This window comes from Tenrec ecaudatus, chromosome 16 (genome assembly GCF_050624435.1).
Source record: "Tenrec ecaudatus isolate mTenEca1 chromosome 16, mTenEca1.hap1, whole genome shotgun sequence".
NCBI lineage: Eukaryota > Metazoa > Chordata > Mammalia > Afrosoricida > Tenrecidae > Tenrec > Tenrec ecaudatus.
This window is the reverse complement of record NC_134545.1, coordinates 6,593,918-6,659,772: the sequence shown is the minus strand read 5'-3', so window position 1 is coordinate 6,659,772 and position 65,855 is coordinate 6,593,918. Positions and strand designations below refer to the sequence as shown.

General features: G+C 49.5%; 2 protein-coding genes, 1 non-coding gene and 1 pseudogene across 3 annotated transcripts; 3 read left to right on the top strand and 1 right to left on the bottom strand.

Annotated features, from left to right (window-relative positions):
* Positions 1–13,364: 13,364 nt before the first annotated feature.
* Positions 13,365–13,746, top strand: LOC142429332 (small nuclear ribonucleoprotein Sm D2 pseudogene; annotated as a pseudogene).
* Positions 13,747–22,083: 8,337 nt separating this feature from the next.
* LOC142430154 (U1 spliceosomal RNA) lies at positions 22,084–22,252 on the top strand. Its single transcript, XR_012780618.1, has one exon. It is a non-coding gene; the product is annotated as a U1 spliceosomal RNA (small nuclear RNA).
* Positions 22,253–37,636: 15,384 nt separating this feature from the next.
* On the top strand, positions 37,637–55,362 carry LOC142429160 (calcium release-activated calcium channel protein 1). Its single transcript, XM_075534152.1, has 2 exons — positions 37,637–38,183; positions 51,864–55,362. Exons 1-2 carry the CDS (start codon positions 37,869–37,871, stop codon positions 52,452–52,454), a joined length of 906 nt encoding a protein of 301 aa, XP_075390267.1. The 5' UTR covers positions 37,637–37,868; the 3' UTR covers positions 52,455–55,362.
* A 944-nt stretch (positions 55,363–56,306) lies between these two features.
* Positions 56,307–65,584, bottom strand: MORN3 (MORN repeat containing 3). Its single transcript, XM_075534639.1, has 6 exons — positions 65,394–65,584; positions 62,422–62,579; positions 59,990–60,149; positions 56,902–57,086; positions 56,600–56,761; positions 56,307–56,327 (listed from the first exon to the last, which is right to left on the bottom strand). The coding sequence occupies exons 1-6, from the start codon at positions 65,536–65,538 to the stop codon at positions 56,307–56,309; spliced, it is 831 nt and encodes a 276-aa protein (XP_075390754.1). The 5' UTR covers positions 65,539–65,584.
* Between the last annotated feature and the right edge of the window lie 271 nt (positions 65,585–65,855).

Below are 65,855 nucleotides of genomic sequence, written 5' to 3'. Positions count from 1 at the left end.
ACAACTGGCCCACACATTCCTGCAGGTCTCTTCAGGCCCTGATTCAGGCCCCATCTCCTCCTCGCATGATCTGACACCAGGGCGACAAGAAAGGGAATATTCTAGATGCTGAGGGCAAGCTTTAGCCAAGAATGTGCCCTGCCTTTCATTTTATTTGTCTCCATGATCCCAGCGGGCTGGTTGGAGCTGACCATTTTACAGACGAAGAAACTAAGGCTCTGAGAGGCAATGAATCGGGATGTTTTCCCTGCCCTCCACATCAAAGGGGCCATCGGATCCGATGGACATCTGGGAAGGAAGGGGCTTCCCTGGCTGAGATCAGATGTGAACCATCAGGCCCAGATGGGTCACCTAAGAGACAGCTTCCCCCACACCCACCTTCAAGTTTCCTGCTCTTGCTCTCTGTAATTTGCCCCCACCCACCCTCAAAGACAGCTCTTTGAAGTGCATTTTAATCTGAGTCCACTCGTGGTAAAAATCTTTTGAGGTGGGGATGAGCTGGCAGACAGCAGAATTTGTTTCCACACTCGAAGGCACTGCTTGGCACACCCAACCCACGCCCCTGAGGGGGCGTGAAAGGAAGGGCGCTGCCTCAGTCTCTGTGAAGAGCCAGGGACTTAATTTATTGGCTTCGCACTTGCTCACACAGCCACCCTGTGTGAAAGGGAAGTCCTAGTAGTACTCCCCATTTTGCAAAGGAGGAAGCCAGCTGGGGCACCAAAGGGCAGAAAGCTCACCCTAGATGCCACCGCGTGGGCATGGGGTTGCTGGTGGAGCACAGGCTGAAAAGAGAAGCTGCCCAGAACCCCCACAACATGAAGTGAACACGTGTCAAGAAAGGCGTGTGGGCTGGAGAGGGGAGAAGAGAGGAAAACGGTGTCTCTAACACTGGATCTCCAGAATCCTCCTGGCTTTCCTTCCAGAACTCCTCCTCTCTCTCCCAAGTGGCCCCTCGGGGTCCCCCCAAAGCTGCTGTCAGGGACAGACAGATTTGAGGGCAGCCACGTTGGTGGAGGGGAAAAGTGAAGTCCATCTATCACACACTGGGGAGTTCCTGGCCTGTCAGAAGGGGAAGGGGGGTTGAATCATCAACCAATTTGAAGCCCCTCCCTTTACAAAGCTCGAGGAAGCCCGGGACCCCAGAGAAGAATGGGCCTGCTGGGGGCTTGTTCCCCTGTCCCTCCCCCAGAATGCCTGCCTGGCTGCCCAGTCCTAAGTGGTCACTCAATAAATGTTGGGCCTGTGATGGATTACCTTCCCCACCGATATTTGCATTTTCCCTTTATCAGTAATTGGCAGATGAAAGGCTTTGTCCACTGGCTGAAAGAATTCCAGGCATTTGCTTGAAGGTGGGGGAGGTTATTTTGGGCCAAAGGGGGAAGGGCCAAGACCCTGGAGCAGGCTGTGGAGGCTAATTGTCCCCAGGGAGTGGGAACGCCAAGATGCTGATTCCAGAGAGGAACTTTTTGCCTTCAGGAAGGCACCAAGGATATTCCACACGGTCTCATAATGATGCCGCCTGGATCCTACACCTCGGTTGCACAAATGGCCCAGTCAGATTCAGCCTCCCCCCTGGTCATGCATGTCTTCATTCATTGAGAAAGCAGAGGAAAGACAGAACAAATAGGTCCTGTCTCAGACTTCCAGGAAGGGCAGGGAGGTAGAGGACTAGCCACTTCCCAAGAGAACACACACACACACACCACACACAGGATTTAACCCCTTCAAAACTACACCATTTGGGGCTTTGAAATTCTGGTCGATATACCATATGTTTTCAATAATGAAAGTCCTAAACCAGCAGAGAAAAAATGTTTTTGAGGTTAATCTGGATTTTCAGACAATTATGTGAGACATTTATGTCCCATGCAGACTCTGGTGCAGTCAGGTACTCACCAGGCAGCAAGCAGCATGTTCTACAAGTGGGATAGGAGCTTCCCAAGAAACTTGAGAGCCTGAAAGTGTTGGTGGGCGACATATGTCCCATGGGTCACAAAAGGGTTAACACAGCCTTGAGTTTATGTTTTCGAAATTGTTAGAAACTGAACACTGATTCCCACAGAGTTGTTCTCACACTCTCAGAGCTGATTACGAGATAATAAGTTCTAATTTGGAGGGAGGGGGCAGATATGGACCATCTATTAGCAAAACCCCTCACATTGATTAGCTCAGAGTCTTCATAAAACTCCACTACGGAGGGGCTGTCATTCCCCATTTTTACAGTCTAAGGTTCAGAGCAAGGTCAGGTACTTGCACCAAGTTTTCAGCTGTGAAGGAACTGGCGGGAGTTGAACCTAGGGCTTGTCTAGATCCCACAGGCTTGATCACCCTCTGCAGGGCGGTGCCATAGAATGAGAAGATGGGCATGTGCTCTGTCTGCACTGCCCAGTACAGTGCCACTAAACACATGTGACTATTGAACATTTGGAACATGGCTAGTGGGATTCAATAACTGAATTTTAAATTGTACTTCCTTTTTATCAAATATGAATAAGCATTTGTAATTATTTTCTCCCTTATTGAAACAGTGCAGCCTTAGAGTATTTTCATAATTCTCCTGATAACCAATTGTCAGGAAATTGATGTTAATTCATGATGGCTCCATGTGGGTCAGAGTAGAAATTTCTGGAAGTAACCTGCTAGGTCTTCGTTCCTCCACCATCCAATCTTCTGTTAAGCAGCCCAATGCACACCACCCTTAACTCACTGTGGAGATGGGGTTTGGGGGAAGCAGGGGGGAAGAATCTAACACTAACTCAAGGCTAATTCCCATGAGGCAGAGTTCAGACATGAACATTCCCTACTCTCTTATGACACCAATTGTCCTTCCCAAGGCCCTCTACTTCTCTGCTGGGTTCAATAATCCCTGGCAATGACCACACAGAACCCACACACAATACTCACAATTACAGGGCTTTATTAGAGAAATTATCAATATACAAGTGAGAATGAGAAACATTAAAGCATCCGTTCTTTGTCTGCAGCACTTCTCAGCCATGCTTGCCAAAAATCTCTCTCTTGTCCTTAGCACCTCCGCCACATGGTCCCTTGGCCTCTGCCCTGCTCAGACAAGTGTTACAAAGCTCCTTTAGCTCTGATCTACACCCAAAGGGCACTTCACATTGCAAGCCAGCCTCCTGCCCAAGGACACTCAACTTTACTCATTCCATGGCCCAGGATGCCCACACTGCTCTGTCTCATGGTCTTGGTGCTGCCCCCCCCCCTTGCTGCCACTCTAAGCAGGGATTTCAGGCACACTTCACTCCTAGCCTTTCTTTCTTTCGTGATGGCCCTAAGATTCTCAAATCTGAGGTGGCTCACTCACCTTATACCCAATAGACTGGCGAAACTGATAAATCCTGTCCATCAGAGTTTCACACAGCCTATTTGCATGGTCCCACCTACTCATTGGGTGGGAGTTACAAAACCTATTGCTAGAACAGTACTTTTACTTCACTCCCTTAGGTTGCTCAAGTCTGATACAGCAGCGGGTGCCCATAATAGGCCCTCCAGGAACAGATGTGAATGAACGAAGGGCCTTGGAACAAATGAAGTATCGAAGAAGGGGCTACCAGCAAATGTTTCCTGGAAGAAGCCATCTGGTAGAATACTTGGGATATGAATTCTTGGAATAGAAGTCCTTAAACAGGGAGGGTGGAGGGAAGGTGAGGGAGAAAGGGGGAACAATTTACAAGGATCTACATATAACCTCCTCCCTTGGGAAAGGACAGTGGAGAAGCGGGTGAAGGGAGACGTCAGATGGTGTAAGATATGACAAAATAGTAATAATTTATAAATTATCAAGGGTTCATGGGGGAAGGGGAGTGGGGAGGGAGGGAGGGGGGGAAAAGAGGAGCTGATACCAAGGGCTCAAGTACAAAGTAAAGAAATGTCTTGAGAATGATGATGGCAACAAATGTACAATGAGCTTGACACAATGGATGGATGTATGGTATGGATTATGATAAGAGTTGTACAAGCCCCCAATAGAATGATTTAAAAAAAAAGTCCTTAAACAGCATTCCCTGCCATGGGGTTGACAAGATCATGACCCCATGTGACAATCAAATTGCCAGTGGGATGCGAGCAGCCCCCCCCCCCCAGATTTTTTTCTTCTCTTCTTATAATTTATTTCATTTGGCTGTCATGGTTGAAAATACATACACCAATTCAACAGTTTCCACATGTACACTTCAGTGACGGGGATGCTTTTCTTTGAATCCTACAACCCCGCTCACCCTCCTTTTGTGAGCTGCTCCTTTCCGTGAACGTGAAGCCACTGGGCCCTAAGGGTTCTGTCTAATCTTTGGAGCTGCTGGTGTCCACTTCATTCCATATCAACAGATTTTCCAGACTCACAGCGTTCGTTCAGGGCAGGTCTTCCTTACCAGTGAAGCTACACTTGTGCTAAGTTCAAAGAAGACTTCAGAGAATTTTATATGTTTGCTTAAGGTTTAAAGACTACTTCAAAGCAATCGTTTCAGGGGTGCATCTAGCCTTTTTTGCTCCACAAATTCCAGCTTCCAGGAGAATTTGAAATTCTGCCCCACATCTTTCCCCTTATGATCAAGGTTCTTCTGCAGAAACATTGATCGAAATGTTCAATTCTTCTGACTTCATGGGGATGGAGGCGGTGCTTCATTGATCTTACAAAGACATTTCTCAAGGCTCAGTTAGCCAGTGGTGGGTCGGGGAAGCTTAGAAAGGGATAGCCACATCCAGAAATACCACCTAGAGATAGACTCGTGCACTGAGACAAAAGATCTATCTGCAAGAGAAAAGCTTGAAACAAGCTAATGAGCAGTTGGAAAACTGCTTCAGTAAAATCTTGGACCATCTGACCACCAAATTAATGTTATTGAGTGATTAAAAAGAAGAATGTAGCTCTCTATAACTTGGTATGGAACGCTCTCATCCTTTCTTGAAATTCATAACATTAATAATTTACTGAGAAGGCTTTCCAGAGTTTGTGGGGAAAATACCATTAGCTTTTAATTCCATCCCCCCCGAACTTTGTGAAGGCCCCCCAGATGAAGCCGCACTGACCACTTGAGGGGAGAAAACGCTATCGATGGATATGCTGTTATATGCACAGAAATGTTATGGGAAAGAAATAGGAGAAAATGGCCTGGAGAGAGGGAATAAAACTTGTATTGGTACAGTTGTACTTTTCACTCCACGCATGAACCACTACCTAATTTTGAATCTTAATGACTTAATTCCTTTTATTTGATATAAAAGGGCTTACATTTTTTGGGGGGAGGTAATGGAAGGAAAAGATCAATGGAACTTTTAAAAGCTCCCACCTGTACTGAGGTTCCTTTTATTTTCTGTTCCCAGTATATGTATTACTTACTCAAAAAACGAATTTTGAGTATCGACCCCCAAAAATTAAAGCCAGGGACTCAAACCAACAACTCGTATCCCCATGTGCATTGCAGCATTATTCACACTAGCCAAGTCATGCAAGCAATTCAAGTGTCCATCACCAGATAAATGGATAAAACAAAACGTGGGATGGCCCTACAATGGAATATTTTTCAGCCCTAAAAATAAATAGCTCTTATAGATGCTGTGGCATAGGTGAACCTCGAAAACAGCATGCTAAGTGAAATTATCCAGGAACAAAAGGACAAAGACTGTGTGATTTCAATGATATGAAATGGTCAGAATAGGTAAGTGCAAAGGTGGGAGGAATAGAGGTGTGATGATGAGTACAGTGTCTGTCTGGTGATGGTTACACAATGCCCTGGATAGAACTGATGACACCGAATTCATTGTACAAATGTACATAAAAGAAGGCAAAGTAGCAAATTCTAATATTTGCATGTGTTTACCACAAAAGACGTATAAATTCCATCTGATTCATTTATTCTTGAGTCTATAAGATTCAAATTAGGCAAATCTAAACCAAATACATCGTTGTGGTATAGTGGTTACATGTTGGGTTGTGATCCGGAAGGTCAGCAGTTTGAAACCACCAGAGGCGGCTCCTAGAGAAAGACAAAGCTTTCTACTCCTATAGATTTAGTCTCAGAAACCCGCAGGGGCAGTTCTTCTACTTAGTCCCATAGGATCACTGTGAGTTGCATCAACTCAATGGCAGTGAGTAGTAAAACATAAAGAAAAGCAAGGAAGTGGTTCACATGGATTTCAGGAAGTGAACTCTGGGAAGGGACCGTGATCAGCAAGATCCCGCTTGGAGACTACGATAGGTTCTACTGTGTGCCTCCCAAAATACATATGAAATGGTAACCCCTGTATCTGTGGGAGTGTTCCTGTATGCATTTGGAGGTTTGGTTTTATTATGTTCTGTTAATGAGGTCAGCGAAAACTTGTGTGGGTCTTAAACCTAATCACTTCTTGGTTAGAAAAAGACCAAAGCAAACAGAGGCACTCACAGGGGGACCCATAGATACTGGGGATGGCTGGCAGACACCAGAAACCAGGAGAGAGGCTCACAAGACAGTGGTTCTCAACCTTCCTAATGCTGCGACCCTTAATACAGCTCCTCATATTGTGGGGACCCCCAACCATAAAATGATTTTCATTGCTACTACATAACTGTAATTTTGCTATTGTTATGAAATATGTCAACATCTGATATTTTCTTTTTTTTTAATCATTTTATTGGGGGCTCATACAACTCTTATCACAATCCATACATACATCCATTGTGTCAAGTACATTTGTACATTTGTTGCCATCATCATTCTCAAAACATTTGCTTTCTACTTGAGCCCTTGATATTAGCTCTTCATTTTTCCCCTCCCAGCAGGATGTATTTTCATTGCTACGAATTGAACATAATTAAAGCATAGTGATTAATCCCCAAAACAATATGTAATTATATATTGTGAAATATTTATTTCTAATGACAAATAAATGAAATTTTGTCTTGAAGCATGGTGTAGCATGGGTAACAGTCTTCACGCCAGGTACTCATATGTAGGTGTATTTACATGTGGGCGGACCCGTCTGGAGACAGATAGAGGAGAGGTGTGTCGGTTCCTAAGACCATGGGAAATACGTGTTTTCCGAAGGTCTTAGGCGACCCCTATGAAAGGGTCATTCGACTCCCCCAAAAGGGTTGCGACCCACAGGTTGAGAGCCACTGCTCACAGGAGAACCTGACAAGGTTAACAGACTGAATGGACTTTTAGCTTCTGGATAGGTGAGAAAATGAATTTCTTCTTTAAAACTACCCACTTGGGGGGAGTCTATTTGGGTAGCACTAGTAACTACAAAGGAAGATTGACAGCACGGTGATAAACTGCTCAGCCAGGGGCTCCCTGAAAAGTTGCACCCTGGGGGAAAGATGTGGCATCGGATTCTATAAAGATAATAGTCTTGGAGACACTAGGGGGCAATTCTACTCTGTCCAACAGCATCCTTGGGAGTCAGAATGAAGTTGATGGAAAAGATGAGCTAAATGTAACAAAGACTGATATTTTTTCTTGTTTTTGTTGTCACTGTTGAGAATGTACACAAGAAAACATATACAAATTCAACAATTCATACATGTGCAATTCAGGGGCACAGATTGCATTCTTTAAGTTACACAACCATTGCCACCCTCCTTTTCTGAGTCGTTTCTTCCTCATCAACAGAAACTCGCTGCCCCCTGAGGTTCCTATCTCATCTTCCAGTCTGCCCTGGTCAGTTTGATCCAATAGAGTTCTTCATGAATGCAAACTGTTTTTAAAAGCATTAAGTTAGATAGGGTTTGTTTTTAATAAGACTTTAGGGGACATTTTTGGTTTAAAGGTGATATGAGGGCAATCTTGAAACCATAGTTTCAAGTGTTCATTTCACCTGCATGGCTCCAGAAAATCTCGAGTCCCTGAATATTTGAAATTCTATTCTGCATTTCCCCTTTTTGATCAGAATTCTTCTATGAAATCTTGGGTCGAAATGCTACATCATAATAGCTAAGCACCATGCAGTTCTTCTGGTCTCAGGACAAAGGAAACAGTTGCCCAGAGAGGCATCAGCCACATATCCCATATCCTTTCCAGTTCCTGCTCTCCTCCTTCCTCTGCTGCTTCACGTGGATTGTCTGTTCCTTAGTCTAAGAATATGAAAAAACCAACTTAAAAAAAAAAAAACTTAATTCTGTTGGGTCAAGTCTGACTGAGTGTCAGAATCACACTCCATGGGACAGAGTAACTTTTAGGGCTAAGGAGCTGCTGATGAGTTCAAACTTTTGGTTAGCAGCCGAGTGCTTGACCAGTGCACCACTAGGCCTCCTTAAACTAAAGTGGATTATCATGCTTTTTTTTAAATTTAAGAAACAAAACACAATACCTTTCGTTGTGAATAAGGTGCAGATTTACAGAGCGGATCACAGGCTTGCATTCAATGATTTGTATTCTTTCTGATTCCACTCCTCCCCTGCCAACCACTCCTTGTTCCATGCCCTACCTCGCTTCCTCCCTGTGTCTCCCTTCTCCATTCTTCCATCTTTCCCCACCCTCTGAACTTTGTCCATGGCTACATGCACTTTTGATTTCAAATAGTGAGTTCAGTTCCAGACTTTGAGTATCATTCTGTAAACGCCCTTTAGGCATTCTATAGTATTAACGTAAGAGTCCACAATTAAAAAAATAAAACAAATAAGAAACTGTTGGGAAAAAATTAGTCACAACATCATTTCTATATGAAACAACCCCCAAACAATTTGCATATTTGCAGCTTTGTATTCATACATATAGCACACAGAACCCTGTGTCTTCATATATATATAGCACACAGACACATAGTCTGAGGTCTTCAAACTCCAAACGCACTACCATCAAGTGGATTCTGACTCATATGAACCCTATAGGACAGGGTAGAACTGCTCCTGTGGGTTTCTGAGACTGTAACTCTTGACCGGAGCCTGAGTAGACAGCTTCTTTCTCCCACAGAGCAGCTGGTTTTTCAAACAACTGACCTTGAAGTTAGCAATCCAAACTAACCCACTACACCGCCAGGGCTCCTTACTCACACTGATTGAGATCTTTAACCACCCATTGTATTTAATCACTTCTGGAGAAGGGAGCCATTGAGTCAGGACAGATTCAACAATAGTGGGTTTTTGGAGAAGGGAGAAAGTTTTGAGTTTATATAAAGACTGAAAAAAAATACCACTCCCCTCTTAAACAAACCCACTGCTTGTGGGTCAGTTCTGATTCATAGCAACTTTTTAAGGCACAACTACTCCACAGGGTTTTCAAGGCGGTCATTTCTACAAAACCAGCCTGCCCCAGGTTTCTCCCATGCAGAGGGTTTACAGCACCAGCTTTGAAGTTGGCGGCTGAACACCTCACCCAGGGCATCACCAGTGCTCTTCGGGGGACTCTACTTGCACAGTACTTTTATCTTTAACTGTCACTGTGACATTTTTAATCTAGCCAATATCTGAAACAGAGAGACAGAAAGATCAAGATATAAAAATCAATAAAGCGGATAACTGGATATCCAACACCCTGTTTGTCAAATGGCATCATTTTGCCTTCATTTGTATTCGTTTTGCAATTTAAAATATTAGTGGTTTGGTCACATAATTTCTGTTAACTTGGTTGAAGTTCTCAAAGAATTTGAACACTCCTGGCTGGAATGATGAGTTGTACAGAGCCCCCAGTAAAGTGATTTAAAAACAAACAAACTCCTGGCTACACTTAGTGAAAGGAGCCCTGAGGAGCCCTGGTTACAGGCGGGTTAAGCATTGAGCTGCTAACTGCAAGGTGGGTTTAAAAGTCCCTGGTCCCTCCAACACTGTCTGGCCTCCTAAAGATTTAGTCTCAGAAACCCTCTTTAGTCAGCAGGAATAGGAATTGACTCCTTGGTAGTGGGTTTGGGTTTGATTAGGCTTTGGTACAAGAGGGTAGAATGATATGCAGTCTGAGGGTCACTCCTTGGGAAACAAAAATCCTCGCAAGTGGACCAATCAGCAACATCGTGATAATCAGAGAAAAATTAAAAGTTGTCAAGGATTTCATTTTATTTGGATCCACAATCAATGCCCATAGAGGCAGCTGTCAAACAAATTAATTTCATTGGGAAAGTCTGCTACCAAAAAAAATCACAACCCCACCTATTTAAAGTGTGTTAAAAAAAAGCAAAGATTTCACTTTGACGACTACGTGTGTCTGACCCAAACCATGGTCTTTTCGGTTGTCTCATATGCATGGGAGAGCTGGACAACGAATACGGAAGATGGAAGAGAAATAATCGATGCATGTGTATTATGGTGCGGGTGAAGATTAAATATACCATGGACTCCCAGAAAAAGAAAAATCGGACCTGGAAGAAGTACAACCAGAATGTTCCTTCGAACATTGAGAGACTGTTTTCATGTAGTTTGGACATGCAATCAGAAGGAACCGGTCCCTGGAAAAATAAGACATTTATTTAAGAAGGGAAACAAGGAAGACTCAAGGAGATGAATTGACACCCTGGCTGCATTAATAAGTTCAAATACAGCAGGCTGGCACAGACCTACGCTGTTTCCTCCTGGTTATACATGGAGGAAACGAACTGGCCGACGCCTAACAACCACTACGACAAATCTCTGCCCAGAATTCTGCATTTTAAAAGATCTCTTTCCCTGCGTGAGCGTTGGCAAGAACTCTAGGGATAGCAGGTGAGTTCATGAAGGGGTTAATGCCCGGAGAGACCGAGAAAAGTTCAGCGAGTCATTCAAAACTGGTGACTTCGGATGGACGGACAAGGGCGTGAGCCAATGAGACTCAAACGCCCAAGCATGACTTCATCGTCCGGAGCTTTCATTGGTTAAAATCCCCCCCGGGGTCCGGAGCGCGGGGCGGGAAGGCTCGAGAGCTCGGCGTGCGTTTCACTTGCAAAGACGAAATCCCCGGTGGGGAGTTCCGGCCCTCCAGCGCCCCCTGTCGGTCTGACGCCAGAAAGCCGATCAAGCCTCCTGGGCGCACATTTCCGGGAGCCAAGTTTTGGACTGCCCCGCGCCCCAATTCCCGGGAAATCTCAGCAGATTCCACTGCAAGGTGGAGAGGGGCAGAGCAAGGTGGCTGCCGGACCAGAACCCAGTGCAGCCTGATTGTCGCTTCCATCCATCTTCCGGGCAATCTGTCACCGTACGGGCGGAATCACATTTCCTGACCCTAGAGGAGCAGACCAATGATGACCTTTGCCGCCTTCACAGCAGGAGAGAGGATGTCTCAGCATCGACTTTCCGATCTGCCCTTGCCCTTTGTTCCAGATTGGAACTCCTTGTCTTCGGGCTGCTGGCGGGGGTTTCATATTTTGATGATGATGCTGATTTCTTCTCAAACCTCCCACGTCTCGCACACTTCTGAGAAACCACCCCTCTGATCGGGAAGCACCCCAGAGAGGGGGCCAGAGTAGACTTGGGGAGTTTTAGAAGAGGCCATTGGACCTTTAGGTTCCCGAGGCTGCCCCTTCCAGGGTTCCTTTGGGGCTGCCAGGTCAACTGGGTGGAGCCAGGGGTCCAGCAAAATGAATAACCAAGCTCCCTGACCACAAAAAAAAAAAAGCGTTCACATGCGTGCCTCCTTTCTAAAGCGGGGCTGTGGGGGTGGTTGTTTGGTGCCATCCAGGCAGTTCTGACTCATCCTGACCCCATGGGCAACAGAAGGAAATACTGCTCCCCTAGCTCCCTCCACACCCACCCCACTGCCTGCTCCAGGATCACAATCTCCTAAGGCTGAGCTCTTCGTTGCAGCCCAGCAGTGAACCGATCTCCTTGAAAATCTTCCTCTTTTATTTTAATTTTCGCTGCATCTCTGCTTTAAGCGTGATTTCCTTCTCCACAGCATGGGCCCTCCTGGTAACTGTATTAGAGCTCAAATTCTAAGCACCCTTAGGAGGAGGCTATGGATGACAACAAAAACCCAAGATCCATTTGTAGGGCCCCCATGTGCTTTAAGCCTCCACTGAATTCTTCAACCCAGGATGTAGATAGACAGTCATACCCTCAGGTAGAATGCATTGGAACTCAGATAGCTTCCACTGGCCAGGGGAGGAGCAGTCTCAGGGGCTTACCTGAGTGTATCCTTGATGGACCAGGAATGGAGGTCTCATACTTGGCTGTCCCCTGACTGCCTTGGTCTCAAGGCCCTGGGCCAATCTGGTAAGTTCTTCTAACATTACGAAGGCATCCCAATGATGGTCCTGTCCCTGATTCTGTAGTCCCTTCTGTAACTGTGATGTATTGATCTGCCACCAATTATGAATTTGTGAGTTTCCTTTGCTCCACGCCTTTCCTATTAAACTAGCATCCTGACTGCTAATGGCCTCATCCAGACAATGTATCTGTGTTTTGTCCCTTTTCAGATATCATGTTCTCTTTAAATTATATTTTGTCCCCTAAAACAACATTTCCAGAGTATGTGAGACAAAGTCTCTCCACCTTCACTTCCAAAGACCATTCTAGCTCTTCCTTCTAAGAAGGTGTTTTGGTTCTTCTGGAAGTCCATGATATATTTAATATTCTTTGCCAACACCATCATTCAAAAGGGTCAAGTCAATGTTGACTCACGGTGACCCTGTAGGACAGGGTAAAACTGCCCTTGTGAGGTTCTGAGACTGTAACTCTTTCCAGGAGCAGAAAGCCACATCTGTCTTTGGCCCACGGCTGGTATTTTCGAACTGCTGACCTTGTGGACTGCAGCCCAATGTGCAACCACTACACCAGGGCTCCAATCTTCTTGACTCCTTGTCCAGTTTTTTTGCATGTCATCAAATGATCAAATAGAGAAAGTTCTATCACCTTAGCTAACTTGATCCTCTGTTTCCTGGTCCATAAAATGGGATGGTGATATCAATGGCATTAGTTACTTGAGGACTGAAGGAAGCCATGTGACTTGGATCAGTACATGGTGGTTTGCACTCACATTAGCTCCCAGGGCTTCACAAACCTCACAACTAGCAGCTGATTGGGGGAAGGTAGCTTTTCCCCTGCAGGGAGGAAAAGGCTTGAAAAGCCTGGAGTGGCCGGCTCCCTCTAACTCTTCCCAACTGGTCTCCTTCATAGTTAGGATGTGTTCCTTCCTGCTGTTCTGGCCCTGCAGTGAGGCCCTGTAGTGGCACACATGACTCACACTGGACTACTACTCAAAGGGTGGATGGCCAAACCCGTCCCTTGGTGCTGCCGAAAAAGGTTCTGACAAACTGCTTCCATGAATTTCACAGCCAAGAAAACCCTTCGGAGCAAAAAGTGTTAGGTAGCTAGATTTACAGGGGTTGTCCCTCCCATGCCTGCAAAGGACCCCATAATGGAGGTTGGAGAGAAATCAGGCAACCACCTAATGAAAACCCCAAAGTGAAACGGAAGTCCCGCCTCTCCTTTCAAAGGCAGCAGCAACCTGGAGAAGACTGGTTTGATCGGAGAACGCAGCTAAGCTAAGCACCATGAGCCTCCTCAACAAGCCCAAGAGCGAGATGACCCCGGAGGAACTGCAGAAGCGGGAGGAGGAGAAGTTCAACACGGGGCCCCTCTCCGTGCTCACGCAGTCGGTCAAGAACAACACCCAGGTGCTCATCAACTGCCGCAACAAGAAGCTTCTGGGTCGGGTGAAGGCCTTTGACAGGCACTGCAACATGGTGCTGGAGAACGTGAAGGAGATGTGGACCGAGGTCCCCAAGAGCGGCAAGGGCAAGAAGAAGTCCAAGCCCGTCAATAAAGACAGCTACATTTCCAAGATGTTCCTGCGAGGCGACTCCGTCATCGTGGTGCTGCGGAACCCACTTATCGCTGGCAAATAGGGCCTCACCGCCACGCTGGGAAGCCCTGCCCTGCATCTCCAGAAGAATAAATGCCCAGTGTTTGTTGTAAAAAAGAAAACCCCAAAGTGAGCATGCTCATACTCAAGCCCCTGAGCCACCTGGGAGATACTCCTGGGTGGTCCAGACTAGGCCCAGGCTCATGACATCACCCAGGTGGGTTCAACCCAGCCAATGGGGCCAACTCATATCTTCAATCACACCTTCCCCCAGCCAGGGGGTGGGTCAGAATAAAGGCAGGGAACACGCTCTGGGACTCTCTCTAACTCTTTTACCCTGCTCTGGTCTGTGCAGGTCAGAGGGTGGGCCTACTTGGGTGGGGCCCACAGCTCTCTTGGCTCACATGCTCTAAGCCTCTAGGGCTCTTGTACTTCTGGCCACACAAGCTCCTCCCCCCAAGTTCCTTACGTGTGTGTGTGTGTGTGTGTGTGTGTGTGTGTGCTCTTTTCCCCGTGGTTGCTTGTGCTCAGTTGTGAACCCCTTTGAGACGGTAAAACCTGAAACTTTTACAATCCTTCATAAAAAAAAACCCCTTGGATTACAAGACAGGCTTCCGTGTGAATTCTGTCATCGTACGAAGCCAAAAACCGAGGCATGACCCACTTGAGAAACCCAACACAATCTCATGCACTTTGAACATGGAAGAGCCAGTCACTGGAGAAGGCGATCGTGTTTGGTAAAGTAGAAGGAAAGGACGCGATGGCTGCAGCAATGGGCTTGAACATAACCATGAGGTGAGGGTGGCATTTCCTTCTGTGAGGGCGCCATTTCCACAGCACTACTGGAGGGCAACTGACAACAGCAACCATAGGGAGTCTGCGGCTTTTCAATCCTTGAAATGATAGCCATGAATCATGGGTCATTTATAGAATGCCTCTCTCCCTTGATTCAGACAGTTACACTTCTTCACTCCCAGCACCTTTTAATAGCACCTTCTGCCAGTGGGAAACCTGGAATATTCTGAAGCCAGGGACCTGACAAGAGGGTCTCTTGCAATGAGAGGAGAGTTTGCCCAATTTACCCCAACACAAAAGCCTTTTCTCATTGGAATCCCTCCTCACAATGACAATGAAATCCTCTTTTGGGTAACAGTGTGACATTTGTGTCTTTCAGTGGAAGGAAAGGTCCCTAAGGAGACTGACCTTGTCTGACTTTCCTCCCTGCTCCTTGGGTCCTGCTCACATAATGTCCTCCAGAAGGGCTTGTTGACCCCGCGACGAAGTTCAGGGGTTGGGAAAGAAGGCAGGAGGAATGGGAGCAGGAAACAAGGACAACGTAGGATAACAGTGATGGCTCCCGGAGGACTTCCAAAGGATGAGTCAAACCAGCATGTAGATGAGTTGTGGAATGTAAAACCATGATCAGCCCCGGATACTTTCACCTAATTCACAATAAACTCAACCCAAACCCACTGCCAGTGCATCTATGCTGACCGCCTCAGAGTAACCCAGTAGAACAGGGTAGAACTGCTCCTGTGAGTGTCCAGGGCTGTCACTGTTTACAGGAGTAGAAAGCCCCTTCTTTCTCCTGGGGAGGGGCTGGTGACTTCAAACTGCCAACCTTGCAGATCAGAACTAAACACATGTAACCACAACACCAGCAGGGTTCCTTAATTCACAATAAATAAGTTTTTTTAAATAGAGAAAGAAATGTTTTTGCATGTTGAATGAAGAAATGTGAAATGAATCCCTCAAACATCAGACCTAAGGGCTGGTGGGGAGAGATTTAAAAAGGTCATGGGGGAAATTCCGTTCTCTTTTAAGTCCTTTTCTCTGTGACCTTTTGAGCCCTCTTCGTGTTTTTGGTTTGGTGAACTACACCTTAAAGCATACCTCAGTGAAGAAGACACAGAGTTTCTTAGAGGACCCGGTGTGGTGGAGGGCCTTCCAGCCTTCCAGTCCCAAAGCCCACCCTCTCCCATACCAGTTCAGACCACCTCCTGTTTCATGACAGCTCCTGGGCAGAAACTGGGTCCTGGCAATCAGTTCACATTTGAGAACTACAGACACGCACCCCACATCCTTCCTCTGTCCCAACACGAGTATGCTTTCCCCAGGTCTCAACATGGCATGACAGTCTGGGCTCAACTGAGTACCTAAAAGTTGGTGGTTTGACCCACCTACCAGCACAGCAGGAGAAAGAGCTGGCGATCAGCTTCTGTAAGGTGACAGGTAAGAAAAGCCAATGGAGCACTCGGGATGCCGTGAGGTAGAATCAGCTCATCATGAAAGGGTTGGATTTGGTGGACTCCCTAAGGGGAATCACTTGGAGGCATCTCTAGGTGATAGATACAGTGGCTAACTCACTCACCTGCTCCCTGATGTTTGGGTCCACCCAGAGGCACCATGTCAGAAAGGCCTGACAATCCATTTCTGAAAAGGCAGTTATTAGAGCACAGTTTTACTCAGGGGGGTCCACATGAGTCTGACACCACTCAACAGTATCTGTGTTTTTGGCCAAACCTACCCTGGGCTAGCCCCCTGCTGGTGCTATCAGGTAAGCATGGGCTGCTAACAGCATGTCAGACCGTGATGTGAACCCACCAGCTGCTCTTTGGGAGAATGAGGGGGCTGTGTGATACCATATTGATTTACAGTCTTGGAAGCTCCCTTAGGAGGTTGCTGTGAGTTGGAATAGATATGATGGCTATGGGCTATTTGGGGGAACACGGGGTCGAGGGCAGCTGGGGAGGAACTGGAGAAAGCTGCCGAAGGACAGATATGGTGCACAGATTGAGCTCTGAGCTCAGAGGTACACATAGTGGGCCTGGCTGTAGGGAAAGGTTCTGGGAGAGAAGACAGTAAAGGCCCAGGCCAAGACAGGGGAATAGAAAGAAGTAGGCTGTTTGAACTTTGGACAGACTGGACAATATCTGGTAAAGGTGTTTGTACCCTGTGATCCAGCAGTCCGAAGGCTAGGAAAATTCTAGAACAAGAGACATAGACACATAGACACGCAAGTGTATCTGGAGCCCCCAAGACTCTAAATGCCCAAATACCACCCAGCAGGAGGATAAACACATGGGGGAAGGGGTATGAGGTGGAGCCCGGTGAGTCTCACACCACTAAAGCCTGGAGCTCTAGTCAGCTGGGTGAGCTGGGAGTAAAGGGATGGGGTCGTAAGAGAGGCACAGGGTGGTGCAGAGGCAGAGAGAGAGCCACCGTAGGCATTGTCCAGAGAACCACGGTCTCAGAACCTGGAGAAGGGAAGTATCAATGGATGGACTCCAGGTCACAGGTTCTCACTGCCACCTGCAGGTGACACACTCTTGCCAGATGAAAAGCCAGGAGGATATGAAGCAGTTCTTGATGAAGATCAAAGAGGACCGCCTTCCATAGAGAATCCATCTCAGTGAAAGAAAACAAAAATCATCACCTCTTGGCCAGGCACATCATGACAGCGGCAGCCAAGATTTACGTTGCCAAGGATTTCATGTTATTTGGACCCACAGTTAACACTACACAGGGAAGCGACAATGAGGGGATTTGTACTGCAAACACCAAAACAACAAACCCCCTGCCGTCGAGTTGACACCGACTCAGAGTGACCCTAGAGGATGAGGACGGGGTAGAACTACTCTTGTGAGCTTCTGGGACTGTAACTTTTTACGGGAGACGAAAGCCCGTCTCCTCACAGGTAGCAGCCCACTGTGTAGCCACTACGCCATCAGGGATTCAAAAAGATCTCTGTAAAGTTTCAAAGAGCAAAGATCAAGATGTCACTTAGAGGCTTACGGTATGCCTGGCCCAAGTCAAGGCATTTTCAATGACCTCATACGCCTGCGAAAGCTGGACAAAGAATAAAGGAGATTGAAGAACTGATGTCTTTGAATCGTGGGGTTGGATGAGAACATTGACTATACCATGAACCTCAAGCAGATAGAATACATCCGTCCCAGGAGGATCCCTGATGGTCTAATGGTTGCGCGTTGGGCTGCTAACCTCAAGGTCAGCAGTTTGGAAACCACCAGGCACTCTAAAGGATTAAGATGAGGCTTTCCACTCCTGTAAAGAGTTACAGCCTCTGAAACCTGCAAGGGCAGGTCTACCCTGCCTTATAAGGTTGCTATGAGTCAGAATGAACTCAATGGCAGTGAGCTTGATCGAGGAAGTACAGGTCTTTCCTTAGAATCGAGGATGAAGAGCCTGTCCCAGGTACTTTGATCTAACATGTTATCAGGATGGACCGGTGCCTGGAAAAGCACTCTGTCATGCTTGGTAGAGGTTCAGTGGAAAAGAGGGAGACCCTCAAGGAGATGGATTCACACAGTGGCTGCAACAATGGGCTCAAACATAACAGCAATTGTGAGGATGGCATAGGGCCCAAATGGGTAGCATTTCCTTCTCTGTTACATGGGGTCTCTAGGACTAGCAGCCGACTTGAAGGCACCTAACAATAACAAGAACAGCCAGCAGCTTTTGATCCCTCTTGAAATGACATGTTGAATCAACACTTAACAACACTTCAGCCCACACCAGGAGTCCTGGTAGCGCAATCATTAAGCACTCTTGGCCTTCATACCCACTCACAGTGGCTCATGGGAAAAAGACCAACGGGAACTGATGCCATCAACAAACACGGCTTAGGAGACCCCATTCAACTCTGTCACGTGGAGTTGTTAGAAGCTAAACCGAGGATTCAGTGCACAGAAGTCCCTGGATGGCACGAAGCACTCACCAGCTGAGAGGGCTGATGGTTCCAACCTCAGAGGAAAGGGCTGGCCACCTTCCAGCGAAAGATCAGAGCCTGGAAAATGATGTAGGGCAGCTCTCTACACCTCATGGGGTTGACCTGAGTCGCAACCAACTCAGTGGCAACCAAAGACAACCTTGGCCCATGCAGGCATGAGTTCTGGAGGGAGAGGGGCCAGCAGGCTCCCTCCTCACCTCAAGAGGACAGGTGCAGGGCCCCTGAGCTGGGATGGGGCTTTTGTGAAGTTGAGGGAGGCCACACCAAATGGTAGCATGGTAGCGGCCCAGATAAAATGATCAAGCAGCCAAGAAAGGTCACCCGTGGAAGGCGTGAGGAGGTCACACCGTGCACCTTCTGAGGACAGAAGAGAGACCACAAAAAAAACCAGGGAGATAAGTGAGGGGCAGAAGTGTGCAGACAGTAAACTGTCTATAAAACCCAAAATCAAACTCACTGCCATGGATTTGATGCCGACTCATAGCAACCCTATAAGACAGGGTACAACACCTGAGAATAAAATAAAGAAAATTCGGGGGAAAAAAACAAAGACAGGGTAGAACTACCGCTGTTGTTTTCTGAAACTTTTTTTAAAAAATCATTTTATTGGGGGCTCGTACAATTCTTATCACAATCCATACATACATACATCCATTGTGTCAAAAACATATGTCCATGTGTTGCCATCATCATTCTCAAAACATTTGCCATCTACTTGAGCCCTTAATATCCTTAATATCGGCTGCTCATTTTCCCCCTCCCTCCCCACTCCCCCCCACCTCATGAACCCTTCATGATTCATATATTATTATTATTTTGTCATATATTACACTGTCTGATGTCTCTCCCTGCCCTCTTTTGTGCTGTCTCTCCCCCAGGGATGAGGCTATGTGTAGATTCCGGTAATCAATTCCCCCTTTCTACCCCACATTCTCTCCACCCTCCAGGTACCGCCGCTCTCATAACTGGTTCTGGAGGAGTCGTCTGTCCTGGACTCCCTGTGTTTCCAGTTCCTATCTGTACCAATGTACATCCTCTGGTCAAGCCAGATTTGCAAGGTAGAATTGGGATCATGATAGTGGGGGGGGGAGGAAGTATTTAAGAACTAGAGGAAAGTTGTATGTTTCATCGTTGCTACCCTGTACCCTGCCTGGTTCATCTCCTCCCCACAGCCCCTCAGCAAGGGGTGTGAAACTAACTCTACGTGAATAGAAAGCCCAGTCTTTCTTCTGAAAGTTGTCTATATAAAGGGCGCGACCAGGTCAAATTAAACTCGGCGTGTGTACTGAGTCAGTTCTTACACAGGGCGATTCGCTGCATGCAGAGCAGAGTGGCAGCAGTGGCCGAAGTTTCCCAAGCATTTTGGCCACAGTTAGCTTCACCTTTCTCCCCTGGCTGCCTGCTGGGCGTGTACCAGCTACCTCTCAGTCCGAAACTCGGTACTTGGCCATTTCACTCACGGGGCTCTTTATCTATGAGTGGGCAGCAAAAAGTGTGTGGGAAAAATAGATTTAAAATCTAATGGAACTTTTCACCAGAGCTTTCTGAAACCCCTGGTAAGCCTGTTGGCTTAGAGTCCTGGGCTGAGTCCATGCATAGAGACCCTAATTGTGTAGATAGAGCATGGCTGGATAGAGTTTGCCATGCTGTCATCTTTACAGAAAGGAGTCCTGGTGGCACTGTTGTGTAAGTGTTGGACACTCAATAGTAAGGCCAATTGTTCAAATCCACCAGTTGCTCCTTGGGAGGAAGATGAGGCTCTGTGCTCCTGAAAGATTTAGTCTTTGAAACTTGTATAGCGTATGAGTTGGAATCCACCAGATGGCATTGGAGGGGTGAGAATCTCTACAGAAACTGCCATATCTTTCTCCCTGGAAGGGGCTGATAAGTTCAAACAGTTGCCTTTTTGATCAAGACTTCACCACTGGTGGATCATTGGGTAAAGCTCTTGGGGGTCAACAGAAAAGTCGGTGGTTTGAACCCACCAGCAGCTCTGTGGGCAAGAGATGTGTCAGTCTGCTTCCTTAAAGATGAAAGAAAGAAAGCAAGAAAGAAAGAAAGAAAGAGGGAGGGAGGGAGGGAGGGAGAAAGGAAGGAAGATTAGAGACAAAAAGCCTAGGGAGATGTCAAGGAGTCCAGGAAGAAAAAAAAAGTTTGGAAATTGATTGTGGTAGCAATTGTTTGATTCTGCTTGACGGGATTGAACTATGGAATAATATGATATATGCACTAACTCCCAATTAATAATAAAGTAAGAAAAACGAAACCAAAACAAAAAGCCTACACCCACTGCCATTGAGTCTGTTCCGAATCAGACTGACCCTAGAAGGCAGAGGAGACATGCCCATTGTGGGTTCTGAGACTGTACATCTTTCTCTTTTTTTTTTTTTTGAGACTGTACATCTTTACCAGAGTAGCCAGCCTCCTCCACCGCCAGGAGAGTGGCTGGTTGGGGACTTCAAATCTCACCAGTTGAGGTTAGCGGTCCAACCATGCTCCCTAAAGAAGACAGTCCTTCTAAAACTGATTGTGGTGGCAATTACACAACTCTTCTTGGTGTGACTGAACCATTGAATTTTATGATATGTGACTCATATGCCAATAAAACTGTTTTGGGGAAAATAAAGTAGTAAAATAATTTTAATGACAGCCTTAGAAACCCTATGGACTGACTGGTTTTATTGTGTCCTATCAAGTCACAATGATAAAACATTACATTATTCTAATATAATTTATATACCTGGTGGTGCAGTGATTGTGTCTCCGTGTTTGCCAGTGTGCATGTGTCTGTGTGAAAGAACTGCAGTGGAACAGCCAGTGAGAAGCACACATTGAGACTACCAGTGTTCTCCAAGGGATAGTAAAGAGGAGGTTGGAGCAGGGTCAGGGGAGAATTTCTAGGGAAGAGGTTGATAATGTTCTATTTTGCTTTATTGTATCGTATATTGTTTAAATTTGTCTTTTTTAAAGAGATGAAATTCACATAACATAAAAATGTATCATTTGGGGGTATGCATTACATTTTCAAAGATGTGTGCCCACCAGTTCTATCCAGTCCCAGAACATTCTCATCACCCCACGAGGAAACTCTGTACCCATGCGCAATCATTCTCTCCCGGCTCTCTGCGCTCCTGACATCTGTGGACTGGCCTAACCTGGATGTTGCTGAGAAACCCAGACACCCTAGATGGGACTTCGGAGTCTGCTGCTTTGGTCCTGTCTTCAAGACCTGTCCACTTCGTTGCACAAATCAGGGAAGGCTTCATCCTTGGTGAAGGCTAAGTCATTTGCCACTGTGTATATATTGTATTATGTCTCAAGCAGAAATCAAATGTTTTGAGAATGATGAGGGCAACAAATGTACAAATGTGCTTGACACAATGGATGGATGGATAGATTGTGATAAGACTTGTACGCTCCCCCAATAAAATGATTTTTAAAAATCTTATCTTCCTTATTTCTAAACTTGTCTACCATGGCACAATCTTTATTACTTAAAAAATTATTTTTACAGTAACTCACAAGAGTTATTTAAAGACTGGGTTTTGCTATGAAAAACTCTGCCTTAGCTAGTTATTACCAAAATAATGGATATATTACTATAGTTACTTTCACAAATGTGTTAAAGGAATACTTACCTGGCAGGGGAGATACCCTGATCATGAAGGTGGTTTTCCCAGGGCAGGGCGAGGCTTATCCATTACACTCCGGATGTGCTGACCCCTGTGATTTCCCCAAATGTGGGAAATTTGACTGCATAATTTGCAATAGTAGGGGACTGAGTTCACGTTCTCCCCTTCAAAAGGAAGGATGACTAAAGGAATTGATGACTAAAGATAAGATAAAAGATAAAGCAAGGAGTAAATGAAGCAGTGTGGGGGCGGGGGCAGATGCTGAGTTATAGTTAGTGGTAGAATAATTTGGGAATGGTCAGGCTTGGTTGTTAGTGGTGATGGCAGGGTCCCTGATGGCATAGTGGCTTCCAAGTTGAGCTGCTAACCACAAGGTCAGGCGCTCCAACTGTTTTAGGGTCCCCAATAGTGAATGTAATTTAAGAAGACCATTTGTTAAGTCTTAAAAGGGACAAAGGCAACACGAAGGCAGAGACATCATCCAGATGAGGAACGAAGGTCATTAGCAGAAGATTAAAATGACATCGGAGAATTCACAATCTGGGAGCTAGATAAATAGCGCTTGGAACAAAGGGAAATGGCACAAATTTATGATTGGTGGCAGATCAATACATCACAGTGATAGGCAGGACTACAGAAGCAGGAACGACCTGGGACTGGGACATGTACATTGCTAGATAGATTACAAGACTGGTCATGGGCCCTCGGACCATGGCAGTCAGGGAAAGTCTGCTAGGGCATCACGTATGACTATGCAACCCCCTGAACTGTGGCTATTACAGTGTCCTCCATCAAGAACACACTCGGGCAAGCTCCTAAGAGAGACTACACCTCCTTGGGCTGACTGGAGAGGGGTGGAGGTAACCCACTTTCCAAGGCACTCTGCCTAAGGGCACGAATTATCTACAGCCTTGGTTAATGATCAGAAAGAATTCAGGGGAGGCTTAATCTATTTGGATTGTTGGACTTTCCCTGCCATCCATAGCTTTTGCAAACTGGGGTGCTCAGAATTTAAGTTCTGATACAGAAGCCATCAGCCGCTCCGAGGGCGAAAGATGAGGCTGTGTGCTCTTGTAAAGATTTACAGTCTTGGAAACCCACAGGGGCAGTTCTACTCCGTCTAGAAGATGTTGGAATGAAGATGCAGTGAGTTTGGTTTGGGTTTTTGAGTGGTGACAGTTGTGCAACATGATTAAAAACAACAAATGCCACTAAGTTGGCATGTGCAAGATGGTTGACATTGGCCAATACTGTATTAAACATATTTTTATCACAATAAAATCTGTTTTCTTTTTTTTTTTAAAGGAAAAAAGAAAAAGGAAGGAAGACGAGCAGGGTCAGATCACACGAGGAGGCTTCAAAGAGTACGTGGAAAACTTCCATGTCTGTTCATCTCATTTCTCCAGACTTTTTAGGACCCCTCTGGTACAAGGCTTTGCAACTAGTCCTGAACAATGTCTTTGCATTGTTGCATTTTTTCCAACCAGGATCAATTCTTATTAATTCAGTAATTGCCCTTTGCCCCTCCCCTCAATTTGCCAAGATGGAAGCTCAAGGAAGGAGACTCAGACCTTTGGACAGCTTGTAGTCTCCAGGCCTGAGCCCAGGGAGGGTGGAAAGCCCAATAAACACTCTGGGCTCATTGAAGACCTGGGCACAACATACTGGCAGGAAGGAAGAGCAGGTACTGGGAGAAGGGCCAGGAAGGGGTAGGAATGGGGCAACAAACATTGATTGACATATACACAAGTGAAGTCCTGCCTGGATACCCAGAGGGGTGGGCAAGCAGGTGAGTGGGCGGCGAACTGGTCACATCTTCAAAGCACTGGTTCCCAGGTGAGAAGATAAGACTCTTGGAAAGGAACCTGGCATTACAAGGCGATAAAGGGTCCCTCTGTACTCTGTACCCTGAACCACCCATGGCACAGACTTATCTTTGTGTGTTCGCTATTTATTTACAGGCAGGTGAGCAGAAGAGGGCTCCACAAGGCCATTCATTTCAATCAGGCGTGTGCTGAGTAACTACTGGGTACTGGTGGACTCGTGGGTCAGGCACTGGGCTGTTAAACATGACGGTGACAGTCCAAACCCATCAGCTGCTCAACAGGAAAAAGATGAGGCTGTGATCACTACAGGTTTTTTTTTGTTATTTATATGATTTTACATGTATTAAAATTACACGAATTTTTTAAAAATGACAATGAGTTTAGGAAGAAGAATATGTTCTAGAATTGATTGTGGTGGTGATGTACAACTCTTCTGGATATGACTGAATGAATGAATTCTATGAATTCAATTCTATTGAATTCTATGGATGAAGTGCAGATTAAACTATTTTAGAAAAAAGATGAAGCTACTTCTGTAAAGATATCTGATTTTCAGAACCCTATATTAGGTTACTGTGAGTAAGAACATGCTGGATGGCAGGGAGTTTGGCTTGGGGTATTTATTTTCATTGAGTTCTAAGCACTGAACTGCAACAGCTGGTATACAGGAGATACTTGATAAATGTACTGTCCATTGAATGACTAGCTCAGAGCCTAGCATTTGGTAGGCTCTCAATAAATGGTCCTTGACTTGAATAAACAGCAAATGACCTGACACACAATCGGTACTCAGCAAAGGTCGAAGGAAGGAACTAGAACAAGGTCCAGCACACAGCTGGTATTAGAGATTATACATTGGGTTGCTAACTGCAAGGTCAACAGTTTGAAACCATCAGCTGGTCCATAGGAGAAAGACAAGACTTTCTATTCCCATAAAGAGTTATAGTCTCAGAAGCCCACAGGAACAGTTCTACCCTGTCTGTAGAGTCAGAATTGACTCAAATTCTGGCAGTGAATTAGGTTTTTGCATGAGGGAGGGACTAGCGTAGACTGAAGCACAGTAGGTGTTCATTAGATGCATGGGGTCTTTCTGACCTCCCTGTATCCTGAGCCTGAGTTCCACCTGGGCACTTCAGCCCTGTGGCCCAGCTGGGAGTCCAGCACATTCCTGCAGGCATCGGTTCTTTCAGGGAGCATTTCTCTCCTGCCAGCTGGAGACTTGAAGACAGGGCTTTCTACTCCTGTAAAGAGTTATAGTCTGCAACTCACAGGGTTAGTTCTAGCCTGTCTTATAGGGTTGCTATGAGTTGGCAGCGACTCGATGAGAGTTACCTGAGCATAAGTGTTTTCTGCCTCTCCTTGGCTCACATTTTATTGTGTGAGGGGAGAAAGAACCCATAAGTAAGTCAATAAAGAACAGGAAGTAATGATAAGGACTGGTGTCTAGCACGAGTAAGCCTGGCTGAGGTGATAACCAGACTCCTTGTGCAGCAGGGAAAGGTCTTTCTGAGAAGGTAAGATCGGAAAGGCAGGATGCAGTTAGCCAGCAACTGGCAGATCTGGGATGAGCCTCACAGGCAGATGAAGCCGCCTGTGCAGAAGCCCTGAGGCAGGAATGGTCTTGGCCTGTGGAAACAACAGCAAGAAAGCCAGTAAGTCTTCTAGACAAATCAGCTAGACTGTGCTCAGGAGAGGAAGGGGAAGAACAGATAAGGCGTTCTAGCTATGAGTAAGAAGCTTGAGTTCTATCCTAGCTCAGATAAGAAGGCCTTGGGAGGCTCTAAGCAGTGTGGCAAGCTCAATGCTGCCGTCGCTGCTTGGCGGTCCTCAAGTTGATTCTGACTTTTAGAGCTCCGAAGGACAGAGGAAAGCTGAAATCTTTATTGGCACAGATCACTGGATCTTTCTCCCCATTGGTGGGTCAGAACCACTAACCTTTCAGTTTCCAGAGAACCATTTTAACCATGGCCCTGCTGGGGTTCCTGCAAGCTCAATCATGCCCTCCACCCCTACCCTGCAAAGATGCCTATATCCTACTCCCTAGCAGCTGTGACTATGTTCGTTTATATGGTCAAAGAGATGTTGCAGACATGATTCAATCAGCTGGAGATGGGGCGTTCCCCTGAGGTGATTGGTGGACCCCATGTCCTCCTAAGGATCTTTATCAAAGGGACACATAGAAAGGAGGAGACAATGCAGCAATGGAAGCAGACTACAGTAATGTGCTTTGAAATGGAGGAAGGAGCCATGAGCCCAAGAGTATGGATGGCCCCCTGAAAACCCGAAAAGGCACAGAGATACAATTTCCCTTGAGAGCCTCAGAAGGAACCAGCCCTGTTGACACCTTGATTTGAGTTTCAGGAGCCCCGTTAGGACAGTGGTTAAGTAATTGGCTTTTTGGTTAAAAATCACAACAACAACAACAACAACAAAAAGGACAGGTCTATCAAGTGAATAATGACAGTGGGGGTGGGGAGTGGGGATGTACTCCTTAGTACAGTCATCCATAGGAGACCAAATAGGCAGTATATGCCCCCCAAACAAGGTCCAAAGACAGGAGAGCAGGCAAGAAGGACAGATGGAAACAAACCCAGGAAGGAAGTAGAAAGAACATTGTTACAATGAGGGATGGCAGTCAATGCCACAAAACAAAGTGTGTATTTTTTAAAGAAAGGAGTGGGAATAAGGAGACCAACGTGCATGGGACTGCAGATCCCAGGCGAGTGATGATGGTGGCTTGGATACAATGGAAACCCAGATTTTACAAAAGAGTTAAGGGCTAGAGTTGACTGAATTTTTAGATGGAATAGATGTGGCCAGGGAAGGTTTCAGTGATGGACCATGTGGATTTGGGGTGATTCTTATGGGATCAACACCCCAATTTCTTCACCTCTCTCAGGCCCTCAGAGCCTCACACTGCTCGTGGCAGGCAGTCCTAGGAATGCTGGGGGTTTTGATGCTTAGGCTGGACCTGCTCTCTCTCTCTCTCTTTTTTTTAAAATCATTTTATTGAGGGCTTGAACAACTCTTATCACAATCCATACATACATCCATTGTGTCAAGCACATTTGTACATTTGTTGCCCTCATCATTCTTAAAACATTTGCTTTCTGCTTGAGCCCTTGGTATGAGGCTGGACCTGTCCTGTGGGAAATAAATACTCTCTGTCTAAAAAGGTTTTATGAGCCAGGGCAGAAGAAGAAAGGCTCCCGCTGAGCAGAAGATCCAGGGTAAGGAGGCAGCGGAGCGCGGAGCCTTTGCCTCTGAACCGTTAAGATCTTGGTTTTTTCACTGCTTGAACTCAAGGCTGTCACTTTAAGTACATGTTTGGCAACACGGGCTGTTCTATTTTTCTTTTTAATTACACAAAGAGAGATTCTGGAAGCAGGCTCAGCTGCTCCCCCCAACTCCCCACCCCAGGATGGGGTGGGGTGGGGTGGGGTGGGGGATAGGCCAGGGAACTTTGGCAGCCCTTTGAGGCCAAGACAGCCATTCCAAATCCAGTGGCTTTGAAATCCTTTTGTGGGAATGTAGAGGCCAAACTCTCAGCTCCCCTGTCCTCGGCATGGGCAGCCCTGACTCAGGGTTTCTAAAAGGAGACGACAGACGGGTCACCCATTTCGAATGGAGAGAACACAGTGGCACATCTCTGAGATAAAAATATCCTCCCAGCAGCTCTGCTCCTGTACCCTGCAGTTATTCCCCGGGCCTTCTCTCATCCTCTGGGCGGGAAGTTGTTCATCTGCACGTAAAGAGCACGGCCCATGACGTATGTCTCAAGCAAAGTTATTTATATGACCCATCTCTTTTTGTGGACTCCATACCCTACACAGGAGAAAGATGAGGTTTCCTGCGCCCATGAAGCGTTCCCGTCTCGGAAACTCACGGGAGCAGTTTCTACCCTGTCATGATGAGTGAAAATCAACTCGATGACAGTTTGGTTCGGTTTTTGGTAACTACCCTATGAGTGGACATGATCATTGTCCTGAGTCCCTGGATTGCACCGTGAGGGGCTTGACTACTAGGGAGGGGCATTTTAAAGCCACTCCCTGGTCCCAGTCTCTGCAGACAGACCTGGATATGTGCCTTGAAATGTCCCCCCCCCCCCCACTCCCTGTGGAGCAGCTCTACTCTGCACACAAGGGTGGTCAGGCCTCAGAATCTACTCAACATCAACGAACAACTCCAGTGCCCAGGACCCGGGTAGGTCCTTGTCCACATTTCAGAGTTAGTCATTCATTTGGATAACCTTCCAACCTCTTGGGAACTTCTGCCTAGTTGGTGGTTGGGGATTTAAGGCTCAGAGGGGGTCAATGTGACTCCCACCTAACTGGTGTTCTTGGGCTGGCTAGCCCTCGGCTGCACTCAGTGCCCTTCCTCTGCTTGTCTCTATCCCCAGGAGGCCAACCCTTCCAGTAGCTTCCTGCACAGAGGGATCAATAGCAGGCTCAAGTAGGAACCTGGAGGGAGGGTGGGAGGGAGGGGCTGGTAATTCTTCACCCTCCTTATTGGCTTGCTTTTCATTGTTTTTAATTGCTCGTCTACTACCTACTGTCGTGGATTGGATGGTGTCCCCGATGAAATATGTATCCGATTGGCTGGGCCAGGGCTCTCGATTTGATGATAATGTATGTAATCCTACCCCCTGATGTGATTTGATGTGATCCCTCATTCCTTCTTAAGGAGAGTAGGGTGGGATGCAGCACCCTACTCAGGTCACAGACTTGAAGGAAAGAACATTTCCCTGCACCACCTTTTAGCTTACAGGAGATCAAAGGAGAGAGAGAACAAACCAGAGAAAGACCTACTACCAACAAGAAAGAAGAGTTGGAAGTGGACCCTTCTGACACGGGGTGCTGAGAGCATCTTAGACTCGGGGGAAGAGTGATGCCAAGACATGTGGAACTCTCCAAGGGATGCCAGGCTCACAGCCTGTGAAAGGAGCCAAGGACCTTTCCCCAGAAGTGACAGAGAGAGGAACCTGTCCCCTCCTCCCCAGCCAAAGCCAGCACCCTGATTTCAGACATCTAGCCTCATAGATTGTAAGAGAATACATTTCTGTTGGTTAAAGTCCTCCACTTATGCCATTTGTGTTAAACCAGCTCTGGTAAGATGCCTATGAAACAATTCTAAATTTTCTCTTGACACCTTTTTTCCCTGGGTTGATGCTTATTGATAAACTGCCTTTGGCAAATGCACACAGCATAGCCAGTTCATACGATTAGAAATGAGCATATTGCTTATAATACATCTCACCAGATGGGAAACATATAACCATCATCTTGAGCATTTTCTTCATCGCCAGACAAATGTTCTCTCATGGCACGTCCATAACAACTCTTGCTGCCAAGTGCCAGTACTATACATGCCCATGTGACAGATGGAACCCAAAGAGGCTGGGTTGTTTGTCCAAAATGTCACTGTAATGAAGTGGTAACGCTGGGATTCAAACTCAGGTGTACTGAGGTCCAAAGCTTATGTTCTTTCCTAATCTCTACTGTCATCACCTGCAGCCCCTCATACAGCTGCTCAAATTGAACTTCTTAGCTCGAGAGTCCATGGAAGCTCATTCCAGGGTCCTGCTTGGTGGGAGGTGGTTGATCTCTGACCTGAGGTTATCTGTATCGTAGAAAGGAACACTCAGAGACATGCAGAGAAGAAAAGGATGTGGAGACAGAGGAGTGATACGGCTCCAAGCTGAGGACAAGCCAAAGGATGCCGAAGCACCAGGGCCATCACCAAAAGCTCAGAGAGGGGCTGGGTGGGGGGCTTCCCTGGGGGGAGTCTGCAGAGGATACCAACTGTCCAGTGGCATTGACGGATGGATGAGGGGTGGTACTGAGGAAAAACCCTGATACTGTCATTGGAATGACAGCAAAATGACCCCAAAGGGCAGTGGCAGGAGGGCCACTCCTGCTAAGACGGTGGTATCTCCAGGATTGCTGTTACTCATCACCCAGTAAAGTAACTCATCACCCTAACCCTCTCATCATCCCCACCTCACCGCCACGGTTCAGTTGGGAATGCACCCTGCAGTCAATGAGTAGAGATAGGGTATGTTCTTTGGCCAATAATGGGAAACATGGGGAAAGGGTTTGGTGGGAGAGGCGGAGCCCCAAGGCACAGTATTTGGCCTTAGGTGGTAGGGGGTTATTACCACTTCATTACTGTGACATTTTGGACAAACAACCCAACTTCTTTGAGCCCCATCTGTCACATGGGAATGCATGGTCCTGGCACTTGGCAGAAAGGGTAGTTAAGCATGTCCCATGAGAGAACTTTTGTCTGGAGATGGCAGGGGGTTTCTGCCCCCTGCAGAGACTTCCTTGTGTGTATGTGTATGGGAACATATAGGTGTGTGGGGGGTGTGGACACCATGAGTTACCACACTGGGTGACATCAACCCTCATGACACCTGGGTTTTATACTTCTGGTTTCCAAGACAAAGAATACATTTCTGTTGCTTTCTTACAGAAGCTCTAGGAGACCAAGACAGAGATCAGCCAGAGGAGGCACTACTTAAGACGAATTCCACTACTCAGAATGAATTTTGTACCTAGTTCACTGCCAGTGTCCACTCTTGCTTCCAGCTAACATCCCCTGCAATTTTTTGACCCTGTGAACCCACCAGACTGCTCACCAGAGTGGACTTCCAGATGTCTGGTGTCCCTGGGCAACACACGGGCATCATGGGTTGTAGAGGGAAACTTCTGCACTATTATCAATAATCAATACTGAAATTCATGGCTTCTGAAAGTAGAAAGCTTCCCATCAATAGATGTATACAAGCATTGCTCTGCAAATGCATGCGCTCAATAAAGGTGGCTAATTTTAAGATTGTTACTAGGGGGTTTTAAAGCCCTAGACAGTGAATTGGGGGAAGGGAGGAGACACAGCTGGGAATGGGATTTACACTTCTAAGACTGCTAGGGAGAGTGACTGAAGGTCTACTTCAGAGTCTATGAATAGGTATTTGTAATAGGCATCTCCATTGCTCCTAAGAGGACTGGGGTTCAGAAAGGTCAGGAAGTTTGCCCAAGGTCACAGTGCAGCTGAGTGGCTATGGAGACAACCTACCACTTACAAAGACTAGCCATCATCTAGCTCAAACATTCTCAAACTTGATCCCAAAAAACCCCACTGCCCCTAGGTTGATAGGGTTTTAGAGACTAAATATTTACAGAAGCAGACAGCCTCAACATTTTCCCAGAGTGGTTGGTGAGTTCGAACTGCTGATCTTGTGGTTAGCAGCCCAGTGAAGCAACCCAATGCTTTAACCCACAGCTCCACCAGGGCTTCTTAAGAAATTGCAAAAAACCTGGAACTGCTTAGACGGTGTTTGGTAGTTTGTATGTTAACAAAATGTTTCTTGAGATTCTGAAGCCGGAAGTGGTCCATGACTGTTGTTATTCTGTGCCCCCAAGTGGATTCAGCTTCACAGTGACCTTATAGGAAGCCGCAGAACGGCCCGGTAGGGTTTCCAAGGGAGCCCTGGTGGTACAGGGGGTTAAGTGTCTGGATGTTAGCTGTTAAATGTTGGCGGTTCACCCCTAGCAGTAACTTCATAGGAGAAAGACAAAACTGCATCTGTAAAGACAGTCTCCAAAACTCTAAGAAGCAATTCTACTACGGACTACAAGAACACAATCAGTCACAAGTGGCTCCATGGCAGTGCCTTTGGTTTGGATCAGTCTTTAAAGAAGTGGCTTTATATTCCTTCTCCTGAGGAGCTACCAAGGGGTTCAGACCACCAACCTTTTGTTAAGCAGTTCAATGCTTAACTACCTAACCACTAGGGTTTCTTAGAGGGTTAAAAGCCATCTTACTACTTTCTATGTTTCTGTAGCTCTTTTTTTTCCTCATCTGGAAATTGGTAATATTATTAGTAGCATGCCCCTCCCAAGGTTGTAAAGAATCAGAATTCAAATAACCATGTGCCTAGAACAATGCCTAACTCAGCTCCTTCGTGCTTGCTATTGTTGGGTGCCATTGAGGAGATTCAGACTTATAGGGCCCTTACAGGACAAGGCAGAAGAACCCACAGGGCTTCCAAAACTGTCATCTTCACGGGAGCACAGTACCAGGTCTTTCTCTCGCACCCCCTGGGTGATGTGAACTGCAGCCCTTCTGGTTAGCAGCCTTGTGCTTCACCAGTGTGCTGCCAGGGCTCCTTCCTCGGTCCTTTCCATAGTGTGAGTTAGATCACTCACTCACTGCCATCAAGTCAATGCCAACTCCCAGTGACCCTATAGGACAGCGTAGAACTGCTCCTGTGGGTTTCTGAGGCTGACTCTTTACGGGAACAGAAAGCCCGGTCTTTCTCCCAATGAGAAGCTGGTGGTTTCGAACTGTTGACTTTTCAGATCACAGACCAAAGGATAACCACTACACCACTAAGGTGCCTGTTAATTATATGATTAGCGCTAATGGTCAGTTACATAATTACTGTTGCTTTGTCACTCCGTTTGATGGGAACCTGCTACACCTCCCTAGGCAGCCCATGCTGTTGGTGGCCAATCCTGGGCGTGGGTCCTGGTTACCCTAGAGCAGGCTGCAGCTCCCCTGTCCTGGAGGGACCAGGGTATGAAATTTTCTTACTGGCTTTTGGGGATATAAACCCCAGAGTTCGAGAACACACCTCCTGGCCACTAGGAGGAGCCACTCACTGCGCTTAAGAGACAAAAAGGGAAACCTGGGTTCTAATTATTTGAATTCAGCTTTCTCACTCCTGGCTTCTCTTGTGTCCTTTTAGGAGGTACCTTCTCTTTGGGAGGGAGGCCTGGTTGCCTAGTTGTTATGCATTGGGTTATAATCCAAAACATCAGCAGTTTGAAACCACCAGCCACTCCACCGGAAAAGGACTTTCTTTGGGAGGAGCCCTGGTGGCATAGTAGCTACCAGCTGGGCTAACTGCCAGGTCAGCAGTTTGAAGCCACCAGAAAGATGAGGCTTTCTACTCCCATAAGGAGTTACATTCTCCTGGTGTCAACTAAATCCACATGGAAGAAGCACCCTAGTCTGTGTGACCCAAGGAATGTAAATAATAAAATCTGAATCCAAAGGAGGAAGTGGTATCAGTGCTTAAATTATGAACACTTGGTTTACAAGAGGCCATGGATGACAGTGGAAACCCAAAATCCCTTCGTAGGGTCCCTGCATGGCTTAAGCCTCCTGAGACTCTCCTCAGAGCTTCAGGGATATGGGTAGCCTTGCTACCAGAGCATTGTAGAGTTGATTATGGCAGCTGTATAGGTTAAAATGTGGTCTTATGTGATCTCCCTTTTGACCCATTTTAAAGTTGTTTCAGTTTTTAATAGTTTCTGCTTTCATTTCCTTTGAGGTTTCTTTGTTTTGTCTAGTCACTGTTGTTGGTTTTTTGTTTGTTCCTGTTTGTGTTTTGTGTGATGTACTATATATGAAATCGAGTAGAGGTAAATCTAGAAATTAAAAATTAAGATGACTCTTCCTAAAATGAAAAAATAGATATTAATCATTTTATTGGGGGGCTCTTACAAATCAAAATGAAAATCTTTTTAAAAGTCTATAGAGAATCACTTCTCAGCCTTTTGGCTAAGATCAAGTGTAAAAAATCTATACAGATAGTAACTGGATTAATAATTACCTATTATCATGGCAGGGGAGTTGAGGGAGAAATGGGGCGCTAACAATAAGTACAAAAAGAAAATATTTTGAAAACAGATTGTAGTGATTGCATCTTAATATGATTGAAAGGTTAAATTGTATGATATGTGAAGCATATGCCAATGTTATTGGTTAGATACCATCCCGTCGGTTCTGGCCCATAGGACCCCATGCACAACAGAAGGAAAACACTGCCCATAAAACTATTAGGAAAAAAAAGTACAGTTTCAGAAATCTCCAGAGAGTTCTAACTCATCCTACTGACTCTGAGTCGGAATGGACTCCATAACAGTGAGTTTGATTGAAGTTTTCTCGCTGGGCCTCAGTTTACCTATCAAAGTGGGTTGGTGATGGCACAGGTACCGGGGATGACATTGGTGCATTTTATGGTGCCAGATGGTTCCAACAAAGGCAGGGGAAAGTTACTAATGGCAGAGAACCAGGAGGCTGGGAGCAGGGAATCCCCAGACCCTCTTCAAATTCTAGGGAGTATTTTTATTTCTTCTGCTCTGCTCAGATGCTGGGATTCATACCCCAAAGGGATTGGAAAGCAAGGGGAGAGGTGGGAATGGTGGTGCTCGCAAGGGAAACCAGGGCCTATCTTCACCTCAAAGCTCCCTTCAATGTCACCACTCAGAGCCCCTTTTGTTCTTCCTAAAGCAGGGGACTCTTCTCCAGCCAGGAGCCACTTGGCCCCTCTACCTCTGCAGGTGCCTCACTTCCCCCACAAGCTCCTAATGGTGGCTGTAAATAATTCCCAGCTTGGGGTCTTTTTAGCTTTTGCTACATCTTCTCAGTTGTAATATGTTCTATGAGAGCTTACATTTTGAATACTCTATTTTCAGAAGGCTAGGGTTACAGTGAAAGCCCCCCAATCTATTCTGAGTCCCCCTAGGACATTAAGCCTGCATTGAATTCCTTCTGCCTGTTCACCTACATTGTGAATAAGCCTGTCCTCAGGCCAAGTGTATTAGAAAGTGGATTACTTCCACCCCCTAGCCAACTGAGCATGGGGGTGCAGAATTTCTCCCTCAGGATCTTGTCTAGGTGTGTCCTTGTTGTAAATAGGGTATTAGAATCCTGAGGTTGTGAGTCATATCCTGACTGCCCTGGATGGAGGGCCCTAAACCAATCTTGTAAATTCTTCTGTTTAGCATAATGTGCTTGCCCCAATCATGGTCCCAATCCAGCTTCTGTGGTCCTGCCTGCAACTGTGATGCACTGATCTGCCACCATCATGGTTTTGTGCCAGTTTCCGTGGCCCTCCTGCATTTTTTAAGTGGCTGGTTCTCTGTAAATCCTTGGACTGGATGCTGAGATGGTCTCTCTCACCTGGATGACCTCTTTGTCTATGTCTTACCTTAGTCCTGTTTAAGACTTAATGAATATATCTCTATAAATTATATTTGAGATGTGGGGCCCCTCACATCCCCTGCAACAATGTATTACACATAAAGGGGCAACTCATCATTTGCTGACGTTCTTCTCAGATTTCACTCGCAGGTGGTCAATATCACGATTTATAAAGACAGTGATAATAAAGGCAGACTGAAATCCAAAAAGAATACAAACAAAAAAAGAGGTATTCAGCTTAACGCCAGAACTGTTGACCATGGGGTCTTTGGGAAGAAAGAATGCAAGACAGGGATTAATGAGCTTCCCAACTCTTCGCTGGGCCTTTCTGAAGGACCCAGGACATTTCACTGTTTCATCCAGTGAATGTGCTTCTTTCTGTTGGGAGTCTCCCAAGGGCCTGGGACGTTGAGGCAATGAGAAAAACAAATGTTGCTCTAGTTGAGAAAGGGACAAAAGGGTCAATATGTGTGCCAGACAATGTCAGAAGCTGTAGTCATCAGTGCTTTGGAGGAAATAAAACCGAGGGAGGTGACCAAAAGTCACACAGGTTGGGGGTAGGTTAGATAGGGAAGGAAGCCTTATTTTGGAAGTGACAGCTGGTGGTTGGGTGGAGACAGAGACGGGAAGAGAAAGGAGTAACAAGCCACCAAAAGAAACAAGACCACCAAACATGTAGGCCAGCAAAGAAACAAGACCACAATCCCAAACCAAACCAGACCCCACTGTCAGTGGGTTCTGCTTCAAAGCAACCCAACAGGACAGGGTAGAACTGCCTACGGGGTTTCCAAGGCTGCACATCTTTATGGAAACTGACTGCCTCATCATGCACTTTTAGAACAGCTTCTGGGCTTGCCAGTCTTTTGGTGAGCAACCCAAAGCGTAACCCACCATACCACCAGGGTTCCTTGAAACAAGCCCCAAACCAGAAAAAGCAAACTCGCTGCCATCTGGTTGATTCTGTCTCACTGGGCTGAGTGGAATTGCTTTTTAGGGTTTCCAAGACCGTAAATCTTTACAAGGGCACACAACCTCATCTTTTCCCAAGGAGTGACTGGTGGGTTAGCCTAACGCCTAACATAGCACCACTACAGTGCCGGGGAAGGAATTCCACCTCTCAGATTCCCTAGTCTTTTCTTGGGACCATCCTGTAGACTTATTTTGTGAGTAGGGGCCCTTAGATTTTGTTCCACAATGTGAGTGGGTAGAAGAAGTTCTGGTGGTGTAATGGGTCACATATTGGGCTGCTAACTTCAGGGTTAGTAGTTTGAACACAGCAGCCGTTCCTCGGGAGAACGATAAGGCTGTCTACTCCCAAGATGTGCAGTCTTGGAGATCCAAAGGTATTGCCCTATTCCGCTTTGCCCCATCGGGTCGCTGAGTCAGAATTGACTTGATGGCAGTGAGTTTGGTTTGGATGGTGGGTGGGTAGAGGGGTGCGCTCTAGTGGTGATATGCGTCACGTCACCTCATGTCTAAGGCTAAGACCTCCTCTTCCATATTTACTCATTCCACAAATATTTAAGCAGCACTGCGAGGGTTCCAAGGAGTGTTCTGGATGCCGGAGTGGAGCTGATACCCCAGGGCAGGGGGCCATTTCTAGCCCCCAACCCCATATCTGTCCTACTATTTCATAGTTAAACTGGCTTTCCTCAGCTCCAGCTGCTTTGCGGTAGCAGGTCCAGGTCTTTACTGTTTGCTCCCTGGGGCAGGCTCTTTTGTCCCAGCTCTGACCTGAGGAAAGAAACTCAGGTCTGAACTCAGATGTGACCCGCTAGGAAAGGGGAGAATTTATCTTACTTGTTTAGGTGTGGCCTATTCCTCAAGATGAAATGTAAGCACCGTGAAAGTACTTTTTCCTGGATTCCCTCACCACGGCACCCTGAATGACACAATGGTTAAACATTTGGCTGCTAACAGAAAGGGCTGCGGTTTCAACCCACAACCTGCTCCACAGGAGAAAGGCCGGGCAATGTGTTTCTGTGAAGATTTGCAGAAACTGTAAATCGTTAGGAAGACAGCCCTCGGTCCCATGGGTCCTCAGTCTGAATCAACTAGATGACACACAGCGAACACTAAAGAGGGTGCTGCCAGCTGCTCAGGTGGTTGGCGGCAAATTAAAGGGGCTGCAGCGGCAGTCCAGTCAGAGGTACCTCAGAAGACAGGCCTGGCAATCTACTTTTGATAACCCTGTCACTGAAAACTCTTTGAAGGAGAGTTCTACTTTGACAGGCGTGTAGTTCCCATGCTTGTCAACTGCTAAAACTGCTTGTGCCTTCTCTCTCTAACATACGCCCCACCAGAGCAGGGGGTGCCGCCGCCGTTCACCAAACACTTGACTGGACGGACTTCTACCTGTGCCTGCTTTTTCTCCCGCCGAACTTGCGCCACCTTCTTCCAAAGGGGATAGAGGACTTCGGAGGGAGGTGACCTCAGGCGGCCCGGCCCAGGAGTCCAAGCTCCGAGCCATCCGAGAAGCTGTGGAGACCGCGGGAGCTTCAGGGCGAGCGCGCCACGGGCGGGAGGCTTGAGGCACTTCCCGAAAGAATCGCGCCCGGAAGGGGGCGGGGCCTCCCAAAGGACCGCTCACATGACTCACTCGGGCACCGCCCACCTCCTCGTGGGCGGGGCGTCTGAGTGGGCGGGGCGCATGCAAATAGCCCCGGGGCTTGGGCCAATCGCGGTGTGCGCCGGAGTCCGGACCCGGGTATCCGGACGCTGCCTCTCGCGCAGGCTCGCGGAGCGGCCGCCCGGAGCTTTTGCAAGCGGCACCGCGGGCCTGCGAGCTGGAGCTGCAGCTGCTTCCTCGACCTCCGGCTCGTCCTTTGCGGCCGGCCAGGTCAGGCCCGGCCCGCGCAGCGGCCAGGCGGCGGCTGTCCCAGGCGCAGGCGGACGTGAGGCACGGGTGGGGGCCGCTGTCGGTGCATACGCCCGGGCGGCCCGCGACTCCGCAACGTGCTCCATGCATCCGGAGCCCGCCCCGCCCCCGAGCAACAACAGTCCCGAGCTTCCCCTCAGCAGCGGCAGCACCACCAGCGGCAGCCGCCGGAGCCGCCGCCGCAGCGGGGACGGGGAGCCCCAGGGGTCCCCGCCGCCGCCGCCGCCGCCGCCGCCGCCCGCCGTCACCTACCCGGACTGGATCGGCCAGAGCTACTCCGAGGTGATGAGCCTCAACGAGCACTCGATGCAGGCGCTGTCCTGGCGCAAGCTCTACTTGAGCCGTGCCAAGCTCAAAGCCTCCAGCCGGACCTCAGCTCTGCTCTCCGGCTTCGCCATGGTGAGCGCGGCCGCCCTGCCCTGCCCTGCCCCCTCCGGTCTGGCCCAGCCTGGCCCGCGCCACCTCGCCGGGGCCCTAGGGGGGTACAGGCCGGGCGAGCTCGGGGAGAAGCGGACAACTGGGGGAAGAAGGCTTTCAATGCAGGTGGCAACAAGTGGCACCCGATGTGGGAGATGAGGGGTGACAAATCCATACAGAGTCCGAGGTTGGGGGGGCGCTCAGGTGCCTCTGTAAGGGCGAGCTTGAGGCAGCAAGCGGGGAGGAACACACAGGGACCTCCGAAGTTCGATCTGTCAGAAGCCCGGATATGTTTGGGGGCCAGGAAGGTCGCAGAAGGTCCGACTCTCCTGGAGACAGGTGTCCAGAAGCGCAGATGAAGAGAGAGCCCCCAGCTACCTTTCTCACACCCCCACACCTGAAGCCATCAGGCATTGGCCCTGTTCTTAGAAACTAATTAGCTACTGGGGATTTCCCAACATCCTTTCTCCCTTCAGAACGACTCAGCCTGGGGGTGGAGTGGGGGGTGGTGGAGTGGGGGGGGTTGACAGCGTTCCCCACCCAAACTCACCGAGGAGTCCCAGCGTGTGGGGGAGAAGTGGGACTTGCTTCTCTTGAATGGGCTCTGTATTGATTTACGGAGAAGGCAAGTTCTTCACCCCATGGCCTCACCAGCTGGGGTGAGATTTGTTCTCCCCCACCCCCCAGGGTACAGATGGGCCCCAGAAATGACCCTGTGGTAATCTTCAGGCTGGGAGTGTGTGGTGCCCCTCTGGGTGAAGACATCACATAACAAGTGACCTCAGCCTGCTTGACAGGGGTCTGCCCCCGGTGGAGGCACGCCCTGGGCCTGCCCTAGGAGGGTGTGGCTGCACCACTTGTGTTTTCTTGGGAAGGGAGTGTGTCTGGGTCTGTTCCACAAACATATGGGCCAGGACTTGGGAGCCTGCACGTGGTAGAGACCCGGGTGAGCCTATAACAGGGGAAAGTTGGGAGGTTGGGGGTTCTCCTAGCTCAGCCACGGGCTGCCTGTGTGAACTTGTTCAGCCCCTTACCCTCTCTGGGCCTTGATTTCTAAATAGGTAAATGAAAGCTGTGACCCAGCAGTTAGGAGTCTTGGTGGTGCAGTGGCTTAAGCATTGGGCCGCTAACTGCAAGGCAAGGTCCTCAGCTGGAACCCTCCAGTTGCTGTGCTGAAGAAAGATGCGGTAGCTCTTTCATGCCTGGAAGCTCTTGTGTGCCCGAAGGAGCCTCAATTCTTAGGCACTTAGTTACAGAACAAAAGGTCAGCAGTTCAGACCCACCAAGCAGTCCTTTATGAGAAAGACAGACCTGTCCACTCCTGTCAAGGTTTACCGTTTCTGACTTCTTGCAAGGATTGCTTTGAGTTGGGAACGACTAGATGGCAGTGGGTTTGGTTTTGGGGGTTGATACTTAGAAGTGCTGCTTTGGTGTCACAGTGGTTACAATAGTCACCTGCAGTCTGAACTCACCCTGTGGCTCCGCAGGGGGCAGGCCTGGCAATCTGCTCCCAGAAAGGTGTCTGCCTGGGAAACCCTGGGGGGGGGGCGGTTTGACTTTGTCCCACCCACCGGGGCCACAATGCACACGAACCGGACTCCAGGACAGCCAACAACAACCTCTGAGTTTCTCCACCTTTGTGAGAAAGAAGCCACACTGTAGAACGATGGCCTTGTCGTGAAACGCTCATGGAAAAATGTTTTGTGGTTAGTAACGCGCTCTCAAAGTGACTGGTATTTCATGTTTGAAAAGTATTTAAAAAAAAAGAAAGAAAAGTATTTCTGCACCCTGGCTGGAAGTGGAGGGAGTGCCTGCTCGAGCCTATGTCGGAAGGAAGCGGCACTCTAGCTTTTAGTGTAGGTCCGTCGCGTCCCAGTCTTACATCCTCGCTGGCCCTGACTCCGGCTCACAGGGTGCTAGGCGCTGACTCCTCAGCCAGGTGTGTTGGCAGGTGCCTTTCTCCAGCTCATGCAGCTGGTTCTGGCAGAGGCAGGATTTGAACCCGCCTCGGTAGGCAGGCCTGCAGAACCCCAGCATCTCAATGCCTGGACCCTGCTTTGTGGTGGGCTGCGCTCTGGTGGATGTCCAGCCACAGACATATTGGGCCTGAGCCCAAAGAAGGAGACCTACGACAAAAACAGTTTCTTTTAAACAAACCGAAAAGTGATGGTTCAGGGGAGAGGAGAGGTCAGTGACCCCAGCTCTTCACTACAGTTCTGAGATGAACCTGGTGGGAGGGGGGGTCACAGATTCAGAGCAGATCAGGTGGGGGACATTTCCGGCCCTCTCAGTTCTCCCTTCCTTCTGGAGCCCTCAGGGGCCTCAGTGTCCAGCATCACCTCTTCTCTTCCTTTTGTTAAAAACAGTGTCAAGAAGTCAGGAGGCCCAGGCAGCAAGTGGCACTAGGCAGGGGCCTTGACCTACCCAAACTGTGCTTTAGGAAGCTTGCTTTCCCCACAGGGAAGACTTATTAGTTCTGATGGAGCCCCAAAGTTCTGCAGACAGGGAAGGACTGAACAAGTTAAGGTGTCCAGAGGGAGCAGTTACAACTGGGGAACTGCATTTGTATCATGAGACTGGGAAATCCCAGGATGAGATGGGATGTGGGGGAAGAGGGCAGCAGGGCCTGTTTGCCACCCAGCCTGTGGGTGAGCCTCAGAGGGGAAGGGGTGCTGGGTAGTCCGGCACCATGGAAACCAGTTTCCTGGAGTACTCTCCTTTGGCCCATGAGTCAGCACAACTGCTTCCTGCCCCCAGAAGGCTTCCTTCCAAGAGCCCTGGAAAACCCAAGTGGCTGAGTGCCTCTTCAACTGGGGCGTGGTAAGGATGCCAATGGGGGGAGTGGGGTGGTGGTCTTCCAAAAAGCTGGAATTGGGCACCCCCTTTCGGGGGCACCAGGGGCTTTGGACAGACCCGTATGGCCAGGTAATTGCCTTTCCCACACGGGCTAGCTTTCTCATCTACACAAATGAGAGGACCTGCCTCATCTCCCCCAGGCTTGCAGGAGAATTCATCAGGGGCCTAGGAGGGTTGAGAAATGGAGGGGGTTTGATGACATACACCTTGATCTGCTGACAAGACTCCCACCTGCTCCTGGCACTGTTTCTAGTAACAACAGGCCTTGGCTGAGCTCAGCGTCCCAGCTCCAACATCAGATGCAAAATAAGCATTCCCGGATGTAGGATACGGGAACCATTAGATAAGTGAGCCTCAAGCTCAACCATGCCTCGTTTACTTAATGTCTTGGCCAGAGGCTCCCAGCATGCCCACCCCCCACCCCCAAATCTGTGGAGCAGGCATGTCTGTAATGTTAGCCTAAGCAGAAGATAATTGGGGAGGTCAGTCTGCTGCCATAAACAAAATGCTTTCCCCGACGACCCAGGATCAATTATTTTTGGATTATCTACCTCCACGAGTTCTCTGCCTGCCAAGCACTCTTTTGTTCCCAGGTCCCCAAACCGATTCATTGGTTGCTGGGAATTTCTGAGAACATGAGTTGGAAGGAAGGGTTCTGATCCTAAGCCTGGCTGGGGAGACCCGTGTTGTGTGTGTGTGTGTGTGTGTGTCATGATGGTTGTTGTGGATCGGGCTCTTACAGTGGGCTAGCCATAGCACCACGTGGTCTGCAAGTGCCAGCTATGTGGCCCTTGGACATCTGTGCGGGGTTCGGTCCGGTCATCACGGGATGAACCCTTGCTTGAAGCTGTCCTGTGCCTATGGGAGAGAAACCATCAGAGATGAGAGAATGACAGCTGGGTGGCTTGGGGACAGCAGAGGCAAGGGAGATCAGGGACTCTGGAGGTAGGCAACCTGGGTTCAAATCCCAGCGTGACCTCGTAAGGTTGCTAGATCGTGGGGGGAGTCACTTAACCTTGCTTGAGCTCAGTTTTCTCATCTGGAAAGTAGGGTAATAATAGTAATAGTACCACCCTGACAGGGTTGGTGTGAGCTTTCAGATGAGTTACTGGTTGCTAAGCACTTCCAAGACACATGGCCCAAGAGCAGGACTATTTCTAAGGGTTAGATGATTTAGAAGGCTTTGGGAAGAGTGGGATTTCGGCTGAGCCCTATGTGGGGATTGAGCTCTGGTTAGTGGAGCTGCGGTTTGGGCAAGAGGCCTCTGTCAGAGGACCGGCAGAGACAGAGTTATGTTGTTAGGTGCCAAGGAGACAAGTTCCTTCTCATGGTGACCCTGTGTTTAGCTGAAACACCGCCTGGCCCTGTGAGGCTTGAGCCCTTCGTTACAGCCACTGGGCTCACCCAGCTTGCTGCAGGTCTTCCTCTTTTTCGCTGCCCCTGTACCAAGCGTGATGTCCTTCTCCATCTTCCCTGATAACATGTGCTGATAACAAGCACACGAGACGCGGTCTCGCCAGCCTCCCTTCCAAGGCTAAAATTATAGAGTTCAGAAATTATTGGGTCTTGGGGAAGGCAGATGACTGGCATGGGAGCTGTGGTTGGTGTGTGGATGGGAGTCAGAGAAGGAGCCCGCTGACACAGTGGTTAGGCACCTGGCTGCTGGCCAAAAACTCAGCAGTTCAAAGCCACCCAGCTCCTCGGGAGATAGACGTGCCTATCTAGGGGACCCTAGGGGGCCATGGAGAGGTCAAGATTGAGTTGACAGCCCTCAGTAACATGGAGTGGGAGGAAAAGATGAAGCTAACCACACAAGATGAAAGAGGGCTATTTAGCAAGCTTGGGTTTTTAGATAGGTCATGGGAGCAGTGGAAACTCTTCGAGAAGTAGAGCTGTTTATAGAACAATTCTCTATTGATGAGGATGAGGTGCCGGGCAGGAATCTGGGCCTTTTTCTTGTATTCTGACAGCTCTTGAAGCTCTTGTCTGCTGGAGATAGGCAAACCTAGGCTCTAGAAGTTTCTAAAAGGTTAGGACACCTAGCATAGAGTTTTAGCCTTGAGGGTCTGACTGTGAGCCTCAGCCCCTAACACTTTCCATCTCCCCCTCCCCTCCCCAGCTTGTTGGTGACTGGCCTTTTGAAGTCACCCAGATGCTTGATTTTGAAGCAAGGGTTTGCCAGCTGGGCTGAGAGGAAATGGAATTTGCCCCCAGGGTTGGGGGGGTGGTGCTGGTGTTCCCTGCCCAATACAGAAAGAAACCTTTTGTAAAACTTCACCAGAGCCTGTGGCATATTTCTGGAATGTTCAGTCCAGAGTAGTGTGGAGCCGGGGCTCAGTTCTCTGTTGCCACTGTAACAAAAATCCCACAAAAGGGTGGCTTGAGCAAATCTTCTCCCCATTGAGGAGGCCCAGGCTCAAAGTCTGAATTTGGGGTGCCAGCTCTAGGGGAAGACTGGAGGAAGCTCCTTGCCTGTGCTTCTGCTTTGGGGCAACCTTTCCCTATCTGCTTGCTTCTTTTAATCTCTTGTATAACTCAAAAGGGAGTGACTCAGAATGCACCTAGCACTAATTCCGGTGTCTCAGGACCACGAGAAAGCCCATTCCCATGACATTCTTAAAGACAGCCAGTCCAAATGGGCTTATGACTGCAGGCATCCATCCAAACTCAAACCCACCGGCCTTGAGTCCACTCTGACCCACGTCTGTGCTATATAGGGTTTCTGAGCCCTGGTAGCCTAGTGGTTACGAGTTAAAATGGGATCTGCAAGGTGAACAGTTCAAAACCACCAGCCACTCCTCAGGAGAAAGCTGAGACTTTCTACTCCCATAGAGAGTTACAGTCTTGGAAACCCACAGAGTAGTATCACCCTGCCCTACTTATATAGGGTCTTCGTGAGTCAGAATCAACTTGCTGGCAGTGAATTTGATTTATTTTTTAATTTGGAGATAGTTAACATCATGATGGGACAGCCTCGTCTTTCCCCTGAGGAGCAGCTGGTAGGCTTGAACTGCCAACTTTGCGAACAGCAGCTCGGCACATAACAAACTGTACCACATGGCAGGTACCCATGGAGAAGTAAACCAAAAGACAGCAGAATGGAGGGGTGGAGGCATATCAACTTGATAGGACAATAAAATATTTTGTCAGGTTATACTTCCATACAAGTGTTACGTAGAACCCTTTTTGGGAGAGTGCTTGGGTGTAAACCAAAACAAAGCTCACTTAATTCAAGTAAATTCTGACTAGGCACTCTTTCGAGGCTGTAAATCTTTACTGGAACTGACAACCTCACCTATCTCCCTAGGAGCAGCTGGTGGGTTTGAACTGCTGCCCTTGTACTTCCTGAGAGCCCCACCAGGGCTCCTTGGGATATAAACCGGGGCTTCGCAAATGTTTTCTGTAAATGTTTTCCGTTTTGTGGGTCACACAGGCTGTGGTAATTACTCAACTCTGCCTTCAAAGCGGGAGAGCAGGATCCTGGAATGAATGGGCGTGGTGGTGGGCCAATAAATCTTTATTTACAAAAACTCCTGTCTGCGGGCTATAGTTAAATATCGATAGCCTAAGTCACAGTCTCCAAGCTTTTGATCAACAGCTGATGTTTTTGGCTCTAGCCTCAATATTTGTTTATAAAGCTGATGCATGTTCTGATAATACATTGTTTACAACCTACTTAAAATTTCCCAAATAGAAAAGATTGCAGGGTGAGCTAAGCCATAAACGAGTATCACATGCCTTTCCAGTGTGGCCTCCCAAGTTAGGTAGATCACCGGGGATTATTCACCATACACTTTGGAGCATAGGGCCCCAAATACTCCAAAAATCTGGGATCTTACCTTTATATTTCCACTCAACGGCCTCTGGACCAGGCCCAAGGAGAAGGAGAGGCCCGAGTACGAGGAAAGTGGAGGAAGCCATGCCTATCCTTATGTCATGTCTCAGTAAGGGCAGCGATGGGCTGTCCTTGAAGGACCTCCACACTGCCTAAAAGTATCTTACCAGCTGACGTGTGTCGAATTCTCATCTCCCACCCCACCTTGGGACAAGGTTTTTGCTCTTTATGGTCTTATACTATCCCTACCACCTCATGGTGCCCTTATTGGACAGGGAAGGACACCATCTTCACAGGAGCAGAGCATCTGTGTCGAACTGAAGGTCATTTCGTTAACGGATCAGTGCTGAACCCTGAGTCTCCTGCAGAGCCATGCAAGCCTGTGAGGCGAGGCAGTAGGGGATATAGGATAACTTAGAAGTCAATTGAAGAGTTTTGGCCTGCCTGCCCCACCCTACCCCGTTGCAGGTTGTAACCTATTCGTTCATTTAAAAAAAAGTTTTTATTTTCTCTTTCTCTTTTTTTAATCATCATTTTATTGGGGGCTCGTACAATTCTTATCACAATCCATACATACATCCATTGTGTCAAGCACATGTGTACATTTGTTGCCATCATCATTCTCAAAACACCTGCTTTCTGCTTGAGGCCTTGGTATCAGCTCATCCCCCCATGAACCCTTGATAATTTATAAATTATTATTTTTTCATGTCTTACACTGACCGATGTCTCTATTCACCCACTTTTCTGTTATCCCCCAGGGAGGGGGTTATATGTAGATCATTGTAATCAGTTCCCGTCTCTCCCCCAACCTTTCCCTTCCCCTCCTGGTATCGCTCCTCTCGTTATTGGTCCTGAGGGTTTATCTGTCCTGGAGTCCTTGTGTTTTCCAGGTCTTATCTACCAGTGTAGCTGGATTTGTAAAGTAGAATTGGGGTCATGATAGTGGTGGGGAAGAAGCATTAAAGAACTAGAGGAGAGTTGTATGCTTCATCGGTGCTACACTGCACCCTGTCTTCTCGTCTCCTTCCCGTGACCCTTCTGTAAGGGGATGTACAGTTGCCTACAGATGGGTCTTGGGTCTCCACTCCATACTCCTCTTCATTCACAATGATATGAATTTTTGGTCTTTGATGCCTGATACCTGATCCCTTCGACACTTCGTGATTGCACAGGCTGGTGTGCTTCTTCCACGTGGGCTTTGTTGCTTCTCAGCTAGATGCTCTCTTGTTTGTCTTCAAGCCTTTACGACCAGATGCTATGTCTTTTGATAGCCGGGCACCATCAGCTTTCTTCACCACATTTGCTTATGCAACAGCTTTGTCTTCAGACGATTGTGTTGGGAAAGTGAGCATCATGGAATGTCAGTTTAATAGAACAAAATGTTCTTGCATTGAGGGAATACTTGAGTAGAGGACCACTGTCCATCTGCTACTTTAATACTAAATCTATAAATATATGCACATAGATCTATTTCCCCATCATCATTTCCTTTTACTTTCCTCTTGTCCCACTATCATGTTCAGCCTTCATTTGGGTTTCAGTAATTCCTCTACATTGCCCTTGATCATGCCCTACCAGGCCTCCTACACCTTCCTCACCATCGATTTTGGATCACTTGTTGTTCCCTTGTCCCTAGGTTTGTTAACACCCACTTCCTTTCCCCCGCCTCCCTCAACCTATTCATTCTTGTGATAGAAACTGAGTGGGCTGTGGAACCAAAAACAAAACCCTGCCATTGAGTTGATTCCGACTCATAGCGACCCTGTAGACAAGGTAGAACTGCTGCCCCATAGAATTTTTGAGGGTAAATCTTTACGGGGCGGACCACCTTGTCGTCATTCTATGGCTTAGCACTGCCAACCTTGTGGTTCACAGTCCAGTGCTTATCCTGCTATGCCACTGGGTGCTCCTTTCAGGAGATGCCACCAACAACCAACACCCTTTAAGTGCAAGAGGAAGAGAAGAACCCTTTGCCACCTCCACAGTCAAAAGTTTACAAAGCATGAAATAGGATAAAAGAGTTACCTGTGTTGTTGTGTGCCCATAGACTAGTCTATTCAGAGCGCCCCCATGAGGTGTCAGGGAAGAGCTGCCCCACAGGTCTTCTTAGCTGCAATCTTCACCGGGTGTGTGTGTGCGTGTGTGTGTACACGCACATGTATGTGTGTGCAGATTGCCAGATCTTTCTCCCATGTAGCAGCTGGTGTGTTTGAACTGCTGGCCTTTGGGTGAGCAGTTAGCAGGACCCAGGTTGCACAAGTCGAGTGTATTGGGCGTACAGGGTGGGTTCCTTTGGTGGTGGTCTTGCTGTTGTAAATGCGTATCTATTTATAGATGCGTTTGGAGACCTGGGCCACATGCTCCAGGGAACTGGTAGATGCCTGCTCCGAGCCTCAACCATCTCCTAATGAACCGTGTGCCTTTGGGGTAGCACCGAAACCCCTGGTGGCCGGGCTCTGGGGCCCATGTGTTCCAATACCCTCCTGAGAGGCCAGACTGATAAGACTTAATAAGAAAGTAGCAATTCCCAGCTGTAGGGACCTGGTCAGGCTTCAGGGGGTATTGTTCAGGAGGCCTGGACATCTGGGGGACAGGTTACAGGGTGCCCGTGGAGTCCAGTCATTGCTAAAGAGAAGCAGTAGGCATTTTGGGTGGGGGGAGCCCAGTTCCTAGCGGGATGGGACAGCCCTCTGATTCATACTTGAGGTTTGGCATCCAGCTGTCTCCTGCATGGTCCGTGGGCCAGCCTGAGGCTGGGACAGCGGTCTCCCAACCTCCTTGTCCTTTAAATCCCCGGGTGGCCAGATTCAGGAAGGCCCCTGTTTATTTTAGGTTAGCAGCAGGCATAGGGCTCCAGCTATATTTACCTAATTAAGCTGCATGCAATCTGATCTGAGGCTCTGGGGCCCTGAGGCAGCCAGATTTGGGGAGGCCCCCTGTCTTGTCTGTGCTTTCCCAGAGCCGGGAGCCACTCATGGGGAGAGGTCCCAAGTGGTGGGAAGAGACTTTCTTCCAAGGAGTGATTGTCCCTATACCCTGCACTGCATTCCTGCTCACCAGGAGCCCTGATCCCACAGCCCAGCTAGTGCCACTGCCCTTGGCCCCACATGTGAGCAGGTGGAGTGCTTGTAGCTAGAAGCACCACAGGGGGACAGAGTTCCTTCTGGAGCACCAGTGGCAGGCGCAGGTACCAGCAGCGCAGGCTGTCCCCCATACTCCCCCAGCTTCCACTCTCCCAGGCCTCAGGCAGGGCTGCCCCTCTCCCCCGACAGCTGTGATTTCTGTCCCTAGCCCTGATGGGTATGACAAATGATAACAGTTCTCTGCCCTGCTGAGCTGATGAGCTAGCCAGGTGTGGTCTTGGGCACCGCTGCCCTGGCTCCCAGGGTTGGATCTAGGACAGACAGACACCACTGAGTTGATGTCCGTACATACCTGTCCCCCAGCCAAGGGGGTCAGAATGTGGGCATATGGCCCCTACCCACGGCAGCTTGAGCCGAGGGTGTCCAAGGCCCATTTCCGTTCCCCCTGCCAGCCCTAGCCGGAAAACCAAACCCATTGCTATCCAGGTGATTCTGACTCATAGCACTATACAGGGCTTCCGAGATGGGAGCAGACAGCCCTGTCTTTGTCATGAGGAGCGGCTGGTGAGTTGGACCTGCCAGCTTACATGGTTCACACCCAGCACCTAGCCAGGGCTCCTTACTTCAAGCCCAACTCACATCTGCTGAGCACCCTGTGCACCCAGATCATGATGATCACCAGACAGTCAGTGCCTCATGTAACCACCCCCAGGGACCATTGGGCAGGAGCAGTCCTCGTCTCCACCCCCCAACCCCCAGTGTTTTACACAGCTTTACAACAGTTCAAATCCTGCCTCCCCACCCTAAAACAGCATAGCCCTGGGGCAGCTCCCCTCCCTTCTCAGAGTCTCTGCTCAGCTCCTCACTACGGTGATGATGGTGGTGATGGAAATCACTGACACTGGGTAAAGCTTTTATGCCTGGTCTCATCCTAAAGGCTTGATATTCATAAATGCACTGATCCAACCCGGAAGAACTACCGTACATACTCGTGTCTAAGCCGAGTGTTTCAGCACATTTTGAGTGCCGCATTTGTGGTAAAATTAGGTGCCTTAGCTAATATTTGGGGTGGCTCATACTCAATTATATACGGTAATTCCCTCATTGCCCCCCCCCCCCATTTCAGAGAAGCGCAAACAGGGACATCTAACCAAACCGCCAAACCTAATCCCAACTCATAGCCACCCTAGGGGACAGAGTGGAACTGCCCCTGTGGGTTTCCGAGACTGGGACGCCTAATGGAAGCAGGCACCTCTAAAGTAATGCTCGGCCCCGATAGAATGACAGGGAGGCTCATCGTTCTCCCTCAGAGCAGCTGTGGGTTAGACATGTAGACTTTCTGTAGCGGCCACACCCACTGTGCCCCCCAGGGCTCTGAACTGTGGCACAGAAGGGTTGAAGAACATGCCCAAGGTCTCTGGCGTCATTCAGTGGAGGGGCGGAGATTCTGGTCTGTGCTCTGGATGGCTGTGTAGAGGGGGAGGGTGACTGTGAGGCCCCAAGTAAGGGCACAGGTGAGCATGTCACCTGTATATGTCACCAGCAGCCAGCTCGGCCCACTGAACGGCTCGGGACGTTTCCCATGAGTGAATGAATAGCCAGTGTCCCTGGGTCAATCAAGCAGCCGGTCTGCCCTGCGTGACCCTCTGGTTTCAGGTTTAGGGCCAGTCAGCCAGAACAGGAAGAGGAAGTGGGGGTGGGGGTGAGGAGGAGGACTAGCAGGAGGTACATACTGCTGGAAGGGGCTCCCTGGCTCAGGTGTGGTCAAGACTAGGAGTACGAACAGGGTGTTTACTGTGCCTGGTAGTCTGCCCAGAGACCTGGTACCCACCCGGTGCCTGGCACTGCCCAGCACCCTCACCCTCATGTAGCAAGAATTCTCGGGCAAGGCTTCAGGCAGCTCACGATCTTAGCAACGGTGAAACTCTGGATGGCCCTGTCCCAAATTTATATGAGCTTGAAACATTTTATAAACTGTGGGGCGGAAGATCTCAGTTCTGGGGATTGTTAGACAAAAGACTGTGGGCGAAGGGGGGTGTGGTGGGGTGTCTGTGACGGGAATGTGGATGGGCGTGTGTGAAAAGCCCAGGGGTTCACACACCTGGAAGGGACTGGAAAGGTTAGAGACCCCAGCAGCCCTTGGGGAGACAGATGTGGCAGCAAGCACCCATGAAGCTGATAGCCTTGGGAACTCCATGGGACAGTTCTTCCCTGTCCTGTGGGGCCACTGTGAGTCCGGATCCAGCTACAGTGTTGTAAACCTGAATGCCAAACCCCCTTTAGTTGTGACCCCTTTCTCACCATATCCTTTATTCAACTGAGGAGGGGAGGAGTGGGCAGGGCCCTTGCTCAGGGTCACACGGTACAGAGCTTGGGGACTGGTGTTTTCCCAGCCCTAGCATACCCCTGGAGGAACACACCCCTTTCCAACCTGTTAAGAGGCTACCCACTGCCATCTAGTAGACAAGCACCGCTCCTTCGGGTTTCTAGGGCTGTAGCTATGGGAACGTAGTGTCATCTTTCTCCTGAGGAGCCGCAGGTGGGTTTGAACCACCAACCTTACACTTGGCAGCCCCGCACCTAAACCACCGTGCCGCCAGGGCTCCTTGGTGAGAGACTAGTGGATCCCATTTTCAGCACAGGCCTCTCAGGGTCTAGAGGGACACAGACCAGGTAGCCAGCCTGTTACTGTCAAGGTGTCCTCGGCTTAGGGTAATCCTGTGAGCATCAGAGAACAGTGCCCCATTTGGTTTTGTGGAGCTGGTTTTTCTGAAGTAGGTCGCCAGGCCTTTCTTCTAATGGAGCTGTTTGAACGCACGCCTCCAGCCTTTCGGGGAGCAGCTGAGTCCGTTCACGTTTGTACATGGTGCAGCAAACAGTTCATACAGAGCTTCTCCCGGGGATGGCTCGGGCAGTGGTGGTTCAGGGGCCGATATCTTACCCTCTGAGCAGAGATCGGCTTCATTTCCAGCCAGTGCACCTCCAGCTCAGCTGTCAGACTTCAGGGCCTCCAGTGTGGCTGTGGTGCCGAGCATGTGTCATCAGAACTTTCAGCGTCAGACTAGAAAGAAAGGCCTGGTAACCTACTGCCAAGAGGGTCATCACTGGGTGGCATGGGGGTAGGAGAGGGGCATGGGAGAGGGGCACTTGGTAGATAGCAGCTACCAACCATCCTTCATTAGATTATTGCCATTAGCTGGCAAGATCCCTTCTATCCCTGGCAGCAGGCAGGCCTGGCTGCTTGCCCGCCAGCAGCCCACTGTTCCTGGCCCAGATCTGATATGCTGACTGCTTTCCATGGGGGTGACTTGTAAGATCCAGGTGAGAAGCAGTAAGTGGTGGGCCTATGGGTGCCCTTGGTAACCCCGGATCTGCAGATCTCCAGGAACTTAGGAGCAGCTAGTGCGTGGGTCAGCCCCAGAGCCTGGAACTCAGCACTGGGGCTGAGAGGGGACAGCCTCAGGGCCTGCTGGCCACAGCCTTTGCCTTCCTCTTCTGGGAAGCCTCTCAGTTCCTTGTCTGTCGGTGCACTGTGTTCCCAGGAAGGACCTGGGGCCCTAACTTCTCCAGCTCCTGCGCCTCTCCTTGTCTCCAGCAGAGTACAGGGCCAAGAGGCCCAGTGGTGAGCTTTGATTTTTAATCTTTTATGGTGAGTTGGTTGAAGGTTTACAGAGCAACATCAGTTTTCCATTCAACAAGTCATACACCTGCTTTGTTCACCAGTCCTTCCTGCCTCTGCCCAAGCGCAGAGTGGGGGTCTGGAGCCTCTGGGTGGGGGAAGCACTGCCCCAGGGTCCTGGAAATGGTGGGTCCGTGGCAGGGCTCAGGCTGGGTCCCATCCCGATGGACCGCCCTGACACTCTCCCACCTGTCCTGACCCCACAGGTGGCGATGGTGGAGGTGCAGCTGGACGCTGAGCACAACTACCCGCCCGGGCTGCTCATCGCCTTCAGCGCCTGCACCACTGTGCTAGTGGCTGTGCACCTGTTCGCGCTCATGATCAGCACCTGCATACTGCCCAACATCGAGGCCGTGAGCAACGTGCACAACCTCAACTCTGTCAAGGAATCACCCCACGAGCGCATGCATCGCCACATCGAGCTGGCCTGGGCCTTCTCCACCGTCATTGGCACGCTGCTCTTCCTGGCTGAAGTCGTCCTGCTCTGCTGGGTCAAGTTCCTGCCCCTCAAGAAGAAGGCCAGCCCAGCACAGACCACCAGCAAGCCCCCAGACAGCCCCGTCGAACCCGATGGCATCACCCCGGGCCAGGCGGCCGCCATCGCCTCCACCACCATCATGGTCCCCTTCGGCCTGGTCTTCATCGTCTTTGCCGTCCACTTCTACCGCTCGCTGGTCAGCCACAAGACAGACCGACAGTTCCAGGAGCTCAACGAGCTGGCTGAGTTTGCGCGCCTGCAGGACCAGCTGGACCACAGAGGGGAGCACCCCCTGACGCCTGGCAGCCACTACGCCTGAGCCCCCTTGGACCGAGGCAGTTCCAAGCTCTGACCTTAACGCTCTTCCCCGGCCCTGGCCCAGCCTCAGGGACGGCTTGTTCCGACCCCCTTGTGCAGCAGGGGAGAGAGTGGGGGGAAGAGGAGAGGGTTCTCTTAGGAGAAATGACTGCACTTTAAGACTTGCCTCAAAGGTGCACTTCCTGTTCTTCCAGCCCCGGATCACCTGCTGGAAGGTGCTGGGGGACAGACCCTCCTTTTGTCCTGTGCCAGGGCCACCTGGATGTACCCAGTCTCTTTCTTCTCAGCCTCCAACCCCATTCAGGGTGGAATGCATGTGTGCGTGCGTGTGTGTGTGAGCACAGAAATATACTTGTAAGGGACACCTCCCTCCTTGTGTCTGTATCTATTGGGTTGGGGCTGCAGCCAAGACCAGCTGAGCCCCAAAGCAGAGGTTTTGGGGTGGGTTGTTTTACCTTTCATTTCTCTCAGCAGTTACTTTTGAGACATTTTAGGCCCGTAAGTCACCAGAATAGCAAGTCACCGAGCTCCTCCTAAAGTGTGCGGCATGGATAAAGTACTACTCCATTGAATGCATGTGCAAATTTACCACTGGTCTCCCTCATGTCCCTTCCAGCAGCTGTTTTCCAAGATCATGCATTGAGGTGTCTCCTTTAACCCAGAAAACTCAGCTTTTGTTTTTTCATAACTGACTTTTATGAAGCGTGCAAGCCAGTGGCTCTGTAGGCAGTCCCCTCTGGTTTGGCATCTGCTTCAGTTAAGCCTTTTAGCAAGGCTATCATGTAAGTGACCTGTGTCCAAACTCACTCCCATTGAGTAGGTTCAGACTGACAGCAATCCTATAGGCTCGTTATGGTTTCTGAGACCAAATCTTGACAGGACCAGAGCTTCATCTTCCTCCTGTGGAGTGGTTGATGAGTTTGAACTGCCAGCCTTGAGGTTAGCAGCCCCAAAATCTCACAGCACCACCAGGGCTCCTTGACCTTGTGGCCAGATCTTTTAAAAATGATAACCAACCGATAGCCATCCATATGGCACTAGGCATTGGCATCTCTCTGAAATGGGTACCCTTATGATCCCATTTTGCAGATGGCATAACTGATACCCAAAGAAGCTAACTTGCCAGGATTCAAAGCTAGGACATCAAACTTGGAGACCGAACACACATCTATTTCTGGCTTGGCTGGGAAAATGACAAAACCTCCTTCCAAACCCTTCTTCCAGAGTGAAAATGAACAGGAATGAGGAGCCTTTTTGCCACAGTCCCCGCCACTCCCTCCTGTCTCACACCAGGCCAGCGGCACTTCTGTTACTTGCCTGGCCTCTGTGGGACCTAGAGTTTGAGACCACCGCTGCTTGTTCCGTGGATAAAGTGGTTCTTTTTCTTTTTTTAATCATTTTATTGGGGGCTGATACAATTCTTATCACCATACATACATCCATTGTGTCAAGCACATATGTACATTTGTTGCCATCATCATTCTCAAAACACTTGCCTTCGATAAAGTGGTTCTTAAAAAGCCAAATAGAAAAAGAAAAAAAAAGGAAAAGCCAAATGTTGCAGCTGAAATGGAGGTTTGGGGAGTGGAGAGGTCTATATTTGTACCCCTCCCATTATTGTCCCCCCAAGAGGCTTTCACTGAACCCCAAGTCTTGGACAGTTTGGAAAATGTGACCTTATGCTCCTCTGGTACAGCCTGGGAACTGAATAGCAGCTCCATGGACCAGGTGGGGAGGAACCCACCCCTGCACAGCTCGCCGCCTCGTAGGTCACATACCCTGGGACCCACCAACGTCCTGTCCCCAGGTGCCCTTTGGAAGAGCTGGCTAGGAACAGGCAGGGACCACACACACACTCACATACTCACCAGAGTAAGACTGGACGTTTCCGGTGTTCTCTAAGATGCCTGTTCCCCATTGAGCAGAAGTCTGGGATCCCACGGAGACTCTGGATGCGGCAGATTCTCCACCTGGCCCGAGTTCAAGAATTGCCAACGTGGCTTGTGAAAAATGCAGGTTGCCAAGCCCTTCCCCTGGAGACCGAATCAGTTGGGGCCGGGTGTGTCCGTGTTTTTAACAAGCACCCATCATGCTCACTCACACCCAAGCATCTTGGGAAACAATGGTTGTTCAGAATACAGTCTCTCATGTGTTTTATTTGTATGTCGCATAGACAACAGGCTCGTGGTTCCAAGCACAACAGTGAAAATCCTCTCCCTCCCAATTGTTCTTAGAGGCTGCGGCTCTCATGTAGAGTTTCTGAACACACAAGGGTACCGTACACACAACACGCTTTTCCTATTCACTGCTGGCCCGCCAGGCACTCTCTAGCTTGACTTGTGAACCTCCCTGAACCTCAGCATCCTCTTCTAAAATGGTGCAAATAGCAGGACCATCTCCAGGCTTCGTGGAGACACATGTTGTCAGCTCTGTGCCTGGCTGGTTCCTGGTAGGCCTGCATCCCAGGGTGGCCAGACTCCGCTGACCCAGCCCCTGGTCAGACCACCCCATCACGACTCAGGGAGAGAAGGGCCAATGGAGCCGTTACTGTTTGCTCCATGAAGCTGAGGGCTTTGCCAGCCTCGGGGACCTTGGTTGCTTCCCTCACACTGGGCGTGAAGGGCTGGGTCACTCTCGGCATGGGGGCTGCCCTGAGCTTTTTAGGACAGCAGCAGCATGCCTGACCTCTACCTCCTTCCTGCTGCCAATAGCGTCTCCCATTTCTGCCAACAGTACCCTGAAAACGAAACAAAAAGAGCCAAACCCTTTGGGATGATCCCAACTCAGTAAGACTGCCTTTGCAGGTTCCCTGAGGCTGTAAATCTGTACAGGAGCAGAAAGCCTCATCTTTCACCCTTGAAGCAACCAGAGGGTTTGAACCATCCACCTTGCCGTTAGCAGCCCGACAAGTAGGAGAAACCGCCTGCCACGGACTCTGCTGGGAGGTTGACATTTCCAAGGGCACAGGTAACAAAGACCCTGTAGCTGCCGGGGTTCACCAGCCCGGCCGGCAGACTCCGGGGTGCATGCACAGTCCTGCTACGTTGCGCCCGCCCCTCTTCCTCGCAGGAATGCAGCCCAGGTTAGAATCTTGTGCAGAAGCTCTTCCGTGCTATCTAGCTCCGCAATTAACCTCGATACATGTTATTTACCATTGCGACAGCGGTTCTAAGTCAATCCTTTAAACAGCCCTGCGAGCCCTCCGGAGCCCCATTTCACAGCTGAGCCAGCTGGCGCCTTGTGCTGGGGGCCGCCCCCAGACTAGTACAGCAGGGGCAGTTGGTCCTGCCTGGCTCCACCTTAGAGTCACCACGCAGACTTGACCACAGCCTGGGCCTTACCCCATGGGCGTGGCTCCTGGGCGCCCCATCTGAGCTCCCATGTGATTTCCAGACCAGCGGCCCGTGTCATATCCTGTTCCAGATCAGGTTTAATCTAAATTCTTACTGACAGAGCTCCTGGGAGGGGGGTGGGGGGAACACAGTTCTGTCCCTCTTTGGGTGACTGTCCTTTCTGTAAATCCGTAGCGCCCTGGGAACCTTCTCCCTCTTCTCCACCCAGCACCCCTGCTGGAGCACCCCAACTCCCTGCCTCAGCCTGCTGCCCTGCTGACATATCTGCCTCTCTCTTTTATTCTCAGGCACTTAGGGAAAGATGTTGGGGGTAAAGGCTGTGAGGGGCAAGGGAAGCCCCGCTCCCCTATAGGCACCCCCACAGGCAAATAAGAATCCAGTTCCAGGAGGAGTGAGGTGCTCTCTGCAGGTGCCAAGGGTGTGTCGGGAGCCGCCGCCACTCTCCCCAGGGTGAGCCGCACTGGTCTGAGCAGTTTGGTGACATGTGCTTGGGTTTCACCTCAAAGGCTGAGCTCAGCATTCTGTGGGAGGCAGGGGGACAGAGGGAAGCTCAAATTTGTCCTGTGCTGTGCCAGGACCCTCCCTCACAGTCCCACTCATCCCCACCCAGGACAGGCCAAAGCAGACACCCAGACTTATAGTCCAAGGCGAATCCCAGTGAGCCCAGGGTGCAAATGGGGGTTGGGGGGCAACTTTGGGCAGAATTGAAATGAACTGGAAATGGGATGTGAAGGAAGGAACCACAAGGGGCCAGCTGGACTCCAGAAGGCAAGGACTCTATGGTACTGCCCACCTTCACCTGGCCTCCGTCTTCTCCCTTCTCCTCCTTCTCCTCTTCCTCCTTTTTTTCCTCCTCCTCCTTTGTCTCCTCTTCCTCCTCCTCCTCCTCTTCTGCAGTTGACTTGAACCTGTCCATGGCTTCCTTCAGCACATTGTCAGGGTCTAGGATTGTGATCTGGAGGGCAGCAGGGAGGAGGGGGCATTGGGAAGCTCAGTGAGCACACGGCTTGCTTGCCTCTTTCCTGCTGAGGGGGTAGGCTGGGTCCTGGTGCCCATCTCTCTGGAGGTAGCTGCAGGGAGGTAGGGGCTGCCCACCTTAGGAATAGGGAACTGGGTGGGCTCAGGGGCCTCATCACGGCCAAAGTCGATCATGGTACCACACTTGGCTATGTCATCCACCCAGAAGCCTTCGAACAGCTGGCCATGGTCCAGATAGAAGAATCGCCCGGTCCCGTTCTTCATGCCTCTCTGCCAATAACCCTCGTAGCGGTTTCCGTTCTCTGGGGGAAAGGAGAGGAGCGAGTGGATGGTGGGCACATCAAACAAGGATGGACCCTCCACACTGCCCACCAGACAGCCAGAAGGCAGAACATCAGGGATGACTAGCCTGAGCTGTGCTGGGTGAAGCTGGGACCACTGGTATTTAAGTCGTAGAGCTCTGGGCTACCAGCAACTTCCAGAATCAGACCTGGTCATGTCTCACCTCCAGCACTTACCTAAACTTGGACAAGCAACTCTTTTAGCGTGAGGTTTCCCATCTGCCAAATAGAAAACTTCTGGAAAGAAGAGGCAGCCCGTTCTCCCGCACTTGCTTTGTGCTTGGATCCAAGCTGCATGCCTGGCCTGGCTTCACCCTCACAAACAATTCCATGACGGGCGGGCTGTGGACGCCATTGGGCAGATGGAGCTTAGGAGTTTAACTGGCTTGCTCAAAGGTCCCAGAGCCAGGAAGCGGCAACGGCAGAGCTTGAAATGGAGACCTGCTTGTCCCAGGAGCCTGACCCCCTACTAAGCACTAAGTGGTGGGCGTGACAAAAGCCCAACAGAGCCTTCTCAGCTCAGATACTGGCTAGCTGTGTGACCTTGGGAAGGTCATCTAAACGTTCTCTCTTTTATAAAAGGGAGGATAGTAGCACCCAGCATGTAGATTTGTGAAGATTAGAGCCATCAGTGCTCGGAGGGCATGGAAAGAGTGTATTCCGTGTTGCAGCCCAGCCAGTCTGATGTCACAGGAGCCCTGGGGTCACAGCAGGTTACAAGTTGGGCTGCTTCACCCTAAAGTCAGCACTTTGAAACCACCAGCTGCTCTCAAGGAAAAAAGATGAGGTTTCTATGCAACTAAAGAATTACAACCTCAGGGACGCCCGGGATCCAATAGAGTTGCAATAGTTTGCAATCAACTTGATGGCAGTAAGTTTGGGTTGAGTTTAGCATATGTCACAACACCCCAGTCCTGTCAGTGCACTATGAATGTGCCACTGACCATATGTAAAAGAGCGAACACGTCCGTGTGCCCATGACATCTTATTTACACATGGGCAAGGGGGTTTGACTTTGGAGTGACAGAAATATGTTGGGACTCAACAAGAGTTGTGTAACATTGTGAACATACCAAATTTTTTCCTTTGAGATAGTTTTTATGTTTTGTGAATTTCACTTATATAGGTTATTTTTTTAGAACAACAACTCTATCTACAAAAACAAGTATCCTCCTGAATCTGGCCGAAGACCATAGTTTGCCAAGCTCTGTTCTAAGTACAGGCCAGCAATGTTTGCACTGAGTACTTACTCTCTGGTAGGTACCACACTAAGTACTTTGCAAACTGAACCACCAGGCTACCCTTCTCAGAAGGGTCCTGTTAAAAGGTCTTGGATAGAGTGGGGGGACAATATGGGATAGAACTCAAACTCATAAGACCCCAGGCTTATTGGTCAGAGAGACAGTGGAACTCCCAAGACTATGGCCCTTGCCCCTCATCTGGAACTGAACTCAGCTCCAAGTTCGAAGAAGCAAGCCTTTACCATCCAAAGGACAACCTTGACCCAAGGACAAAAGTCAGGGGGCTGGGACAGAAGGGAGAATGGAAAAGGGAGACCTAAGAAGTAGAAAATCACATTGCCATGGGATAAGGAATTGCCATGGAAAAGTTCATCAGAATGGTATGAAATGTCGACTGTGAGATTCTGATATACCTTATATCTTCACCTAATTTACAATAAGTTTTTATAATCAATAAATATCAACTGAACCTTTACAATAATCCTCCAAGAATTTAAGTTATTTTTATCCTTATCCAGGGGCTGAGGAAAGGAGCCTGGGTGGCCCAGTAATTGCACACCGGGCTGGGAGCCACAAGGTCCGCAGTTTGAAACCACCAGCCCCTCAGAGGGAAGAAAGATGGGCTTTCTACTCCCGTAAACACTTACAGTCTCGGAAACTCACAGGGGCAGTTCTAGCCGGTCCTATAGAGTTGCTCTGAGTTGACGTCAGCTAGATCACAGTGAGTTCTGGTTTTAGTTATAGATGGGGGAACGAAGGCACAGGGGGGTTTCAGCAAATGGCCCAAGGTCCAGCAAGTAATCAGCGCTCCAGGCAGGATTTGAATCTAATAGCTTCGGCATAGTGGATTCCCTACTACTAACTACAAAGTCAGAAGGTCGAACCTACTGTCCCCTCCTCAGGAGAGAGATGAGACGTCTGCGCCCATAAAGATTTACAGCCTGAGAAACCCACAGGGGTAGGTAGGTCTTCTCCGTCCTATAGGGTCGCTATGAGTCTGAATGGACTCCAGGGCAGTGGGTGGGTTTAAGGAATCTTGACAGTGCTGTGGGCTGCTAACCATAAGGTAAGCTGTTCAAACCCACCTTGGGGCAAAGATGAGGTGGTCTGCACACATGACATTAACAGACTCAGAAACCATGTCTCGGATCGCCATGAGTCGGAATGGACCCGGTGGCAGTGGTTTCTGTTTTGCTTTTAAATCAGCCTAAACTAGCCCCTGTCTCCCAACCTTTTAGCCACTGCTCCAGCACACCTTCCTGTTTTCTAGTCTCACCACTTTCAATCTCACCAGGCTGTGTGACCCTGGGCAAGTGTCTTAACCTCTCTGTGCCTCAATGTGTAAAGTGTAGAGGCTAAGAGTACTGATGTACAGCTGTGATGAGGCTAGTGTAGGCTGTCTATAGTTTGTGAACTTACAGAAGACAGTAAGAAACCGTCTTGCTTTATGTGTTGCTAGTCTCCCCTATTAGTGGAGGGCAGGGATCCTGTCCTCTTATCCCACCTTTGATAGCCAAACATGCTGGGTGGGCAACCCCATTTGTTCATTAAAGAGAATGGTCTTGTGGGGCTTAGCCAGGGAGGGGGTGGGGGTGGGAAGGGCCTGGGAGGGCGGGCACTCACTCAGCCGCAGCATGCCCTCCCCGTGGTACTTGTCCTTCAGCCACTGGCCCTCGTAGATGTCGCCGTTGCTGAAGTACATGCGGCCCCACCCGCTGCGCTGGTTTCCACACCACTCACCCTCGTAGTACTCCTTTGGTCCGAAAAACTGGATCCCATAGCCCTGTAAGCACCAAAGTATCCCGGTTTGTGGCCCGGCACGGCTCCTGGGACCACTGAGACAGACCCCAGCCTCCTCGCAGGAACCCCAGCCAGACACCCGGGATTCTCCCCGGCTTCTTTCCTCAGGGGCCCTCTCCAAGCCCATACTCTGTCCCTTCCTCTCCAGCCTTTCTTCTTTCTTCCCTCCTCACGAGTCCCTCGGCCTCCAAGCTTACGGCCCCCAGCATCCACAGGCGGAGTGGTGGTGGAGTCATTAAAACACCTGCCTGATTACCCTCAACGCCGATTATGACTCAGTTACACGCACAGGGAGTCCCCAGATGGTGCTAAAGGTTCACTTTCTCAACTGTGAACGCAAACGTTGAGGTTCTAGTCTGCCCAGAGGTGCCTCGCAAGAAAGACCTGGTGATCTACATCGAAAACATCTGCACTGAAAACCTTGGGTCACAGCTCCCTGAGACATACAGGAGGTCACCATAAGTTGGAATCAACTCAAAGTATTTTTTGGTGGGGAGGGGTGCACAGGAAGGAGGTAACAGACCCCTCAGAAAATCACAAAAAAAAACAGCCAGGCACTTTCTCCCTAGAAAAAGAAACACAAACAGTACCCAGCTCTGGGGATTCCTGGAGCTCTGCAGACCACGCCTGTGGAACTGGGGACTGGCAGCCCGAGGTTACTCCTCAAAATCCTGCCTGTCACCCCAGGGGGCATGCACCTGACTCTGTCCCGCAGCCGCCTGCCCCTGCTGCGTCTGCATCCAGTCACTCTCCCCTTTTCTCCATCACTCCGAGCCACTTTGGAGCTCATTTCCTATAGGGAATCTGCCCTGAATCTTCTATACTTCTGTACTCAGTCGGCCCCTGAAAGCATTCATCCTAGCGCCATAAATGAGAGGCTTACTTTGAAATCTCTCTCCACAACTGGGAGTGGAACCCAACTCACAGCGACCCTATAGGACAGAGTAGAACTACCCCATGGGGTTTCCTAGTGGCGTGGTCGGGGAAACTGGACTGCCGATGGCAAGGTGGCCGGTTCAAACCCACCACACATTCCTCAGGACAAAGATGAGACTGGTCTGCTTCTATAAGATGTGCAAAGCCTCAGAGAACCTACAGAGCAGCGGTTCTCAACCAGTAGGTTTCGACCCCTTTGGGGGTCAAAGGACCCTTTCATAGGGGTCACCGATCCATAACAGTAGCAAAATGACAGCGATGAAGTAGCAACGAAAATAATTTTATGGTTGGGGGGTGGTCACCACCACGAGGAACCATATGGAAGGGTGGCGGCATGAGGAAGGTTGAGAACCGCTGGACTGGAGGGTTGCTCTGTGGGAATCGGCTCGAGGGCAGTGGGTCTTTAATCTCTAGGCGAGCAGATCTCTCCCAGAGGAGCTGGTGGGCTCACACTGCTGACCCATTGGATTAGCTGCTCAGCGCTGCTTTTGAAAGCCTGGGCCCTGCTGCTTACCAGCCGGTGGCCCCTGCCCAGGCCGGTCACCTCTCTGAGTTTGTTTCCCCATTGGCAAAATGGGAATGGTGATGATGATCCTGATGTTCTGAGAATTGAAAGTTCCAGGTTGACCACCCAACCATAGTTGCTCAGGAAATGTTGACAAATCTCTCTCTCTACTGACTAGAGTGTTTGTTTCCTGATTATAACCTACTTATCCATATGGAAAGGTATATTGTTGTTATCTCTTTCCCTGGGCACGTGGCGGGAGTTCATTCAAGTTTGGGAGAGCAATTTGAGGAAGTCTTGTCTTCCGTTTGGGTGTTTGTAGGGTGAGGCCACCCCTCTGCTTGGCTTCTACCCCTTAGGACACTGCCTGCCCCTTCCTCCCTCATCCTGTAGCCAAGTGTGGGGCCTCTACCTTCTTGTCCCCACTTTTCCTACCCTCTTTTAATGAAGCCTAAGGGAGAGGTGGGACTTCTCAGAAAGGCATGCTTGGGAAAAGAAAGCCAGGAAGCGTGGGAGGAGACGGATGGGGAGACTTTGCCCTACATGGACCCACACGCAGGCGGGTAGGCTGCTGGTGGCCCAAGGGTGTCATGGCTCCAGCCGGCCTGCTGCTCTTGCTTCCTGTTTCCTGGGTTTTGTTGTGAGAGGCCTTGGCAACACCCCACCCCTTCCTTCTCCCACCTACCACCCCACCCACCTCCCTCAGATATCCTGCCCTTGATTCATAGTGTGTGTGTGTGTGTGTGTGTGTGTGTGTGTGTGTGTGTGCGCACGCACACACACACCATCCAGGGCACCATGGGAAACCACTCACCGATTTCTTGTTGCCTGACCACCATCCCGAGTAAACCCTCCTGAACTTCCCTGTGTCTGGGTCAGGAATGCTGAGGGTGCCATAGCCATCGCGTTTCCCAAGCTTCCAGTCCCCTTCGTAGATGGTACCTTTCTTCTTCCAGATCTGTGTCCCTTTTCCTAAGGACACACAGATGGGCCAGGGCTACAAACACAGCTGCCAGGGCATGGAGGGAGGATGTCTACCCAGTCCTCAGGGGTCTCTCCTACTGATTAGATGACTCTCCAGGGGTGGCGTAGGGTCTGTGTTTCTAGACAGTCCCCCCCTACCCTAGCACCCACAAAAACCTCAAGAAAGTTCTCTCCAAGTCTGTGCTCTGAAGGCAGGATGGCCCTCGAGGGGGCCTCCAAAGAGCTCTAGAACGCTTCATAAGGGTGGGCAGGTTTGGAGAGGGCTTTGGAAGGGGCACGGCAGCCAGTCTCTGAGGCCATGCAGTCCAATTCCAAAGCCAGTCCCCTTCTGGGAAGGAAGCATGAGAGTGAATGGAAGAGTGCATGAGTGTGAAAGCAAACTGTCAGCTTCAGAAGCCTCCACCCACCCTGCGGTGGGCCCAGGGCTGGGTGGAGCTTCCTGTCCACTTCTGCCTTCCTGAGCACATTTCCAGCACCAGGCGTTGGCAGGACCAGGGGTAGCAGAAGTCAAAGCGTTCTAGCTTCCTGGTCAGCGTACTGGAAGCATCCACCCTCTCCCAAATGGTGCCCAATAGCCAGGACAATGAAACCCCAGGGGCCTCCACCAGCAGGGTTTGTGTCCCCATGGGTGGAAGATATCCTTGACTTGTGCCTCCCAGAAACTTCCTCTGGCTGTGCATACGACCCCAAGAAGAGGTTTTCTGTGACTCCCCCATGGTGGGGCCGAGTCAGGCTTCACTGACAGCTCTGGCAACGTCTCCACCATCCACGGCCAGTCGATTCTACCCCAAGCCACTCAAAACCAAACTCACTGCCAGTTCTGACCCACGGCAACCCCCTAGGACAAGGTAGAGCCCTTCCAAGTTCTCCGAAGCTGGAACTCTTCCTGGGAGCACAAAGCCTCCTCTTTTCCCCTCGGAACAGCTGGTGGTTTCAAACTGCTGGCCCTGCGGTCAGCAGCCCACACTGTTGCCCACTCTGCCACAAGGGCTCCCACGCCCACTCACAGAGGTGGGCATAGGACGCAGGCTGGGCCAGTCAGAACCCTTTCCTGGGATTTTTAGGAGTTAGCTGAGCCCAATCAAAATCAAACTCACTGCTGATTAGTGGATTCTGGCTCACGGCCACCTCTGACAGCAGTGGTTCTCTACCTTCCTAACCCTGCGACCCTTTCGTACAGTTCCTCGTGTGGTGGTGACCCCCCAACCGTAAAATTATTTTCGTTGCTACTTCATCACTGTCATTGTGCTACTGTAATGAATCGGGCGACCCCTGTGAAAGGGTCCTTTGATTCCCAAAGGGTCTTGACCCACAGATTGAGAACTGCTGTTTTACAGGGTTTTTGAGACCATCTAGGAGCAGAGAGTCTGGTTTTTCTCCCACAGAGTGAGTGGTTGGTGTGTTTGAACTACTGACCTTCCTGTTAGTAGCCCAACCCCGAGCCCACAGTGCCACTAGCATTCCTTCGAGTTGATGAGGATGTGGAAAAATTGGAGCTCGCATAAGTCCCAGTATATGTAAAACGGTACAACTGCCAAGGAAAACAGGCTGACAGGTTGTCAAAAGACAACGCGTGGAGCTCCTGTGTGGTTGGGTGCCATGTGGCCGGTGGGTCTGAAGCTCTAATCTTCAGTTAGCAGCCAAGCATTACTCATTAAATCACCCATCACTGGGCTCCGTGTGAGCCAGACCTTCAACTTCTAGCCATATCCCCGAGAGAACTGGGGGATATAGGGGGACACAGGCGCCACACAGAAACAAGGCTTGAGGCGCTAGTTCAGCCCATACTTCTGATCACAGATGAGGAAGCAGAGACCAGAGAAGGGAAATGGCTTCCTGAGAGCCACACGGCTTCTCAGCAGTAGGTATCTTGAAGCACAGGCGGAGAGCTCAGAGCAGCCACACAAAGTCTCGCTTTTAGGTGAATGCTGAGGGTGGTGGTTGTGCCAAATGGTGGGTCGGGTCAGCTTTGGTAGGCTGCCACGTTCTACCCGCAGAGAACATTCCAGAAGTTTCCTTTCCGGACCAGGTTCTGGGCTGCACTCTTGATAGATTCCAGCTCTTTAATCCCTACAAACAGACATTTTCTCCAACTTCAAACGCACAGCAAGCAACCCCGTGGGTTTCTAAGACTGTCACTGGTGATGAGAGAGAAAGCCAGTTTTCTCCCGAGAAGTTGCTGGGGGGGGGGGGTTCAAACTGCCGACCCTGCGTACTGCAGCCCAATGGGTAACCACTCCCCACCAGGGCTCCCTACTTACAGGTATGGAAACTGAGGCTCAGTTGTCATGATTTGGTCAAGCACTCTAATCCTGGATTGTGGAGTACAAAGAATGTAAACAAGCAAGGTAGGAAAGGGGCGTGGTTAAGAGCAGGGAGTCTGGAATCGCAAGATTAGAGTATGAAGTCCTGCCACAGTTTGGGAATAAATGTTTGTCCTCTGGACTAGGTTGCATGGCAGACCTCCTCGCCCCCTGCTGGTCAAGTTCAGAGCGCAGCTCGGTCCAGAAGCCCATGTACTTCTGGGGGTCTCCCACACCTCCTACCGGTGAGACTTTTGAGTGCACGCTCTTCAGAGCATGGGGCCCAATTGGAAGATCAGAGGGTGGTTTCTGGGGAAGCAGCTGCCTCCTGATTCTGCCAAGGTCGCAAGTCTCAGTAGGTGGGCTGAGCTGGGGCCCTGCCCCAGGCTCCTTTCTAGGGGCCTTGTATACCCCCTGGCCAAAGTGACTCTTGCTGAGACAAAGTTTGGAGAGGTGGCCACATGCTACTTTCTGGGGCCCGGCACCCCTCCCCACTCACCATGCCTCATGTTGTCCTTCCACTCGCCCACGTAGCAGTCACCGTTGACCGCATACACCTGGTGTCGCAGCCCGTTCTTCTGGGCCTTCTGGTCCCACTCCTTCCACAGGGACTGCACCTTCTGCGGGCACTTGGTGATGGGCATGCTGCTGGCTGCTTGGATGGGACCAGAGGAGCCGGCTGGAGGTTGGGGACATCAGGGACTCTGTGCACCCTGTCCAGGATTCCAGGACCATGGGTCACGGGGGTGTTCGGAGCCCCAGGGGCAGATGAGCAGCCCCCAGAGGAGAATTTTCTTGCTGGACTTGACCCCTCAGTGATCTCCTCCTGCCACTCCCCCCGCCCCCAGGGGTCTGATGGCACAATCCCTTGGGAGCCCCCTGGAAGGCAGGGGGTTTGTGATGACATTAAGGAAAATCTGCCCCAGGTGGGGGTGACTAGCACTAGGCTTGGGAACCATCA

Excerpts from the sequence above, each read along its gene's own strand:
- LOC142429160 (XM_075534152.1), top strand. The coding sequence starts at position 37,869 with ATGCATCCGGAGCCCGCCCCGCCCCCGAGCAACAACAGTCCCGAGCTT. Across the intron at positions 38,184-51,863 it reads TGCTCTCCGGCTTCGCCATG|GTGGCGATGGTGGAGGTGCA; the intron begins GTGAGCGCGGCC and ends CTGACCCCACAG.
- MORN3 (XM_075534639.1), bottom strand. The coding sequence starts at position 65,538 with ATGCCCATCACCAAGTGCCCGCAGAAGGTGCAGTCCCTGTGGAAGGAG. Across the intron at positions 62,580-65,393 it reads GAAGGACAACATGAGGCATG|GAAAAGGGACACAGATCTGG; the intron begins GTGAGTGGGGAG and ends GTGTGTCCTTAG. Across the intron at positions 56,328-56,599 it reads AAGACGGAGGCCAGGTGAAG|AATGCTGAGCTCAGCCTTTG; the intron begins GTGGGCAGTACC and ends TGCCTCCCACAG.